This window comes from Pseudoliparis swirei, chromosome 10 (genome assembly GCF_029220125.1).
Source record: "Pseudoliparis swirei isolate HS2019 ecotype Mariana Trench chromosome 10, NWPU_hadal_v1, whole genome shotgun sequence".
NCBI lineage: Eukaryota > Metazoa > Chordata > Actinopteri > Perciformes > Liparidae > Pseudoliparis > Pseudoliparis swirei.
In genome coordinates, this window is record NC_079397.1 from 7,292,874 (window position 1) to 7,363,617 (window position 70,744).

Sequence of the window (70,744 nt, forward strand, 5' to 3'; positions counted from 1 at the left end):
GGAGGGAAGGAGGAGGGGTGTCACTGTCCATTTTTTTTTTTTTTTTTTACTGATGCAGAGGAGTGCAGCAGCAGCAACAGTGGGGTCTCCAGTGGGAAAATATCAGCAGCATTATGAAGTGGGCTTGAGCCTGCCATCACTATCAATGAGGGGAAGAGGCCCGTCAGAGCACACAAAGGGGGAAAAGACACAATCCCAGACAAAGAATAACGCGAGGGACGGAGGGAAGGAGAGAGGAAAAAAGCGAGAGAGGGAAACAACACATAAGAAAGCGAGAGATGGACAAAGAGAGGGATTAAAAAGCATTCCAGTTAGAAATGGAGGAGACAGTGCAGGAAAGAGCTAAAGAGAGCACGAATGAGAACCTTAGATAAACCACCACAAACACACGGGCAAATTGAAAGAGATAGTAAAAAGATAGCGAGCTGGAGAGGGGAAGACAAAGATGGAAAGACAAAGAACCAGCAAAAAAAAAAAAAGGCACAGGCCAAAGAGAAATGAATTAATGACTTTATCGAATGAGGTAAAGAGGAACAATAGAGAGAAAAATAGACAATAGGAGTCTCAATTCGAAGAAAGGGGGGGGGGGGGGAAGCGTCCTGTCAAAATGGCACATCAGAGTCTGCATGTGGCACCACTTGATAAGACGCGTCGTTGCCACCTTCCATGCTGGCACCCCGAGTGCCCCCCGCCTTTCCCAACCATCTGTGCCGCCATACAAACACACCAAGCTGTCCGTCAGCGGCTCTAGCTCGCGACAACAGCCAGTTTTGTGACATCAGCCCCGGAGTCCGGCTCCAGATGACAACGCGGGGCGCCCGGATCGGTGACATCACCAACCCACAAGTGAAAGGTGCCATACAGTTAGCTCCCACAGAGGAGGATTTGAGTCATGTGCGCCATGGCTACAACCGCAGCGACCTAATGGTTATTCTGGGTTGGGCACAGAGAGAGAGAGAGAGGGCGAGAGAGAGTTTACTGGGACTGCCGAGGAGCTGATCGACTTCACGACTCTCAAGTTCCGCTCTCCTCCCACTTTCCTCTCCCTCCATCTTTCCATCTCAAGCGGCTGTGAACAGCTGTGGGTATTTCAGTTCGTCTTACACACCACCCAGCAGGGTAGCACCCGCTGGCCAGGAATGACTGACATCTGACAAAGAGGAGATAGGCGTGGAACACAGCGTGGCAAAGTTCAGCACAAGGATGAATGACAAGTCGAAATCCGCTCACCAAGAATAGAACCCTAAGTCCACAGCGATAGCCTCTTGACGTCTCGGAGGAAATGTGTGAAACGATGGTAAAGAACAGGGTTTGGTTACAGTCAGTCGGTTCAATAAGGTCAGCTCGGGCTGTAGTATTTTCATTGACAACGGATTCGTCAGATTCCTTTAAGAATTTAGTTTGAAAAATGTGAAAAGAAATAGTGAAACCCAGGCATGTGTAACATTACACCCAAACTTTGGGCCACATATGGACGGAGCACTGGAGGCATATTTAAAAAACAAAGCCAGCAGAGGAAAATGGACATTTGAGCAAAGATTAAGTGCAATAGCAGAATAATTTGAATTAAATCAGACTGAAATATTTAGAATAAAAGGTTTCTAAGCGCAATGGGAGACAGTTCATTTAGCTTGTTGTCTTTCTTTTCTCTGTGTTCAACAATAACCCGTGTTTTACTACGTCCTGTCAGTAATGTCCTTAGGTAGTGTGATCCTTGCTTGAGTTGTACAACAATGAGTTAGTCACTGTGTATTTTAATAATTAATGTGATATAAGAGGCTGCAACAAGCCCGGTGCATTCTGGGTGATCTTTAGAGCAAAAGTGAATTCCACAGATCAGTCATATAGCAACAATTTGAAAAACATGTGTTCCCTTCTTCTGCATATACAGCATAGAAAAGACCATCTTTTCAGCGGTGAAATACTTTTTTGATAAAGTATAACTTATCTATTTTAATGAATCCATTATTTAAGAATTGTTATTGTGAAGGAATGTCTTCACATATTAATTTAGCATAACTACAAATACAGGCAATCCTCAACCAATCTTTTGCAGTATGATCTCCCAACCTGTTTTTTTATGCGTATGGTGTGCAGATGTCTCGCCAAAAAAACTTAATAAGGGACTAAAAAGTAATATATCCATAGCAACACATCAATTATTCCAGATAAAGAGCGCAAGGGGTGACAGGTAATGAAAAAAAATGAAATGGTTACAAGATACAATAGGTCAGAGACAAAAATACATTCTCTCGCACACACACACACACACACACACCGACTTATCACAACCTCGATATCCGGGTGATTTTTTGCACTGCCTGGCACTATATAAGAGAAGCTATAACAGTTCTTCCTTCGTCCCGGGCAAGTATCCAAACAGCCTCCACGGGCTTTGATGAAGTGTGCTGTCATGATGTCAGCCCACCTTGGTCTCTAGCTCACCTGGGACCTCCCTCACTCCTAACAACTCCTGGCTGGGAGGACAAAAACAGAAAAAGGAAGAAAAAACTGGCCTCGTCATCTACAGCCTCTGCTTCTCACTTCTCCTCACTCCTTCCCTGACCTTGCACTGTAGCTAAATAAATAATAACAAAAAACTCAGATATGGATACATTTTTATCTCATAGACTCTCCTCTGTTCTCTCCTCCATCTCCCTCTCCTCTGGCTGTCAGCAGGTTAAAAAATGGCTCGGCACTGGTGAGGGAGAAACAATTACTCATGGCGCAGGCTGTATAGACATTAGATGCTCTGTACTCCTCTGCGATCTCAGGGCCATGTGTTTCTAATTAAACGGTGCACCGGAGGAATTATCAAAGCTCACGATTGCATAATGAGCACTGGCAGGAAATCTGCGGGCAGGAAGTGACACTTTGTCTCAAGAGGCACACCGTGGTTAAAATTAATTAAAATGGAAGCATGTCTCGAGTGTCCGGGAGAATCAGTCGTTTCTGTTGCGAGAGGATTCCCTGATTATATCTTCAGAGGTGTTTGGACGACATTTACTTTAATTCTAAAACCTGTTATCAAGATGAAGTAATCAATTCAAGGGGGGGGGGGGGGCTTTTACAAGGCTGTTTCTATTCATAAAAGGCAATTCTGCCTTCAGATCCAATTTCTATGCTTGTGCGATGATCACTATAACACCTACCCTGTTGTTCCTCCTCGCCAGTGTTCCTCGTTCATCACACAACACCAGTTGGCCGGAGACCGACGCGCTCGGTGCTGCTCGCCAAATGGAGGCATGTGCACAGAGAGACTCCTCTGCAGTAGACGTCGGGTCAGCTTTTGTGAAGCATCGCACACAAGCCTCGCACACGCATGTGCCGACCACACAAAGGACACGTGAACGCACACTTAAAAAATCTCCGTCTCCATGGTGATTGTTTTAGTGCCCATCTGCTTCTGTGTTTGTTCCTTGTGTTAAAAAAAAAAAACACACACATACAAAAAACAAAAACAGAATGACTTATTCATATAACCACAAGAGAATTTTCTCTTTTTCTACACAGGCATTCTCCGAGCACCATAAATGAGCACAATAAGTACCCAGAATGCAACAATGAGAAATAAGTACGGGGAACAAAGAGTTCATAAATTCCTTTTCGATGCACACACACTGTTTTGTTTAAGCCGGTTCTGGTTTTTTGAGGAGGATCGCTGAAGCCATGATTCACATGTTCGCCGAACACTGTCCAAGTTGAAGGTTTACACTTCTAACAAGGAGGGAGTCTGGAGACGGATGCCTGCTCCACAAATGTCCATTTAGATCACAGAGTCCATCTGGTGGACACAAGGAGGATCACATTCACGCTAATCCTGTTATTCTAATGTTTCATGCTGAATCCAGCCAGCTCTTCAGTGTCTGTACGACAAAGGGGTTCATCTGTCACGCAAACCTATGTAAAAAGTTCAACCGGGACACACACACACGCACACACACAGAAAACGTATACAACTCAGTATGAAAAGCAAGGAAGACGCCAGGAGTAATGTGAGGCATGTGTGTCCGAGACGGTCCTGACTCCATGTAATGTGTTGCATGGATCCTGTGTGTGTCTCTGTGTTGGAGTGTCTGTGCGATGGTATGCTCGTTGTAGTCATCCAGAGTTTCCTCCACACACACACACACACACAGACACATACATACAGTTACACTTACACACTTGTGGTCAGAGTATTGGTGAAACTTTCCTTGCCACAGAGTAGAAGCAGCTTCCCAGTGTCTGCTGAGCTGTCTGAGCACCAAACCACAGTGGAAGTGCAGGCTGCTACCAATAAATATGTGTGTTCATGTAGTTTAGGATTAAAATCTCCTATAGGGGGGTCGGGGGGTAAAGTAAGCTAATTTCTTTGCCGACGATAGGCCCTGAGTCACTCCTCACAAAGACACGAGAGTTGGCGTTGATATCGGGGTGTAAAAGTTATAACCTTGAAGGAACTTTTTCATCCACGGTTGGGAGGAGCTCTTCATTTCAGACGTCAAAATCACATTCAGACCTTCAAAATACACGGTGAAAGTAACACTGACAATATATTCATTTAAACCGAGGTCTTTCTAAGCGAACTAATCAGCTGTGGCTACATTTTATAACAAAGAACCACCACTCTTTTTGTGGATTCCATCACTGCATCGGGCACGAAGGGAGCAGAGCGGGGCTGCTGATCCTCTTCATCGATTAGTCGACTAAGATATTTAGTCCATCGGGCATTTGTTATGCTTTTTGCAGGCGGAGTGCAAATCCGCACATCTCTGGTAAACCCGAGATTTAAAGTGTTCCTTTCTGTCGACTAAGAATTCTTCGCAGTGTGCTCACCCCAGTGCGGAGTGCTGAGCTTCTTCATATCCTCCTCTGGAGTGCTACCTGCTCCATGAAAAACCCTGAACCTGATCTTTCTTTATAAATGACATCAGCTTGTAATCATTTTATTTACAGATGCTCCACAGATGGGACGCAATGGCCGCCGCAACATTGAAAATCATGTTCACTGGATGAATCCTGATTCATCGAGACACTTCTCTTCCTTGCCAGTGTCGAGAAAAAAAAAGGACATCCAGATGGAAAGACATGCGGCGCTCCCACAGCTGCACACCTCCGGGCCTGACACGCACCTCTCTGTCCCGGAGAGAACAGAATTAAGGCGGACGCTTCCAGAACAGTATCGCACTCCCATGGGATACCATGCAGCTGCATAGCTGCTTTGGAAAAGTTCAAATTATATTTAAGACCGAAGATGAAAATAAATGGCTTGATTGCACCGCTGCTGTGAAACTGTCAATAAGAATATTAGTTTTTGTAAACACATGATTTCCTGGTTGGCCATGGCATGAGGACATCCATATGGGTGGTTTACAGTGCTCTGACTGGATGAGAGGTACTTCAAGACTTTGCTTGGATGGAAAACAGGATCCTTGAGGCAGTAATGACTGACATGAACGATGACAGATGCCAGCGAAGTGGAAGAAGACAAATTGTTGGAAGGGATGCAACAACAATCTGTATTAGGGTTGATGATAGGCCAAGATATTAAATGTCAAAACACTTTGAATCAAAGAGATAAACGTCAGGAAATAATAGTAATATTGATTTTCTGACATGGACAGGAAACATTTAAATTGTTGTTAGCGAGTGGTCCCATGTACTTTGTATTACCGGCTGGAAATGTTTAAATCATGCGAGTGGCAAGAGAGAATAATCCCTCTTAAAAAGGTCACTGTTTTTGAGTTTTTGATGATTACTAGAGCCAAAAACGGAAAAAAAAACCTGCCTCCATTGAATCATAAAGTTTTAAAGTTTACTTTCCGATAAAAGTGACGCTTAGCAGAAATCTTGCCAACAGTTATGCAAAAATGCCAATCAGCAAACGAGTCTGCTCCCTGAAACGAACAATGTGCATCACAGTATGATGCCTGTGAACATTCTCGATTTATGCATTTTCAAAGTCCAAACATCCTTCTCCTCTCTATCAACAAATGTGCCATCTGTCTTTATTGCCTCTATCTTGACTCAAGGCCATGGCGCTGTGATGGCGGAGTGTTTACTTCCTATAGGGCACTCCAGAGCCGCTATTCTGATTACAAACTCTCCTTCTCCGTTTCTGTCTCTGAACTCTTGGAACTCTCACGACCAAGTCAAGGTCGCTCCCATGCTCTCCTCCAATGCCATCAATCTCACGGGGAGGAACAAAACTTCCTCTCACGCTATTTGGTTCCTGTGTCCCACCCCCTCCTCTTTTTGCGCTGATGATAAATACACTTCCATCCAAAATATTGTATCCGCCGATTCCTTTTCCATTCATCTCGGAGCGTAAACAAACACAGGTTGACAGACTCTACTATTCTTATACAAGTTGTATCCTTTCTGGCTCACAGCCCTGCGTTTAAACCGACGCCGCTGCTCTTCATTACAAAAAAAAAAGCTCAAGTCGTGTTTTTTATTGTCTGGAAAGGTAGATATTACTGATATCATGTGGAGATCTCACACAAGCAAACACAAAACTGCGTATGCCTCAGTTGTGCACGCACGTAACCCCAAAAAACTACATCTGGTGAACACATAAACAAAATAATGTTTCTTTTGTTATAAAATATTATGTCTGTCTGCAGTTTCTTCTATGTAGTTACAGCCTGTTTTGTCTTTTTTTGTACACAAAACACCATAAAGTTATGTTTGTCGTCGTGCATTCTAAATGACAGATCAATCCAGGGTGTAGAGACAGACGACAGCCAGCTTGTAAAAGTGTACAGACTCCAACCCACGCTTTAAACAGGAATTCAGCCCGTATGAATTACAGTGTAACGACACCGTCAGTAAACGCCGACCGAGCCACGTTAAAGTACAGACACTTGGAGCATGCAATCCAATAGCCTTGTTGGCCCGCTTTGCCACATACACAACACAACATCCATCAGCCGTTCCCGTGACCCAACACGCACTTCCCTTCGACTCCGCGCTGGGAAAAACGAGCCCGTCGAGTCACAGTGCAATGTAAGCAAAAACTGAGCACATTGCCACAAATCACAACAATCTGTGGGTGTCACGCAAACACAGAGATACACAAATCTAGATTGTGTAAGCACGCCGATTTAACTGTCGTATTATTCAAAGCGGTGGATTCTGGTCGAGTACACAACAGGGCATCGCTCTCGACTTCGTGAAGTTCACATCACAGGACGTTTTCCTGCTTTATCTCGCTTTCCCCAGATACCTCCATGGTACCGCCATGGTACCTCCATGGTACCTCCATAGTACCGCCATAGTACCTGCACTGAAGGGGCGATGCATCACAATGTGGTTGGGTGACCTTGTGACCACCCCGCCGTCTGTTTGGTATCAATCGACACCCTCATCAGCATGACGCTCATCATCATTATCAGACAGCAGGCTTTTGAAACGCCGTCTTGAAACACTTTCTACAGTTTGTTTCCATCGAAGCTCACTCTCCCACGGACAGAGAAACTCCTACACACCCACACACACACCACAGAAACCACAACTGTGGGGGTACTGGGAAACCATTGAGAAACATTGAGAGGTATGGGGTATGCACTCGTAGATAAAAAGTGCTTGGTCAGTGTAACCATAAAAACAAAAGCTGCCATGTCTTCCTCTCACAGACTATATGGACGTGGTGTGACATCACCAATAGGTGTTAGAGGGGACGATCAATATAAAGTCTGAAGGTGGGTTTATGCTCGGTGACATTTTTGGCTAGTGACCCCTTCACATGAAGCTTTGTCTCCTCACATACCCTGGTAACAGATCGCATTATGTGTATGAGTCCTGGCCATTTAAAACAAAAAGCTTTAAATACTTTAAATGATTGATCAATTCGGAATCAAAGAAGTCAGATGAAAAATTAACGTAATCTTTTGAATTGTTTCACGACCCCTCAGATGTATCTTGCTCATCTCATTTCAGACTTTAACCACGAATAAGACACACATTTACGAAATGAACAAATGAAGCCCTAATTTATTGTGGAAAAGAAGTGATCCCCGAATACACTCAAAGAGGTTGATGCAGGTCAAATACTTCCACACGCCCTCTTCTTGCCGACACCTTTGATCCGTGTGTAAACCTGCTGAACTGCGATGTGCCGCAGGCCGGATGCATACCCGTTGAGGTGAGTCAGAGTCTGAAGGTCAACGCAGATTTAGAGCTCAGTTCTGATCCGCAATCGCAAAATGTCGGATTACAAATTGAGAATTGGTCCAAACCTTGTGACCCTGTTGGAGCTACGAGAAGGTGAGCGGTTAAAAAAAAACTGGCAACACTGGACAAGTACTATGTCATAGTGTGGAGGTAAATGCATGCACCTGGAGTTTGTGTACAGATATGTCAGCCTATAATTTAGTCTTGGGATCTTGCTTTGAAGTCCATTTCCAGATCCCGTTAATAACAACAAAAAGAGAAATGCAAAGTGACATTTAACCTAATCCGAGCCACGTTTGAGAGCGGCGTTTGTAATCAAAATGGACATAACTTCAAAGGCCTTCTCCACAAAGTGTTGACATTTTTGTTCACATGGCCTCTGGCGCGTCTCGTCCGCTACAACGGCCAGACAAAAACCCAATCCTCAGACACTGATGTAATCCTAGTTTCGGTGCAGAAACACATTGTATTAGTGCTCTTAATGCAGACACACACACACACTCACACACGCACGCACGCACACACACACGGAGGCGTTTTCCAGAGCCGCGCCATCACAAGGAATCCTGAAGCAGACGTGTGCAACTTCAAGCGAACATTCAGCACAACACATGTTGTAGAAGTCCTTTCTGCACATATTGAACACAGGTGTTATGCCAGAGGAGTTTTTTTACGAGACCTCAACAAGTACACAGATACAGGTGAAGAACAAAAATTAGAGTGCATGGACATAAAATTCCTTCAACTACAATTTAGAGGCGACATCAGTGCATTCTGTTGCTGCTCGCTCCAGGAATGATTTGCTTGATCTCTGCACATGGAAACCCTGTCCTTCGATAACTGCCCAATTAGAAATATCGCCCGTGCAGCTACGATGTGTTGAGGAAGGAGGGCGTAAGAGACCCGTGACGCAAAGAGGCCTCAACACATGGGAGCGGCGGATCTCCAGCTGCTCCTAAATTCAGCCTCCTGGGTCTCTTCTGGCATAGGGTGTAAACCGCATGCTAATGTGTGCAACCCCTGTGGGTGTGTGTGTGTGGGGGGTTTCATTTCGTCAGTATCAGTGTGCCCTTTTTCTGCATCGCAGTGTGTGTGACATCTGCAGGAAATGGGAGCCTTCCTCCTTGGGCTGATGAAGACAAAGGGACTGACAGACTCTCTGGGCTCACTGAAGCCAAACTGTTGGAGAACATCCAAACTCTTTTCAAACTTTTTGCCCTTCCTCCTAAACGGGTGACAGTGATGGATCGCTCTGAGCCGACACGGTGTCTTGTAATTAATGTGGAGCAGTGAGGAACCGAATAAAAAAGGAAAAGGTCGCGCTTCAATGACATGTACGTAGGTCATATGGCAACAATATAGCACAAACAATAATGCACAGATGATCTGTGTGCACGGCATGGTGTTTAATAAACGGAGACCTTCGCCTAACAAGACCCCGAAACCACACAGAACTTCACTCACTCAAAATGAATAAATGTGGTTTGATCTGGGAACCCTCCCAGATTTTGCAGAATTATGAGCGACCCCACATGTAATAAGTGCTCGCACAATGTTCTCCACTGAAGCCCACACACTTCCTGATAATATAACCACCTTTTAGTTGAGTCAACTAAGTTCTCCGTGTACATCCCTGGAGCAAACTTGTTGTACTTTTATGTTTATCATTCATTTTATTTATGTATGATTTCAATGGTTTTAAAACTAAAAGGAACAATGTATACTCTTTCCAAATAATTACTTTTATAGTCATTGACATCTATCGGCTAAAATAATGAAAATAAATCATCCTTTTTTTATTATTTAAAACAATTTATCAAAACGCTTTTAAATCCAAGTCGAATCATAATATCTCCACTCGTCCTCTTCTTATATGTAGTTAGGTGTTGGTAGGTGCCACAAAGCTGCCAGTGCCAGTAGTCACAGGAGTGCCACCACTAGTCAGAGATGTGTCACTAATAGTCATGACAGCACCATTGTTGGCCAATGGTGGGTGTTCAGTGTGGCCTCTCCGGAAGTCAACAACAATCTCTTTGGTCTTGCTGTTGTTCAGATGGAGGTTGTTGTCTCTGCACCAGGTGGTCAGAAAGCTGACCTTCTTCCTCTAGTGGGTCTCATCATCTTTTGTGATGAAAGAGACTAGAGTTGTGTCGTCTGCAAACTCGACCATGTGATTGGTGCCGTTGGTGGTTTTGCATCAGTCAGCAAGGTGAAGAGCAGTGGACCGAGCACACAGCCCTGAGGGGCCCCTGTCCTCAGTGTGTTGATGCAGACACATACTGCTTGTGGCCTCTCACTGAGAAAGTCCAGCAGCCAGTTACACAGCGAGGTGTTGAGCCCCAGCTGGTCAAGTTTGCAGATGAGTTGTTGTGAGATTATGTTGTTGAATGCTGAACTAGATTCTATGAACAGCATTCTCACATATGAATCTAATAGAGTTTAATTCTGCTTTCAATAAAAAGTGCTGTTGAAACTTGCTATATGTAATGTATGTGATGGTTAATCATTTAATAATAGGCACATATTAAGTTACACATTAAAGCAAAAAAATTTGCTGAATAAATAAAGCTACAGTTGTCATCAACAGAAGGTGATAGAGTATCTGCAGCAATGGTCACTTTAGATAGATAGATAGATAGATGTATACTTTATATGCAAAGTCTGACGGTGTGCTGCATTCTATCACCTGAAAATGGTTGAGGATCTTTTACATTTACATTTACAAGCATTGAGCATCCCAATTTATTCTAAAATATACCTAATTTGACTTTGGACACAATGTAATATATATTTATATTGTTGGCACCTTTAAAAGGTTAACCTTTGTATTGTTTAACATGTGTGTACCTCTGGTGCCACCTGCAGGCCAAACGTTTTTTTCCTCTATTTTTAATCAGTGCTCTGTATTTCACATTCTTCCAATGTTTTAATATGATTATTTATATGATAATAGTATTACTTTAGTTCAATTACATTTAATGTTTGTCTATCAAACTAAAAGCAATGAAAATTATAAAATAATCAATTAATATTTAGAAATAATTTAAATGTGTCACCTCTAAGAAGGGCTTCACAATATCACTGTTATTGGATAAATATCACTGTAAAGTAATACAAATTAATAAAGTTCACAAAAATAATAAAGTAATAAAAAGAAGAAAAAATAGTAATAAAAGTAATTTAAAAGTAATAAAGTACAAAAGTAATAAACAGTACAAAAGTAATTAACAAGTATAAAAGTAATTAAAAAGTACAAAGGTAATGAAAGTACAAAAGTAATGAAAAAGTACAAAAATAATAAAAAGTACAAAAGTAATTAAAAAGTACAAAAGTAATAATTAAAAAGTACTTAAAGGACCCATATTATGCCCATTTTTCCACAAGTTGATATGGTTCCTTGGGGTCTTAATGAAATGTTTGTAACATATTTTGGTCAAAATACCACAAGAATCATTTCAAACAGCACCCTTTTTACCCTGTCAAAAACACCTCCCCACAGATTAACCTGTTTTGAGTGCCTGTTCCTTTACATGCTAATGAGCCAGCTCCCCCCTCCCCCCCCCCTCCTCCACGAGATGCGCTCGCCTAGCTGCTGCCTGCCCAGCTAGCCATTACCTTTGTAGAAATATGGCTACTGCAGATGAAGATAGCGTTGTGCAACCATATCGTTTTGAACCAGAGTCAGACCCTGAACAAGAAGAGGCTCCCGAACAAGTTCGAGAAGTTAGGGCTCAACAGGACGTTTCTGAATGTCACTTCTACATTTTTTTTTTTTTACATTGGCTAAGGTCTCACAGCATAGTGGTGCTAGAGATTCGAGTACGTGGATAGTTTGTGCATGTATGAGTATGTAGTAAATACAGTTTGTTTATGTAAGTTACTGTTTGTGAAAGTGTTTGTGTAAATGCAAGTAACGGGAACGCCATAAAGATATAAATGCTCCATGAGTAAAGTTCCATCTGTAAACTAAAGTGTTATCTGACAACAGTAAGTGACCAAACAGGGGCGGGGGTAACGTTTTTACCTCCATTAATTAGCGTTTAAACCTTGTTTACTTATTAAATCGTTGTATTTAATGACTTATGACTTATTTGATGACTCATGTCTGTAATATGAAAACAACTTTCAAATAAACTTTACCTGCAAAGTTGTGGTGGGGGGCGGTCCAAGGCCATGTAGCCAGACTCCCTACATGGGCGTGCTTCAAAATCTAGTAGACGTTGGTGGTGATCCCATTTGACGCACTCAAGCATATCGTTTCTGACATAGAGGAACCACAACAAGCCGCGTGGGGGTTTTTTCCCCAGCGTTTTTGTGTTGGGAGACATGCCAGATACCCAAATTAACGCATAGAAGCACTAAAAAAGTGGAATTTTCATGTCCCCTTAAAAAAGTTATTAATAAGTTAAGTTATAAAAAAGTTAAAAAGCACTTAAAAAGTAATAAAAAAGTTTTTTAAAGTAATAAAAGTTAGTTATTCAAAATAAAAAAGTAATAAGGTACAAAAGTACAAGAGTAATGAAAAAGTACAAAGGTAATACAATTACAAATGTAATGAAAAAGTAATAAAAAAGCAACACAAAAATTTTACTTTTTCATTACTTTTGTACTTTTTATTACTTTGTACTTTATTACTTTTTAATTACTTTATTATTTTTTAATAATTTTGTATACTTTTTATTACTTTTTTTCTTCTTTTTATTACTTTATTATTTTGTATAACTTTATTAATTTGTATTACTTTACAGTGATATTGATCCAATAAAAGTGATATTGATCCAATAACAGTGATATTGTTCCAGTTAGAGCAATCCAAAAACTATTCAAGCCCTACTTAGAGGGGACACATTTATTGATTCACTGGTTTACTGAACATTGTAACAGAATATTCATTTTTATTTATTAATTTAATGTGTTGGTGTGCATACGTCTTGAAGGCCTCAGTGCGCTTCCACTCTCCTCTCTGAAGCGTTAATGACCTGTCCAACATGTTTATATTCTCAGAACTCATCAAGAAATATGCTTGAGTGTTTTATTGAATGCAAAACCAAAGTCGAGAAAGGTGGGTGACAGAGTGCTCAGTGGACCTCTGGGATGCTTGGCTCTTTTGTGCATTCTTCCCCAACCATTCAGTCGGACCAGGATTTCCAAAAAGACACAAGCTGCCCGAAGATATCGAAAACCAGAAATAATGGATAGGGAAAAGGCCTTTAATCATATCTCCCAAAACCAAAACGCTAGAGCAGCCAGAGGACGGTGATCACCACAGTAGTTGAGGCAGCCATCTGGCACAGAGTTGAAAAAGAGGGGTCGATCTGCTGGAGGCCATGAGTTGATTCAAGGCAGGCGAGCTCGCTGGCTTGCAAAAAAGAAGCTCATACTTATCGTTTTCATCCAGAGTAAGAAGTTATTTGAGACAAAATGGTTAGCAAACAATCTGACATATTTGATATTACTAATAATTTATTATACATATACACACACACTTTACTTTTTTAGGCAACATTATGCCAGTTGAACCTGTGGAGAAAGACGTTCTGGAGGAAGATCTAAGAACCGAAGAAACCTGGCAACCGTACGTTAACATGAGGAGCAGCTTGAGAAGAAGGTGGGGAAGCAGGAGGAGCAGACAAAGGGACATCATAAAGACATGCACCGCAGCCTCACCCCGGTTCGTATGGATGTGAATGAATGTTGGTGGTGGTCGGAGGGGCCGTAGGCGCTGATTGGCAGCCACGCTTCCGTCAGTCTGCCCCAGGGCAGCTGTGGCTACTTGATGTAGTTTACCACCACCGGTATGACTGTGTGTGTATGACTACTGGACTCTGGTCTGTAAAGCGACTTCGAGTGTCAAGAGAAGCGCTATATAAAATAAATGATTATTATTATTTATTATAACGGAGGAGGAGCAAAAGGCGGGGAGCAGGAGGATCAGTCAAAGTAAGAGGAGCCACCGGTGGGAATGCTGAACCTGAAAAAAATATTTGAACCTGAAAAAAATAAGATTCAAAACCGTATACAAAAAGTTTGAAAATATAAAATCTACTACTGAAAAAATGAAAAAATATATTTTATATTTTATAAACACAACTGAATCAAAATTATATTCAACCCAACAAAACTTTTCATACACTTCATTTTATTTCAAATACATTGTTGAATTTTTCTAAGTTCAAGACCAAAACTTGAATTTTCAGGTTCAAATAATTTCTTCAAACGAACAAAACTATTGGCCTGGATTTGGCTCCTGAGATTTACAAGAGTTCAGCTTTGCAGCAGAAAGGCTGTCGCAGGTCAACTCTTGTAAAGTTCAAATGTGAAGGAAACATTTTAGAATTAGGCTTTCATATTATTGACGATGCGGTTCACAAACAACATTAATGCCAACTGGCCTAAAACAACCCTTTAATATTAATCGTGCATCAACACGAGACAACATTTCACACTATTGATTTATTATATTTTGAAGAGCAGTCAGTTAAAGGAGCATATGTCAATATCATGTTACTATCACATAAAAAAACATAGATACATTAACTCCCTTCACAAGTCCATCAGGGATTAAACAAAACACACACATTCAAGGAGGCCCCTCCCCTGAGTACTGACAGGGGACAGCGATGAAAACATTTCAAATGGATATTTTTTCTTTTCATCTTTGGAAAAGAAAACTATAACCAGACAGCATACTTGTCTTACAATATAATCCACAACACGACTTCTCAACTGTACAGCAGCAACAAGGCCACTCGTCGTTTCAGAAGTAATGGCTTCAGGAAGAGGGATGGCGAGTGATAGATTAGGCAGTGAACGCAACACGGTCACAAAGGTCAACTTCTTCTCCGCATGAAACATCTGTGTTTCCAGAGAAGGATGAAAAGAAGTCTACATTTCACAGAAGGCAATGCGTGTTGACATCCATCTGTCATGTATAATTAGCGTTAGTGTCACATTAGGCTAAATAGATGATATTAATGTATTAAAAAATCCTGAAGCACCGTCAGACTTTTGCACACAAATATATTACCGGTGCTAACCACTAGGTGGAGTTCTACATTCAGGGATCTGGCAACCGTTTGAGAAAATAGTTTGGCGTTTTCCTACATTTATTATACTGTGGAAGCATGTCTTCATGTTTGAAGCCATGCACTTTATTTTCATAACTATCCTGCCATTAAACGAGTGAAGGCATTACTGCAAATATATCGCGATTGTAAACTACATTCCAACCGCCGCCATTTATCACAGTGCATCGTCAGCTCCCTTTCAGATGTCAGGCACGGAATTAATACATCATCGTTATTGACCAGCAGAGTTAGGAAAGAGGCACATTGCGTGAACAAAGTATATAGCCAGAAATGACCTTTCTTCATTAGCGGTGACACCAGGGTAGTTGCTCAGCTTACTTAAGAACAGGAATGGAATATATAAAGCGTTGCACAGTGAACACATGATAGATCAAATTAAATCATCATTAGTTGAGCAGAGAAGAATGCAGTTTGAGTATGTATGTACGTCCCTTTCTTTACTTAAATTAAGCATGCAAACAGACATGTTGTTCCTCACGGTCGAGATCACAGTCCGGCATTCCTAAATGTATGGCCCCCGATTTGTAAATGGCTAAATGTGTTTCTGACTTCAATGTGGGTTTCCTGGAACGCGTCTCGCATCCATACAAAGTGCACTTGGCTTAGATCGGCTGGTTCGCGATAAAGAGGTTGAAGTGTCGGTGACTCATCCAGTCGTAGGTGGCGTGTCAGTACGGTTCCATCTTGATCCTTCTGTACAGGCAGCTGGTGAACACCATCCCACAGACCTGAAAACAGGAAGCGTTAGGTCAAAAGGTGCTGCCCCGTGTCTCCGTGACGGACTGCAGGAAGCCCGTGTGCGACTGACTGGGAGGACCGAGAGGGGCTAAAGGGGATATGGGGTTAGAGAACGCTGAAAAGTACGTGGCTGGTTACTATGGGGACGGCAGGAGTCAAGCAGCTATGCGTGTGCGCGGGCTCGCACAAGCAGACACATAGACGGAGCGCTGGAGGCGGGGTCAAAAATAACTCATGCACACATTAAATCACATCAACATGAATACTACTGAAACAATGGATTTGACAAATTTCAAACAATCTGATGTGACTTTGTAAAAGCTAAAAACAGGAAGGTATCCGTCTATTTGTCTGGCGACATCACGTTGTGTTCTGCATTAGAAAGCAGGGCCATCCCGACGGCCGGCAGCCGTAATGCCAATGCTGGCAGTAACTGAGGACTGAACCAACGATGATGTCGTGTGCAACACATTTCACAAATAAAAGACATCAGTTAATGACTATGACTGAGACTCTACTTGTCCCTGACAAACACAGAAAAAAAGCCTAATTGCTGGACTGTGGGTGTCCAACCATGTCAATGCATATTTCTGCTGGTGGCAATGTAATAAGACATTATACAAAAGAAGAACAAAAACAATGCACCACCAGGAGTCCATGAGTGAAGACTTAGTGAATCACTGTATTGTTCTCTACTACCATCAAACGGGTCCACAAATAAAGAACGGCAGGAACAGATATTGACCTGTGCTACAGGGCCAAGAGCCCACATTCAGTCTCAGTCTCTAAAAGCCTCATCGAGCGAGTCTGCATCGACTCATCACTTTACCTCTTCAGGCAAGCTTCACTTTTATATAATTATACTTTATCTTTTCTCCAGTGATGAATAGAGAAATATATATATTTTGGCTCACCGAAGCAAGCATGCTGAGAGTGGAAAATAACTGCCTTTTAGATTTGTGTTTTCTTGAAGCCTAATTTTCAGAACACGAAAAAAGTTGATGGAACAAAAAAACGATGTAAAATAATATATATACACTACCGTTCAAAAGTTTGGGGTCATCCAGACAATTTTGTGTCTTCCATGAAAACTCACTTTTATTTATCAAATGAATTGAAAATTGAATAGAAAATATAGTCAAGACAAGGTTAGAAATAATGATTAATATTTGAAGTATTAATTTTGTTCTTCAAACTTCAAGCTCAAAGGAAGGCCAGTTGTATAGCTTATATCACCAGCATAACTGTTTTCAGCTGTGCTAACATAATTGCACAAGGGTTTTCTAATCAGATATTAGTCTTCTAAGGCGATTAGCAAACACAATGTACCATTAGAACACTGGAGTGATAGTTGATGGAAATGGGCCTCTATACACCTCTGGAGATATTTCATTAGAAACCAGACGTTTCCACCTAGAATAGTCATTTACCACATTAACAATGTATAGTGTGTATTTTTGATTAATGTTATCTTTATTGAAAAAACAGTGCTTTACTTTGAAAAATAAAGACATTTCTAAGTGACCCCAAACTTTTGAACGGTAGTGTATATATATATATATATAAAACAGACTTCAAGTCAATCATTATTTCTTGAATCGATATCCATGATAGGCTATTTTGGATTGCAAGCAGTTATCACAACAACACCAACACTGTTCCTGAATGATGCACTCCGGAGGAGTTTGAAACTAATAGAATAAATTCAAGTAAATAATGCATTAGCTCTTCTAAAAATTAAATCTTTCAAAACTAGGTATGGTAGCTACTTCTGATACCAACTTTTGAATACAAGAAGAAATTAGAGTTATCTAATAAGACACTTCTGTAAACAGATAGGGAAGAGTCCTCTAGCCAACAGCATCGCTGTGCACAAGCAGTTAGGTTCAATTCAGCCATTCTCATGATGCGTTGATCCATCAGCCACAACAGCCCATAACCACAACGTGCAGAGCATGCTTCACACGGAGCACAAGACCATGCAAGAACATAAACATGGTCATTTAGTGTCCGCACAGCCCACAGAGCGGACCGTCACACACAGACGGGCGTGCAGTCAGATGTCCACGATGCCGTCTAACCTCATCTCTCCGGTGGAGTAAACCACAGCGCTGCACCAGAGCTAAATCACAACGCGCCGAAGTCCTCTTCCTCTTCTTTAATGAGCAGATAAATAAAGCAGGCTGTCAAGAGCGCCCCGGCCAGCTACAGAAACACCACACGCACACAAAGACAAAACACACGGAGACACACTGTAATATTCACCTCAGACAGATGAGTGTGGGAACACGAGACGCTCGTGGAGTTTAGGAGGGAAATGAAACATGAGAACTAGAGCCAAACATGAATTACAACAAAACTTTATCGCCAGTCTGACATATACTAGAGACAGGAAGTGGACCAAAAACAAAAAAAAAAAAAGACAAGACGTAGTTAGGCTACAGTAAAAGAAAAGCAGACATAAAGGAAACCTGTTACATCACAGCACACAGGCTCACATTGCACTTTCACATTTATTTCCCCAGCTGTGTTCTATATATTCAGTGCCCCATCTTTATATTAAGCACACTCCCTTTAGATCATTTGGAGATTAGAAAACATCTTCATGTGACAGCAACGGGTAATGGAAAGCTTTATTACTACATTTCTTTGTCTGATATCTTTGTATATATACTATGTGTCGCCTTATTCTCAGTTCCCATCTTCCTGAATAAAACTGTTCCGCCTGAAGGGCATGTAACATCATACAAGTCATACGAACATCAGTAGAAGGGATCAATGAAGGTGTGTTTGGTTTCAAGTTTCCCTCGAGGCCATTTACCAAGAAACGTCAGCCCAGAATAATAAAGAGGACGCCCTATATGCCTTTGGACATCTTAAAAGCACGACTCCATCTCAGGCTGGGACAAATCAAATCACAGCAATGAACACGATTAGATGATGACGACAGAGACTGGAGTGAGATGAAAAGAAATGTAGAGCTTGTTGACCTGTGATGGTTCATTTTCCCTAATGGACACATACAAACCCAGCGGTCTGGGATTTTTCAACAAAGGGGCAGCATTCATCCACAAAAGGTACAAGACAGAATCAAATATGAACAATAATTGGGCTTCTATAAAGCATAGGTAGTTTACTCCGGTTGAAGACTGCCGAGTAGCACTTCTGCTTCTCCAATGACAATCTGAACCACACAGCATGTTTTACTTACCTGCAGACACGCCACTCCTATCCCCACGGCACCGATGACCAACAGGTGGTCGGCCAGAAACTGCTCCAGCTTCGTGATGCAACCGCCCTGCAGGGTCAAAAGATGAAAGAGAAAATCATAGAATGGGTCATGCGCACCGTTACAGCATTTACACTTGCAAACCCCTTGGGGTTGTATTAAAGCTGGGAGTATGCAGCCTGTGGCAACAGACAACAGCCAGTGAACATCAATAGAAAGTTCCAGAAATGCCACACGAGTGAGATAGAATATATGATTTTGGTTTTTTTCCCCCTTAGAAGTGTGACGTCCACTGACCTCCACCTTGTAGATGTTGGAGGGGTGGTCTCTCTTGCCACAGTGGGGGGTGATGGTCTTGCAGCAGCTGTCAGGCACCACCCGGTCTTCGGCCTGCTTTGATGAAACATAGACACTCGCCATCCAATCATGGGAGTTGTTGCTGCCGCAGCACTTGAACTGGAGGGGCACAAAGACCAAAGGATTTGGGTTTCATGATTTCAAAGTGGTTTGTTTTTTTACACTCATTAATTTGTTGGACTTGAACCACGTCCTCAAACCATTATTCTACAAGTCTGAGTGGTTCTCTTTCCCCTCTGGAACCTTAGCAAAACAATACAACTCATGAAGTTATGATATATTATTATTTCACTAGTCCTGTTTGGAAGATACGTTTAGCATAAAAACATCTTTTTATGAGCCATTCCATCTACTGAAGCTCAGCGTAATTCAAAAACAACTTCATATATGGAGTCATGGGAAAACAAGTTTATAGCAGTTTGACTACGGTATATTTAAGCATGCAAGCTAAAGAAAAGTGCGAGTTAAAATTGTATATAAAAACAAACAAAGCCGTGGAGCCTTTTGGTAAATACGGTCCATACGTCCTGTTGGAGTCTGTCCACAGCTAATGTGATGGCCTCCTTCCCTGGCTGGGCGTAGTTATCCGTCATAGTCTGGTTGAGATGCTGTTTCAGCTCCTCACTCAGCTGGGAAAGAGGAACAACAAAGAGAGAGAGAGAGAGAGACACATATACACACACACACAGCATTTATGGGAAAGAACAAGATGCATTTTGTAACCATGAGGTGCTTCATTTATTACACAAGGAGCACATAAAAGAAAATAGAGTCACATCTTGTGTTTGTGTGAAATGGTCGTAAAACGTGTTTTGTGAGGTCACAGCGACGCCTGAACAGAGAATTCCAATCAATTCATCCTCGAGTCCAAGTGGACGGTTGTGCTAAATTTGAAGACATTGCCTTCAAGTGTTTCTGAGAATAAGGCATAAGATAATGACAGAAGGACAACCCAAAAAACATAATGATGAAAATGTGCAGGAGCAAAGACTAAAAAAAGATGAGAGAGTGATGCGCTTGACGAATGTAAAGTAGTGGGTGGCTCAGGAAAACAGACGGGTAGCAACTCATACGCATCGGTGAGAGCTGCGAAAATACACAAAAAGACTTAGAATAAAGCGTCTGATGTGTGGATATGTGTGAGTGTGTGTGAGTGTGTGTACAGACACACACAACGAGAAACAGAGGGAAGATGAGAGCCCATATCTTTAAAGTGATTCTATCCTGTGCTGAACCATCACAATAAAACAGAGTTTGCAGATAGCATGGCGCTCTTTGCAGCTGTAGATGTTTGTGAGATAACATTATTAGAACAGTGTGTCAGACAAATAACAATCATTGACAACACACCCAGAGGGCCAATGCAACCTGTATCATGAAACCTACAAAGCAATTAAAACATTATGTCACAAAAAACATCCTCACTGTCCGATTGCACAGTGCATGGTATTCTCTATTAAGTACAGAAAAAAACAACATACGGATATTTTCACTTACCCTCTGGTAGTAAACGTAAGCCAGTACTCCAGCCACCAGTTCAATCAAGAAGATCAGCAGCAGGAAGAAGAAATACTGTGAATGGGAAACGACAAGAAACATCAGAACAGTTCTCTGCTGACCCAACTCACTTGAGAAAGTTGCATCTGTCACTTCTAAGACAGATGGCAACGCACAAAAAGAGACAAACCAGAAATGGATTTGACAGGCGGGAGAAGCTTCTCGAGAGCTCGCCACGCTGAATGAACCAGTTCCCTTACGTGTCATAATTAACTTCAAAACTGCATCTCAGCAAAAACTAAATTACGCCAATTAAATATGAATCATCACAAAAACATAAACATTTGTTCAATCATTATATTCCTCAGGAAAACAAAGAACATAGCGGTTCACACATCAGATTCGTGCAATTCACCAAAACTCAAGATCAATATCTCGGAAGCGGCAACAAAAGAAAGTCTGTGAAAAACACACTGGAGGCTCTGGCTAAGAGCTTTATCCTCCATAATAAGCACCTTGGTGTGTTTTAAGCATTTATGTAAACTGTGTAGCCAACAGACCGCCGACACATCGAGGGGGCTCTGACAGACACTGGCAGAATGAGCGAGATCAAAACTACCGCTTTCTCAGGCCAAATGACATGGCTGTTCCACGTAATGAGAAGAAGAAAAACACACAGTCAGCTAATTAGGCCCACCTGTCGCACAACACTCAGTGTGTTTACATGATGATATAATTCGAATCTTGCTTTAGTCGGACTATGCTATCTTTTGGGGGATCTGCTGTTATCCCAATATACATGGCAGTGAGTAATTCGAATCATTGGCCGAAAGCATGTCATATCCGATACGATAGGTGGCGCTGTTTTCATTACAACTCGTGGTGATACAGCCATTTCCGCTTGACCTCTTCACCACTACCAACAACAACCAACAACAACAACATCAACATTTCGAGAAAGAACCATGAACTTTAGTATGTTCAACTCCTTCAATACATTAAGCATAAATTCTGTCTGCTCTTCGGTCCAGAAATGTGTGGTGGCTCTTGTGTTCTCCATAGCGTTGTTTGTTTGTTTTCTGCCGGCCAGGCTCCCGGCAGTGACAACTTATCGTCTCTTTCGACTTCCGGGTCACGACATGGGAGGGGGGGAGGAGGGCGGGATCTCAAGCATGCGCAAAGACGCAAAGTCCAGTTCCTAATCCAATTCACCGTTACATGCCGCGATAGTCGAATTATCAACCGGATCGGATCGAGTTATCCAGGGGTGTTAATCGGATCGTAGTCGGACCGCACATAGTCGAACAAAGGTGTTTACATGAAACGGATCATTCGATTTCAGTCCGACTAAGCCAGTTATTCGAATGCATGTAAACACGGTCAGTTTGACAAGCGGCGGCAGCGACGGATGCTGCTCATACCCAGGCGGCGGGACTCTGGAAATAAAGTGAGCCCGGCAAACGACCGGTCAGACAAACAGCTGCAGGAGAGCAACGAGCTCACTGAAGTCATATTAAAGACACGTTGCAGTAATTATGTCATGCAGAAACGCAGCCTGCTCGGTAGCTCTTGGTTACAAGATTTTTTTAAACACTTGCAGCCCATACTAAAATCCATCTTCGCTCCTTCTATACACACACACACACACAAACACACACACACAGAAACGTGCTGACATCACTCCTCGGTGCGGCCCACGCCCGCACTGAGGAGGACGAGCAGGTTACCTACACCCGGTTACCTACACCCGGTTAACCTGCACCCGGTTACCTACACCTGGTTACCTACACCCGGTTACCTACACCCGGTTAACCTGCACCTGGTTACCTACACCTGGTTACCTACACCCGGTTACCTACACCTCTCCCAAAGCTAATTCGAAAATAGCACATCCATACAGTTGGTATTCAACCAAAACGCACAACAGACTCCACATCCTGTACGCATCCACCTCTTCTCTCATGCGAGCCGCTTTGACTCTCTGAATGCTACATCCATCAACAGCGGACAGACGGACCTATAAATAGTCCTGCGGCAGTGAACGTTAACCTCTCCCGCCCGCCCGTCTCCCACTGGGCCCCGTCTCTATGAAATAATGAGGATGGGAAGGTCCCTGTTAGGGCCATTAGTCAGCATCCAGGGATGGCGCTCACACCAGGAAGGGAATGGACAGGTTCCGTGTCACGGGGTTGCGCAGAGAGAAGGCCACTCGCTGCATACATCCGGGAGAGCGTCCGTCCTCTGGATGGAGACGGGACGTGCTAGGATCATCAGCAGTGTTGCCCACATGATCATTCCAGAGACGTAACTCGGGAGAGCTCGTTTGAATGAAGGACCGGATGTTCAGTGGCAGCGGCCACGTCGTCTGATGGGGACGATGTTTCATTCCCCGTTGGAGGTAGATGTGATTTATTACCTTTGCATTGAAAATGCGGAAGGTTATGTTTTGATCGGCGTGTATTTGTATGCGTGCGTGTTATTCGCACAAGTCAAAAAGTATTAAACCGAATCGCATGAAATTTGGTGGGATGATTGGTTATTATCCGGGGACTATTTGATTAGATTTTGGGATCGATCGGTCAAAGGTCAAGGTCACGAAAAGGTCAAAATCTTCTTTGAATCGCATGAAATTTGGTGGGATGATTGGTTATTATCTGGGGACCATTTGATTAGATTTTGGGATCAATTGGGTCAAAGGTCATGAAAAGGTCAAATCTTATTTTTACCATAGCGCGCGGACAATTTTTATCCAATTGGCATGCAACTAATACCAAAATGTTCATAATTCAATGCCCAATCTTGTGATATGCGAAGGTATGCGCTCTACCGAGAGCCCGTTCTAGTTCTGATATGAAATCGAAGTCATATAAGGACAGGGTGATATGATCATTCAGTCTCATATATTGCTTGTGACCGAGGCACAGACGAGTTGATTTAGTTTCACGAGCACAAACACATTCAAAGTACAACTGCAGTCTTCTGTTGCCGGCCACTTCTAAGTTACAGTGCTGCTGACTCGAGGCTGTTTCAGAAGTAACCGTTACTGCACTTGGGCCTTCTCAAAGAACACAACCCTCCTTTTGCATTTGTGATGAGATGTTAAATTGTCCCCCGCCTCACCGTGGACAGACAGCATTTCTGCTCCCGGATGACAGCGCAACAGCCCAAGAAGCCCGTAACCATCACCAGGCTTCCAGCAACGATGAGGATATATGCCGAGACAGCAAAAGTGCTGGAGGCCAGCAGGCTCAAGTAGTCGGTCTTCTCCACCAGTGTCCAGACTCCTACACCCAAAACAGCTGCTCCACCCACCTGAAAGAGAAGGAATGGAGAGAGAGAGAGAGAAGGTGGCACCGGTACCGCTGTATTATAATCATAGACTATGAATAAGTAGTGGGGAAAAGGCACTGGGACGTCACCCATCGGTTTGTGGACTACGTGGCGCTTTACAGATCTGCAGGTACAAAATAAGATACTATACAACTGATGCACGCGCAGCACAAGCTTCCAGAGAAGGAAATATAAGAGTTATAAATTGGAGAAAGGAGACATGATGACTTAAACAAAGAAAGGAAATATTGTGAAAACATCAAGTGTGTCATGTCAAATAAAATACTAAAAGAATGGCACTTTACAGGGCAGGAAGTGACGAACAGGAAGTGACTTCACTGCTATTAGACGGAACACACAATGCAACAACGCGAGAGGACGGTGGATGAGTAAAATGGGGCAGAAGAATGAAAGGAGGAAATAGAAGAGGAAACGGTGGGAAGTGGCCAAGCATAAAGAGTAACAGAAGAATAACATAATACGGTCAAGTCAGGGCATAATGACTACTTCCTTACAAGCAATCCTGGATAACAGACCCAGGGTGGAGTCCAGGATCTGTTGCTCTCATCAGTTCCAAAAGGCGGACGCAGAGGAAATGCCTCAGAGAGTCGTTCCCCTTCATCCACCCTTTCCATTTACGTCAAAAGCAAGATCCAAAAACTCTCAAAAACACATGTCCAACCAAGGAGCACCACATAACCTGAGAGAGGGGACTTCACTATAGCATATTTAGGACGTGATTTGATTAAGAAGTTTAAAGAGTGGGCCGCAGCATTAAAACAAACTCAATCTGAATTTAGTAGGCATGCAATAATACAATGTGTTCATTAAAAGTGATTTGCTATTTATTATCATCATGACTAGCTGAATGTTTTATATACTGCTTTTTGTGAATTAAAAAGAAAAGAAAATGTGTGGAAAGCCAGCAATGTCGTGACAAAAGATGTGTTGCCTGTGGCCCAAAGAGAAGAGGGAGACAATGAGGATGAAGGTGGTGACGGATACCTCTTCTCTCTTTAACCCTCTCCCCCACACAGATCTGTGTCTCTTTCGACGCACACCATATTCTATTTGCCTCACACTTTGAAAATGTTTCAAAGGGACTCCAGACAAGATCTGCACAGCAGCTGCAAGAGCGTTCGCTTTCAGCAGGGAATTGCAGTATTATAAAATCTGGTGCCAGAGTCTGACACTCTGCTCCCCAACGAACACTGACAAGCCCTAAATAATCTAAGACTCACTTTGGGCCGAGTCCATAGCTCAGCCTTTTCAGAGTCGCAACTCTCCTTAATCGTCTTTCTGTTTCTACATGGCTACTTTCCTCTCATGCTTCTCTATCTGCAGTTTCCACATTGAGGCATTTTAACAGTGCAACGGCACAAGATTATGGTTTTGCTCTCACGAAAACAAATCTAATTAAATGTTGCTTTCGTCACTGCACTCGTCCCCTTCTTACCTGCGAGACCTGTCAGAGTTACTGCACCGGCTGCCAAAAGAGGCTGAATTCAAAGCTTATTTCATTCTGTGCGAGCGAAACATTGCAAGTCAGCACAATTGAATAGATGAAGATAAAAAGTGAAGCCAAGAAGACGACAGTTACAGCTCTCACTTACCCAGAAGAGAAAGTTGAAAAGGAAGAGCAGGTACTTGAGACACACAGTCATCCAGTCCTCCTGGTCATCTTTATAAACCGCCGACATCCTTCTTCGTCCAGTTTAATTCTGAAAGTGCAGATTGTTTTGTCATGAAATAAAACATTTTTTGACACCAAAACATTTGATGGCTTCATGGCTGTGAATGACTGAGCACAATGTCCCCTTAATACCAAAATGGTATAAAATAGTATAAAAAATAAATAAGTAATTGACTCTGAATCACAAACTAGTTGATACACTTGCTGGTTAGAAAGTATATATTTTTTAAAGTGTATATTCCTAATACAACCCAAAATGTAAAATTAGAAAACAACAATATAATTGAATTTATTTATTTCGGATTATACTCAAGTTGGGCTGTAGCAACCCAAATACCATTTGCCATTATCTGAGCAAAAGGAAAAAATATGTTTCCTCAAATGTGCAATCTGTGATCACAGAGTAGTAAGTAACAATCGTGTGAGTATTAGAGTGTGACTACTACCATAACAAGTGGGATGCATCTTACTATTTGTTAAGTGACAAATCATCCAAGTTCACAATATCATCTCCTCTTGATATAGCCACAAGCAACATCTTTAAATTATGCATGGCGCTCAAACATCCATAAACGTTTGAATCAAGCACAGTTTGACTTGTGTAAATAAAAGGCCGTGGGGTGGGTAGCACTTAGACCCATGAAATTGATCAACACCATATATTTCAGTGAATAGCACCAAAGGGAATGATCGGTGCGGGTTTTATGTTTGTTGACCAGAAAGTCATAATCGTGCAAAAGTCTAATGACACTCTAATACAGTCAGGTGGGACAAGGCAAGGAAAGTGTATTTGTATTGCACATTTCAACAACAAGGCAATTCAAAGTGCTTCACATAAAACCATTAAAAGCATCAAAACATAATGCAAAAGAAAAGAATGTTTCAAAAGGGTGGGTTGCGTGTAACCTGGAAATTATTGGATTAATAATAATGCGGTACACAAACACACAGTAGTTAGATAGTTTCAACCTCGCATTTAGACATGTAGATCATTTTGGTTTATTTGCAAAGGGTATTGAGAAAACTGCATCTTCCCAAGCCAAATGGAAATCCTGCTTGTTCATCTATGACCGTGAAGAGGTCCAAATGCTGTAAAATAATCCAGACCTAGGTGTTAAACTATAACTGTAACATTGATTATCTCAAAGAAAAAGAAGTTCCCTACACAGGTATTGTCAGTGCACTACGTAGGCTCTAACAAGTAGTGGCTTACTCACACATGTGTATTGTGTGTGTTTTAATTCTCAGTGCTGTGAGCACCCTGAAACAAATGTCCTTTACTATGTCAGTGGAGTGAAAACAGAGACGGACACGTGCCTTGGCCGGTTTATTTATTTTAATTTTTAATTTGCACCGTTAAGCAGCAGCTAACCGTGTACGGTGTCAGTTCACGTTACTCACTAAAGACGGGTTTCTTCGATGACGCTTTGCTTCGGAGATTTCGGACTTTGACCACTGCAGGTGAGCTTCGTTGTCCAAACGCATCACCTAAGTCACGTGACCATTCGACTTTTACCCAGTTTAGGACTAACTTTATTGACTCACTTCTTCAGGACAGGGATAGAAGGCTCGTGTGCATCCTGGGACACAATAAACACCCCTCCACCTGCGTCGTTGATGCGCAGAACAAAGTTTTACCGAATTGCCTCGATGTCCTGGACATAACGAGAACGTTTTCGACTCGGTCGTCAGTGAAAACAAACTCACCTGAATATGTTTAGTGGTAGACGACCTGGTTGTGTTGTTGGTCCCGACGAGGCACAGGGAGCGTTTTGTCCAGGCGAGCGTGTCGCTTCCAGCGCTTACAGTAGGTTTGTGTGGATGATGCGTTTAGGGACAGCTCGTATATGTTCAAAGGGAATAACCATTGCAGTACGTTTTACACTACGTAATGGCCTACCAGAAAGAAACAAAGTCATAGATATCAAATCAGCTTAATCTCAATTTATATATTATGATTTAGAAGATTATATTTTTATTAAATGTATTTGCAATTGACCATGTTCACATGGCGCTGAAACATAAGCAATGCATAGCACCGGATGTATCGACTACTTTAGGCCTACCTGACGTTACTTCCAGATGCAGAACCTGGACACAGGTAGACCCACGAACTATCTATACACACTCAAGCACACAAGTCTAAAAATACAAATGAAATGAATATGTCTAACTACCCCTGAAGGCAGCACGGTCTTAACCTGTGGAAAGACTCGCAATGTGGAGCGACAGAAGGAAATGGAGTTGCACGTGATAGGCCGAATACCACCGTGATATTAACAGCATAACCTTGGTGACAAATGTAACCAGATATCCCCTGGAGAATGTCTACATTAGTTGTACATGAATGAGCAAAACAAAAGAGAGAATACACAGACTACAGTGCACAGTCCCTACTGTTGACTATAAGAACAGAAGGACATGTGTGTATTTAAACATTCAGCAGACTGACATTTAAATGTCTGTCGAGACGTGTTTTATTTGTTCTTATTCAGTTCAAGTTTTTTAATCACCAAAGAAATGGAACTATACACAAACCCCGACAATAATTAATGAAACAACAATAAATGGAAAAGACAGGCAAGATCCAATTAGGACACTAAACTCTTTAAATAATAACTCAAGATAGTATGTTGATGACATAAAAGCCACAAATAGCTTCTAAATATAGTAACTGGTCCCTGTCCCCCTTTTTAATGTATTTTTTAATCTAATAACGATTGTTCACCAAAGCAAGACTTCCTCTCTAACCAAACCAGACTCCTCACTATTTCCCTCTTTTTCCATCTCAGTGATTAAATAGGCTTGCAAGCTATTCGGATTAGATGATGGCTGCAGGGGGAGCACCTGGACTTCCGACAATCAGTCTACCAAAACAACATTACATAGCGGAGGATGTATTAGGTCTTCCCAAGTAAAAATCATCCAACAGGAAGAAGAAGAAAAAAGGTACAGAATATAATGATTTTATAGGAATTTGGAGCCTCTCAGTTTCCCATTTCCTCATATTTGCATAGATGACACATTGTAGAAGAAACAGAAGAGTGATTTCCCTGAAAACCAGTTTATTTCTATGTCGAGCCGGTCTAATTCTGAGTTATTTTGTGGCCTGCATGCTTTCCCCCACAGGGATGGTATGAGCAAGGCATGACTAAGCATGCATGTCAAATACAAACTGGTTAAGGGGAAAGCAAACATAGTGTGCATTGGTGTGTGCATGTGTGATTGTACGAGTGACAAAGGGAAAAGGGAGATGCGCTTCAAAAAATAGTTTCAAAAGAGATGTGCACATTTGCTTCTGCAGTGTTCCGCATCCATTCAAATCTGATATTATATTTGTCAAGTTTGAAGTCAAAATCTGTTTGCTTGTATGTTTGCCCATCTCAATAGGATATTGTGCACAACAAGGATGCAAATGGGGTTAAATGTGTTTAAATAGTTTGTATAATTGAAATAAAATGATGAAAAATGTTCTTGCTCAAGAGACTTATTTTTAATTGAAATGGACAATGTGACTAAACAATACGGAGAATTGTTCTGTATTATTTTTGTTTGCCAATTAAAATCACTAGTTTTGTATTAACCAGAGGTTCCACTCCCAGGAGTGCCCTGTCAAAGTACAATGGAGTAAAGTTCGATCCACTTGGATACTGCTTGTTTTTCCTGACCTCTTGTGGTCAGACTCACCTGGAAGCCACATTACAGACAAAAAAGAGCAGAAACTGCACACACTCATGCCCCTCTCGGGCTGCGTTGATATAAGTTAGTGATGCCTCGATGATTCATCTAGCACGATCATCATTTAAATATGTTCAACTTTCAAGTGCTTGAAAAACTAAACATTATTTTTGCCATAAAACTCTTTCTGCAATTACATCTTCACACTATCTGATAGAAACGTGTGAAAACTGGCATATAATACGTAGGATGTGAACATAATTAGCTCGTCTTTCAAATTTAATTGGGGGGGGGGGGGGGGTTGGCACTAATACAACTGGTGAGAGTATCTGTACGTTTACAGAACAGGCCACTAATACTCATGTGAATGGAGTGGAAGGAGTTAAAAACAATGTACCAGGAAGTGTTAGGTCCAAAGAAAGGGGAGGAGCCTCTACGTCACCGGGCTGAAACGAAACTCAGTGAGGACTGAGAGTTTTCAAAGTGTTGTTAGTTTCGGTTGCGTGGGCAGCAACTTAGAAAACGTTACAGGTAAGAAATATATATGTATATATATATATATATATATATATATATATATATATATATATATAATGGTTCAACCGTTTCATTTCCTTTCTGCATATCAGTCAGCCCGATGACTTGAATTGCATGAGTCGTAATTGTATTTGCGCTACTTCCTGTTTAGATATGGCCACTGCCAGCAGTCTCCTGTCCGAGGACAGGTTCCTATGTCCCGTCTGTCTGGATGTGTTCACCGAGCCAGTCTCAACGCCATGCGGACACAACTTCTGCAGCGCATGTATCCACACCTATTGGGCCGGCGGTGTCACGTGCCAGTGTCCATTATGCAAAAGTACATTTCCCCAACGACCTGAGCTACAAGTCAACAAGTTACTGTCGGAGTTAGCTGCAGATTTCCAGACGTTAGTTCAAGTCAAGGCCTCAACTCCTGACCCACAGCGTCCCGGATCAGCAGACGTTCTTTGCGACATCTGCTCCGAGACGAAGGAAAACGCGGTTAAATCTTGTCTGACGTGTCTCGTGTCCTTTTGTGAAGTTCACCTGGAGCCACATCAGAGAGTTGCCGGTCTCAAGGGCCACACACTATTAGACCCCGTGAAGAATCTGGATGACAGAATGTGCAAGGCGCACAGCAAGATGACAGAATTGTACTGCAGGACTGACCAAGCCTTTGTCTGTATCTTGTGTATCAGCACCCATCACAAGGGCCACAATGTTGTCCCACTTGAGGAGGAGTATGAAGCGACGATGGCGAAAAAAGGTGAGGCGATGGCGAGTATTCAAGAGATGACACGGGCGCGGAACGAGAAGATAGAGGAGTCGGAAAAGGCGGTCGATGTCCGCCGAACAGAAGCTGAGAAGGAGAAAGAAGCCAGTGTGCAGGTCTTCACAGACTTGATCCGCTCCATCCAGAGAAGCCAGGCCGAGCTGGTTGGGGTGATTGATGAGAGATACAGAGACATGAAGCAGAAGGCTGACGATTTGATCAGAGAACTGAGGGTGGAGGTCACAGAGCTGGAGAGCAGAAGCAGACAGCTGGAGCAGCTGTCCCAGTCCAAGGATCACCATTACTTTCTGCAGAGTTTCCCAGCCTTGTGCTGTCCTTTAAACGCCACCTGGGCCCACGTTGGCGGTCACAGCGATCCGTCTTTCGAGGCAGCGAGAGGCGCCGTGACTCTGCTGCAACTAAGAGTTGAGGAAATAATGGAGGAGCTCCCTGAGATCAAAATGAAAAGAATGAGGGAACATGCAGTGGACTTGACTTTTGATCCCGACACAGCACATTGTTCACTTGTCGTAAGTTCGGATGGAAAACAAGTGAGCCATCTAGGCACAAACCAGAATCTTCCCCACAACCCAAAGAGATTTGAAACGTGTACAGAAGTGTTGGCCAAGGAGGGGTTCACAACAGGGAAGTTTTACTATGAGGTGCAAGTGGAAGGAAACACCGAGTGGCTTGTGGGAGTGGCCAGAGAGTCTGTGGATAGGAAAGGGGACGAAAGTCTGTCAGAAAAATATGGTGCTTGGTACATTGGTATTGATGAAGGAATATGTCGTGCATATACTTCAAAAAGTGTGGAGCTCACGCTGAAAGACACGCTGCGAAAGGTGGGCATCTTTGTGGATTACAATAAAGGAGAGGTGTCCTTCTTTGATGCAAATTCTAAATTACATATCTATTCTTTCACTGGCCACCACTTCACAGAGAAGCTTTATCCATACTTTAGTCTTCAAGGCAACACAGATGGGGCCCCTCTCATCATAACCCCTGTACCTCAAACACACTGAGCTTGTTTCCTTCTTTTAAGACCACAGAATATCTAGCATTGGTCTCTATTAACACACTTAGTCTTCTTTAAGTATTGACAACACATGTAAACTGTTCTAAAAAAAGGTAATTCACGTGTATTCTGTGAAAAATATTTGTATGTTTATTATATAAAGTCTTTTGTCACACATTTGTCACTTTGCTGGTTTCTTGTAATTTCCAGTGATTTATGTGCATTTGACACAAACTTATTTAGTCATTTTGTCAATTCCAGATCTGTTCCAATATTAAACTCAAAGTTGTAAAGTATTTCACCAACTCTTGACTATTTCTTTCCACAATGAGGCATTTACTCTACAAGCTGTTGTGACCAATAAAGTGTGTGTACACATTTCACTAATCAAGAGATTACCAAAGTGCAGCCATGACCCCCACGGTTTCAGCATGTTCAGTGTTCAGCTCAAAGACATTTAGATGTTGAGGGGTTTGAACTTGTGGCAGTAAGGTCACCTAAACTACATCTGACCTCTTAACCCCACCGCTTGAACTCTGTCTCGGTGAGCCCTGAATCCTCGCAGCTTTTAACATTTGAGGTGGGCGATGCTATCACAAATAGAATATCTGCTGAGATTTTTAAGATAATCAATCGTAGTCTGCCTAGAGATTTCACTCTTGCCCCCACACTGGTGTGTGTGTGTGTGTGTGTTTTTGAGTGGATGCACACATTATCCTCGAGTGTGATGTGTGGGCCGATGTTCTTAAGCTCTACTGATGGAGCTCATCCATAACTGTGACTAAAACCTGGTGTGTTTTATTGTATTTCATGAATAGGACACAAGCCTGTTTTCTTCGGTGACAAATATCTTATGATCAATTTCAGTAATTTACACTGAATCTTTGCTTCCAGCTTGAAAGGAGTGAGTCAGTAGACTAATGAAAGAGGAACAGATGCAGACGTTTAGAGAAAGGAAATCAAAAGTCCAGAAGTCTGAGATGTTTTGTGATTTTCCAGGTGGAAGGCAGTAGTTATTATGGATATATTTGTTTTATATTATGTGAATTTAAAATGGTAATAATACAGATGCATGTTTTATACGAATACATTCCTTTTACCCTCACATTTAAGACCAGGAAATTCCAGCGAGATACCAGCTGTGGCTACTGATGTAGCTTACCACCACCGGTATGACTGTGTGTGTGAATGACTACTGGACTCTGGACTCTGTAAAGCGACTTCGGGTGCCTTGAGAAGCGCGATATAAAATAAATGATTATTATTATTATTATTCACATTCATACGAACCGGGGCGAGGCTGCGGTGCATGTCTTTATGAAATATGAGTGACGGCTCCAATTTGTGACCAGAAAGAACACCAGGAAAGGGCAGTGAAATATTGGCAAATGGTGGGTAGACTATAGACTCGACTCCTGGAGGGAGAGGCCTGCTTGGAGACAGTTGTTGCATTAATTAATCATGATCACAACACTGACAACAGCGAGTCTGTTTTTAGTTTGTTTTGCCCGTCCCTTTGTCTTCAGACTTATGAAGAAGACATACATCATGAGGATTGAGATACCTATGTTGCTTTGATTAAGATCTTAGATGCTATTATTGTACATTTGTGATAAGAAATATACATAAATCTATTTTTTTCATTTGTCTATCATGCATGGATTTAATATAAGTCATGTACTCATACCATAAAATGCTTTCTGCCATATCCTTTTTGTTTTATTTAGCTTGTTTATATTGTCTTAATGTCTTCTTCAAGTTACATCATCTACTAAGTGGTTTTCTGGAACATGACAATGAAAGACACACTTGTTAAACTGCTTTCAGGGAACAATGTCTTCGAAACTCGTTTCTGATTGGCTGTGCTGAATTCTGAATTTTGCTTAAAATTGCTCAGCCATGCGTAATTTCAATATGAACCTACCACCGGATATTGCCAGTAATGGGCAGCAGGAACCTGCACATGTCACAAGATGTACTTTATTTCGCAGAAACAAAAGAAAATGTAACCACATAGACGAAATGAAGATATGGCATAGTTTATTTTTTTATAATGTATGCAGCAGATTAAAACACCTCTCTATGTTACATAAACTGAGAAGCTCATTGGTTGCCTTTCCGGAGACCTGCTTTCTGCCTCCGTGGAAAAGTCTGATGTGAGGAGGCATCGACGTATTCCTTTTTATTTTATTTTATGAGACGGTTTCATATGTGTGTCACGATGATTCATGTCAGGCGATGGGGCTCGTCGTGTGTATAATAACGGCGGTACGCACTCACAGTTTGAACCCCTTTTAACTTTCTCTCCTGTAACCCCCCCCCCCTCCCCCTCCCCTCGGGATTACGCAGAGGACTTTCAACGGCGCACACGGAGATAAGAAGAGTGTCAGTCAGCGGGTCCTGAGACGTTGAGAGATGCCATAAGTGATTCCGGGAGAAGAGGCGAGGGTGTGGAGTTTGGTTTACACTCGTTTTTTGGTAACTTGACATTTTCTGGATTAGTTTTACACTGAGATTTTTTTTTAACGAGAGAGTATGCCCGCAGTGTCTGGCACGAGGACTTCTTCTGAACTGGACTCCCTGGACACGAGGACTCCTGCTGGAATCGAACCGGCAACCTTTTAGTCGCAGCGGAGACCTTCAAGCAAACTGGACTGTCTGCCTCTGTCCCCGCTCTGTAACAGCTGTGTCTTCTTCACTTCATGTGTTACTCCTGCAGGTCTCACTCGACGCAAATCCATTTAACAACTTTTTAGTTTTTTACCGGGGAAAATACTTCATTTATAAAACACCAAGCCTACACACGTCTTCTAATAGGACTTTCATCTTTACGTCTATTGCAGCCATGTATCCGGTGGCTTAGTATTATTTTGTAGTTTTTTTTCTACACATTTCTATACAGGAACAAAATAAAAAAGAATTCTACACTTTCACGAGTTGTTGCGTAAATCTCGTCGGCTCTCATGGGACTGAGGCATTCGTCGCGTTGTTTGCTGCTACGGCGGAAGATGGCGGAGGCGGACAGCTCGGAGGTAAGGCACCTTGTGCTGTCCTGCACCCGGCATTACCGGCTCCCCGGAGGGGGGGCAACAACGTCGTTGCGCCTATGTGTGGTGGCAACGCATTTGACTTGAATACAACATCCGTGTCCTTTTTGGCCATCATCGTAACCGCTTTTGAATCGTTGTTTGCACGATGTGATGGCGCGCACGCGCAGCGACGTGCATTTCCCCTCAGCGTCTTGCAGATGCTCTGTGACTGTGGGTGATAGTGCGCGCGGGCGGGTCGTACGCGTGGACGTTATTGGACGTGCCCGTGGCCGCTGTCCTTGGTGCTGAAATTAAACCCGCATCTGTTACCCGAGTCTTCGTGTCTGTGTTAGGTCGAAGATTGCATGTGAATTCCTGACGGCTTATTATATGTACACTATAGGCTTTTTATAAACTCATTATTGTCTGTAAGATATGATGCAAATTCTCCCCTTTTTCCGTCTGCCCTTCTTTCCTCCCCTCTAACAGCGGCAGCAGCCTGTTACGTCCCCCCTCTCCCAGTCTGCCCAGCCCTCCCCACTGCCAAAACCAGTGCCTACTACCCACCATGTGCCCTGCGGCCCGCAGACGCCTCATGTAGCAGCCCCGGCCACCTGTCCCGGTCGAGGCAAGATTTCCAAATTCATCAGTCCAGAGGAAATGACATCACGGGACTACTACTTCGACTCATATGCCCACTTTGGCATCCATGAGGTAGGCAGGCCAGTTTCAGCTTGGACACCAGACGTCTTCCTGTCATGAATTGTATTGTTTCCCTCACTAAGAAACTATTGCATATACACTACCGTTCAAAAGTGTGGGGTCATCCAGACACATTTGTGTCTTCCATGAAAACTCACTTTTATTTATCAAATGAATTGAAAATTGAATAGAAAATATAGTCAAGACATTGACAAGGTTAGAAATAATGATTAATATTTGAAGTATAAATTTTGTTCTTCAAACTTCAAGCTCAAAGGAAGGCCAGTTGTGTAGCTTATATCACCAGCATAACTGTTTTCAGCTGTGCTAACATAATTGCACAAGGGTTTTCTAATCAGACATTAGTCTTCTAAGGCGATTAGCAAACACAATGTACCATTAGAACACTGGAGTGATAGTTGATGGAAATGGGCCTCTATACACCTCTGGAGATATTTCATAAGAAACCAGACGTTTCCACCTAGAATAGTCATTTACCACATTAACAATGTATAGTGTGTATTTTTGATTAATGTTATCTTTATTGAAAAAACAGTGCTTTTCTTTGAAAAATAAAGACATTTCTAAGTGACCCCAAACTTTTGAACGGTAGTGTAGACACTTCATTATGAAACCTCAGTTCATTCAATGAGAAAATCGATTGTAAATGAACAACTCTCAGAAGATAAATGTCTATAGGTTCTCACATTTCCAGTAAAACGAATGAACTCAATACATACTACTTATAGCATTGTGTCTAAATGACGCCCCAAATGAAACATAACATGAGAACTGTCCGCCCACGATATTGTGGAAAAAAGAAAAAAAAGAGTGTAAAGCGTCTCACGGCTGACAAAAGAGGCTTTTCCATTACCTGCTATTGCACTAAAGAAACCAACAATGTGATAATGGTCCATGTTCAGTATTCCATCTGACTATAATTGTATGGCTATAACCGAGCTGAGGACCTTGATCTGTGAAGGAGGTTGTTTTTAATAGTGTCCATATTTAGCATGTGGAACAGGTTGTTGTCTGCTAGCAGACAAAGAGTGTGCTCTGCTTCGAGGAGTGCGACGCGACAAAGAGAAAGTGGGATGTGTGAACGGGTTCAGGGAGATGGGCATCAGGCCGTCCCCGAAGACGTCCTGTTTTACTCTATTCTGAGACGCTCTGCCAACGTCACCGAGGCTTCTGGCCTACATACTGCCTTAGAACATGTGTGCACATTTGTATGTTCATTATGTAATAGTATATGTATTATGTATTCCTTTGGGTATTGTATGGAAACCACTCTTCTTACCAGTTCAGTGAAGAAGCTACAGAACGCAAATCCTTATGCGTCACATGAGCTTTTCCGTTTGATCTCCTCATCCCAACAGGAGATGCTGAAGGACGAGGTGCGCACGCTGACCTACCGGAACGCCATGTACCACAACAAGCACGCGTTCAAAAACAAAATCGTCCTGGACGTCGGCAGCGGCACGGGGATCCTCTGCATGTTCGCCGCCAATGCCGGCGCCAAACACGTGTATGGGGTGAGACGGATAGACGCACCTTTTAGCCGCGGACAGATACCGCTTCCAATACTCATTGGAATCCGCTAAAAGTTTCTGCTGTTAAAATATTAATGAGAGCGAGAGAGAGAGAGAGAGAGAGAGAGAATACCTTTTCAGTGTCCAAATGGATATCATATGTGGCTCTGCTGTCACGTTGGGTCTCATCCGTGGCCTTTCCTTCTCCATAAGAAACAGATTCCTCTTCGGGGACGTTTCCTTGCGTTCTGGTGAGACATGTCTTAAGACAGTCTGACACACGGGGACTGAGAGACATCTGGCTCCCCTCGTCACAGGTTACTCATCAACGGCAGTGTCTCCCACACTCATGTATATTTCAAACTGCATTACACTTATGGATGGGAGGGCCACGTTGTGTATTAGTGGTCATGCAGCTCAGGCTCTGGGGTGAGTGATGAGGGACATTAGTGTGTGGATGGATTGGAAGGGTTGGGTTAAATGTGCCCTTCCAGTAATACCTCAAAGGTAATCGTCTGCATATAGGGAGGGAACATGAGAGCTATCGCCATTGCAGGTCATGTCTAAAGACATGGAAAACTAGAATGGGCACTCGGTAGAGTGCATACCTTCGCATATCACAAGATTGGGCATTGAATTATGAGCATTTTGGCATTAGTTGCATGCCAATTGGATAAAAAGTGACCGTGCTATGGTAAAAAGAAGATTTTGACCTATCATGACCTTGACCTTTGACCCGATCGATCCCAAAATTTAATCAAATGGTCCCCGGATAATAACCAATCATCCCACCAAATTTCATGCGATTCAAGAATAGGTTGACCTTTTCATGACCTTGACCTTTGACCCGATCGATCCCAAAATCTAATCAAATGGTCCCCGGATAATAACCAATCATACCACCAAATTTCATGCGATTCGGTTAAAAAATTTTTTGTTATGCGAATAACACGCATACAAATAGATAAATAAATAAATAAATACACGGCGATCAAAACATAACCTTCCGCATTTTCAATGCGAAGGTAAATATGAATATATTTATGCTGCTTTTTTCAATTTTTTAATGCCAATGTAGATATTGGCACACACATGCAACAGTTTCTGGTTCTGTGTTCTGGTTTTGCCCGACAGATTGAATGTTCGAGCATATCCGAATATTCTGAGAAGATCATCAAGTCAAATCACCTCCACAATGGTGAGTAGAAGTGGATTCTCATCACCGACATATTTGTCATACCCGTCCGTCGCAGAGCAGCCCGACGTCGTCTGGATCAGAAGCAGCGTGAAAGATCGTTATACATATTACCACACTCCACAATGTTAGTCTCAGTTCTGATGGTGAACCGGCAGCTCGCCTCTGATGTCAAATATCCTGCCATCAATCAGAACTCCCTCGGTGTTGCCGATTCCCATTTTGAAATATCGCCCTTAGCTTCACAGATAGTGGGTTTTATAACCTGCACGTCTTTCATCAGGCGGGTTTTTGTATTTACAACCCAGGATTTCTTATTAAAAGGCACAATGGAGAGATAGCTGTGCTTTTCTTTTCAAAATCGACCTCCCGGTATCTCCATATCATATCAAATTGAAAACAGAAGACACATTTATGCATGGAGTACAGAGACTTGAGCGTATTAATTAAGCCATACGAAATTACAAAAATCCCAAAGCATGAAAATCAATGTCATATAATAATACATTGTTATTATCCTGCATTAATGTGATCAAAATGCCGTGAAGTAATTTGTTGCCCCGCTGTACCCCTCGCAGTCATCACCATCTTCAAGGGCAAGGTGGAGGAGGTGGAGCTGCCCGTGGAGAAGGTGGACATTATCATCTCGGAGTGGATGGGCTACTGCCTCTTCTACGAGTCCATGCTCAACACCGTCATCTTCGCCAGGGACAAGTGGCTGGTAGGACAGTGCTGCCGGAGGCTTTAGGGAGGGGTGTGTGTGTGTGTGTGTGTGTGTGAGAGGCTGGCTGGACAAGTAAGGCTTTAGACACACAAACACACCAGGCAGTGTTGAAGTAGAGGATTTACTGCATGTCTGTGTGTTCTGCTTCCCCTGATGCCGAGGTCATACATGACTGATCTGGTGTCAGTAGTTGCCTGCAGCCATTAAACTCTGCACATGTCATCATATACTACATGGCAGGTGTGCTAACAATAGAGGGGGTGGATGGCCTGTGTGTGTGTGTGTGTGTGTGTGTATTAATACCAGAAGCTTTTCTTGCGTTCAGAAACCTGGAGGCCTGATGTTCCCTGACAGAGCATCTCTCTACGTGGTGGCCATTGAAGACCGGCAGTACAAAGACTTCAAGATACATTGTGAGTAATTATGGGAGATTTGTATTTTTCCTCTTTTTTTGTCTCCCTCTAAGCGGCGCAGTGCATTATTAATGACCCAAGCTGTGCAGATGCAGTCAAACCAAACTCAAGCTCCGTGTAATATTCTATGTTTCCACTTTCTAATGAGACATTCATTAAAAGAGCTGTAGCTAAAACATGTGGGTTCAAATCTGTTGGGCAGATATGTTACTGCAGACTGCGAGAAACGAGTCAGTCATTAATAAAAGGTCATGCGGTTGTCACATTATAATGAGTCATCAGGTCAGCAGTTGTTAATAATAATGAGTTTCTACTACCCATCAGGTCTGGGTTTGACATATTAATTCACTTACGTACTCCTACAAGTCCAAACGTCTCGTTAGCGAGCAGAGTTACAGTTAGCCAAGAGCCAAAGCAAGTTATGCTGAGATGTACAACAGCGAAAAATATATTATACATACAAGCCATGGATGGACTACTGAACGGGCCTAATGGGCACGTGACCAGGGGCCCAAAGTCTCAGGGGGACTCCCTGGTCTTCCTCACCTTTAATGTACTAAAAGAAACAGAAAAGTTATCAAAAGAGAGCAAGACAATGACCGAGAGACACTAAACAACTGCAAAGATATCCTAAACCACACTGATGTGTGCAACAACTCCAAAGAGACACACAACAACAACAACAACAACACTTTAAAGTCTATGTGTCTTGCTCCTTCATGTAAGAGTTGATGGGGCCTTTGCATGTCTGGGCCACATCGTCTCACATTCTGACAATGCAAATGTTACTGATCGATAAACTAATTCAAAGTATATAATAACTCTTAATCAAGGCATTATTTCCATCATAGAAATTAGAAAATATGCCGTTTTATTATTATTAAAGAAAGTATTTTCCCCAGCGAGGTGCCGTGACTCCTCATGTGTTCTAACAATGTGTTATAATATCTGCCACAGCAGGAGAGCTGATCTTAACACTGGGATCCAGATTAAAGCACCAATAATAATTAAAAAGTGCCATTCACAGTTCTGGGTTAATTTCCTTTCACTGCACAGGTGGCCTTCTCTGTTCTATTAAATCTACATGCACATAAAAAGGTGCACGCTTTTACAGAAATCCCAAAATAATGAAGTGTACCCAAACCCTTGGGTTCTTATTTTTAGTTTCTAACTGCGTCGGTGGCATGTTCCTCCATCTCATCGCTCAGACTCAGTGTTTGGCGTGGAGGGACAGAGGGAAAGGAGGAGGGGAAGCCTGCTCGGTGCGTCTTCAGCCAAACTATAATATAACAAAATAACATATATATATATAATATATATATATATATATACACTACCGTTCAAAAGTTTGGGGTCATCCAGACAATTTCGTGTCTTCCATGAAAACTCACTTTTATTTATCAAATGAATTGAAAGTTGAACAGAAAATATAGTCAAGACATTGACAAGGTTAGAAATAATCATTCATATTTGAAGTATTAATTTTGTTCTTCAAACTTCAAGCTCAAAGGTAGGCCAGTTGTATAGCTTATATCACAAGCATAACTGTTTTCAGGTGTGCTAGCATAATTGCACAAGGGTTTTCTAATCAGATATTAGTCTTCTAAGGCGATTAGCAAACACAATGTACCATTAGAACACTGGAGTGATAGTTGATGGAAATGGGCCTCTATACACCTCTGGAGATATTTCATTAGAAACAAGACGTTTCCACCTACAATAGTAATTTACCACATTAACAATGCATAGTGTGTATTTTTGATAAATGTTATCTTTATTGAAAAAACAGTGCTTTTCTTTGAAAAATAAAGACATTTCTAAGTGACCCCAAACTTTTGAACGGTAGTGTATATATATATAATATAAAGCCAACCAGACATGGTGGAGGAGGCGGAGGAGTGCGCAGTCTATTTTCAGAGACCCGAGTCTTTTTTCCGCACCGGGAGCGGATACACGGAAAGACAGCGTGAGTGTTGGACTGTCTTCTCTGGTCGGGTGAAGTGCTTTGTTTTATTTTGTCTCTCCCACTTTTTCTTTGTTCTGACAGCTTGACAGGAGCAGAGAAAAAAGAGCTTTTCAAGTGAATTAAAATTCAGAATGTAAAGAAGAAGAAGACCAAATCCATAAAACACGTGTATTCATCTGTCCGCGACAGGGTGGGAAAACGTGTACGGGTTCGACATGAGCTGCATTCGCAACGTGGCCATCAAAGAGCCTCTGGTGGATTTGGTAGATCCCAAGCAGGTGGTGACTAACGCCTGCCTCCTGAAGGTCAGTCCATGTCTATGTCTATAGAATGCGTGCGTGGTGAAGCAGGGTGAAGTTTGTTTTTCACGCCATATTTTATATTTTTAAAAGCCTGCGTCTTTGAGGCATACACCCCCACAAGAAAAGGCATGCATCCCAACAAAAAAAAATCAGAGATTGTTCAATCCTCAGGGGATGTGAGGCTATTCCCTCTTTCATAACAGATGTTTCTGGAGAGCTGTAATAGTATTCATCTGTTTCCATGCTTGAAAGTGGCTCGTCTGTCATCTCACAAACGGAGGAAGGATAAGAGCATTCAAGGAGGGGAAGGCTTTTTTTTGTTTATCCTGTCTACTCTACCCTTCTTAAATCACTTCTTCATGCCCATCCTCTACCGTCACATTCTCGGATTCAAGCAATGACATGCCTCAGTAGTTTGAGCGAATATGGAGGTCTCACTGCATCTCTCCCTCTGCCGATGGTTGTGAAATGTCACACGAGATAATAAAAATGGACTTGCATCCTTTTGTGATCAAAAAGGTTATTTATGTGTAATGTTGGAGGGGGGTTTTCTAGTCTCTGTATCTCTTTCACATGTATGTATTCAAGGCTCCCCCCCCCCCCCATATCTTATTTAAAACTGACAATCATTCATCACACCCTAAAATTACAAAAGTTGCTTCTGGGACTTTTCCTTTCCTTTCCTCTCTTCCCACAATGTTCTGTATATGACACTGGCCTGGCATCATTGGACCGGACAGAGGTGTTAAATCGCACTCTGGCATGTTGACGCCACATGGCCGAGCGATTCAGAGCCCTATGGGCCGGGTGGGAAAAACAGGTTGAACTCGTCCTCTTCCATACATAATTCTACAGTCCATGCATTATCGCCTCCAATCAGATTTTGGAATCAGTGATGCCTGCTAGGTAATTTTTTTTTGAATATTTACATTTTCGCCCATATTTAAGAGGTAGTGCTCGATATAGGGGACACACACACACACGCTCACACACAGACACACACACACAGCCTCCCTCCCTCGTAGACTTGAGGGAGGACACCCACACAGCATGTGTACTGTGAACAGGCTTCGTCTGCCAGCCGTGATTCAACCTGTGGGCTTTCATACACAACCGCTCACACATGCACAATAATAGTGAATAATCGAGCAAAGGATTGACATGTCTTGCATGAGTGTGTGTGTATGTGAGAGACGGAAAGTGTGTGTGTGTGTGTGTATGTGTGTGTGTGGGGGGGGGGGTGATGTAACAACTTGTGTGTCTGTGATTGTACACTCTGTTTTACTATGACTTGATGTGTCATGAATTGACAAGCGCAGCGATCTCTTGAAAGATTTCCTTGCAAAATAAAGTAAAAATATATATTTTTCTTCCCCTCCTTTGAATGCAGGAAGTGGACATCTACACCGTGAAGCCAGAGGACCTGTCCTTCACATCAGCCTTCTGTCTGCAGATCCAGCGCAACGATTACGTCCATGCCCTGGTCACCTATTTCAACATCGAGTTCACCAAGTGTCACAAAAAGACCGGCTTCTCCACCGGTGAGTCGGGCCTGGTCACAGAACACAAAATAACGTCGTATTGGGGCGACATTTGGAGATTGCTGCCTCCACTGTATTACAATGGAGGTGAAGAAATGTTCTTTATGGTTCTTACAGCATTTAAAATATAATTTTTGTTCAATATTTAAACGGAATTATTCTTATCGTATTATCATAATAGAACTGTTCAAACTGACATTATTACACATATAATATCACATATAATCACATATAATATAAGATCTGTTCTCATTTTAAAATTTAACAAATTCCCAATAACTCCCATGAATTAACTCAATTTAATTAAGGGAGTTAATGGGAATTTTTAAATGAGAACAGATCTTATAAACCCTTCTGGTTGAACCAAATGCAAGTCCATTAATTCCAAAGCAGTCTTCTATCCAACTGGTCTGTGAAGACCAAAGAGACTCTTAACCCGTCGTTATTAGAAGATGTTAGATTGGCAAATTTATACTTGGATTTTATAAGAATAACAAGAAAATGGCAGGAATCCCAAAACCTGAGCAAAAAACCACAAAATATCTGCATGGGTAGATACCATGAGGCGTCGAGGACGCCCGTTATTAGAGAGTTGCGAAGCTGTTATGTAAGCTTCTGTTAATACATTCATGCATCCAGTGCTTACATAATGTTGTGGAGAGGAGGTTCTATGTTTGGCCCAGTCTGTCGGCCCGAGGCTGAGCGTCACTGAAGGAGTTCAGGCTCTTTATTTCTCCCACGCGGTGAGACAGTTTCAGGGGCTTTGCTGTCAAATTTGTATCCATGTGAACATGCCCGAGGGATCCGAGTGTCCCGAGAACACGCTCACCCAAAACCTCTCTTTCCGCTTCACTCCTCTCTTCTTTAACCTCCTTCCTGTTCCCTCCTGTCCTCCATCTCAGCTCCAGATGCTGCCAGCACACACTGGAAGCAGACCGTGTTTTACTTGGAGGACTACTTAACTGTCAAGAAGGGAGAGGAGATCTTTGGCAGTATTGCCATCAGGCCCAATGAGAAGAATGTGGTAAGACTCATGAAATAAAGACACAAAATTCTCAATAGAGTTGAATTTCTGGCAGAGAGCTAGTGGTACTGCATGTTCATCTAGATTTATTTGTGTAACTAGTACCTGCAGCATGGATATAGCCGAGTAGAAGGTACAATATGTGTGGGGTAGAAGTGTTAAGTAGTATGAAATAGAAATACTGAATTAGAGCTACACAAGTAAATATATAATTCCACCACTGCATTTTAAAAATTGTGTGAAGATTCTTTTGGTTTTGCTCATCTATTTCTTAATCAATTCATTTAAAAATGGTTTTATCATCTGTAGCGTGACCTGGAGTTCACCCTGGAGCTCGACTTTAAAGGACAACTATGTGAGGCCGCCATTACCCACGACTATAAAATGCGTTAAGCGCAAAAAACAACAACCGACCACTCACCCTCAGCCCCTCGACACACCTCTCGAGTGTGGGGGACGGCGCAGACTCTCCAACGGGCATTCCAGTTGGCCGGCGAGGGCGACCAGACGCATCTGATTGGATGCCGTCATGCCAGCACCCAAGTGATGTCATCAGAATAGGCAAGTATCTATCAGCAATAGTGCCATCACCTGTACCAACTTGATCGACTCGGGCACATCGTTGAATGTAACATCCTAAAGGAACTTGATTTTGTTTTTCTTCTGGAGATTATTTTAAAACCTGAGTGTAAAGGAGTCTTTATATTGATAGTGCAGCTAATTGAAAAGCATCGATCTGCGTGATGAAGGTCACAGCATAGTCATCTGTTTTTCCTTTAGTCACTGTTGAAATGTATTATGCACTGTGTAATTGTTTAGAGGGTGCAGTATTTAATTGTGTTTTATTTGTTATTTATTATTTGCAACTTCTTTGCTTCGTTGATTTCAGAAAGGTGTGAAATGTGTTATTGTATTTCTTTAATGGAAGATGAATCAGAACAAAATGTACTTTGGTGCCAGAATAAAACAGAACAATGCCTCAAGAACAAACACGGATGCAATATGTCTTGTACCACTTGGTTTTGATTGGACAACGAATATGAAAAAAAGAAGATGAACAACGATGAATAAAATGTCCAAGAATCAGATGTTTCTCGTGATTTTCATTGAAACAGCTATTTTAATGAATTCAGAATACATTAGTTAATTTCAGGCTTAAATATATAGTATCACTACATAAACATATATAAGAAAAATCCAAAGAAATTAAGACTAGCTAGCATTCATTTATGGAAAAATTACAGTTTATTTTTCATTTTCTCTCTACGGTGAAGGTTATCGAAGTAATAGAAGAGCATTTTTCTATTTTAACTCTCGTAGACCGCACTACTGGGATTTGACAACAGCGTTATTCACAGGGAAGGGGGCGGAGCCTTCTTCTGGACTCTCTGAGCCTCACCGTTCAAACTTGACAGATGGTTGTTGAAACGTGTGGACTTCCACATGTTCTGCATTTGTGGGCCAAAATGAAGACTTAAAAGACACATTCGATGCTAAAGTCCAAGAATGGATTCATTGTCGTCTTATAACACAGCAAAAAGGGATTTAGTGCTTAGTAAACAGAGTTTACGCTTCACTTGCAGCAGGCTTTCCTCTTCACGGGCTGAGCACTCAGAATGACCGTTGTGCCTCTCACCCTGTCCTCCAGATCCATTAGCACTCTGAGTGAAGACAGAAACACAGACACACACTGCATGAGCCGCCAATGAGACACACACACACACACACACACACGTACAAAGGGTCGTCTACTCTTCCCTCATGTGTGTCATTCGTATCTTTGATGTTACCTAGCCAGGTGTGTGAGGGACTCCGTCACATTCTTGGCAGTGTAGGCACTGACCTCAAAGAACATGACCTTTTTTTCCTTCACAGGATTCAAAACAGAATCAAAATTGTGAGTGAGCACGTGAAATGAAACGATCCACAAGCTTTTAAATTAAAAAATTAAAAACTCACAAAAGCTAGTTGCTCAGCTTCTTTGAATGAAACCTCCCTGTCTCCTCCCATGTCCATCTTGTTGCCCAGAAGGAGGATGGGGATCCCTTCTCCTGCTGCTTCTTGAAAACAATTAGTCCAGTGATTTATCAGAATAGACATTTTTTCACGTCACAGTAGGAAAACAACATAAATAAAAGAGATATTTTCTTTTTCTACCTGTAATAAATATGTTCAACAACCACAAGTGACAAACTAAAGGAATAGTGCAACATTTTGGGAACACCACACATGATATAAATGTGTAAACAACTAAAAGAGGCATACATTAAAATAAAATCAGTGTTTGATAAATAAACCGCAATAATCTTCCAGCTCTCCACACGAGGAAAGCAAGAGTTGCAGAGGACGTCCTGTGGGTCAAAGGTCAGACCTGGACATTGCTGAGCCAGGGCTGCACGGCCCTGAAGCTCTCCTCCACGGTGACGTCGTACATCACCACCACACCGTCGGCCTTGCGAAAGAACTGCTTGGTTATGCTGCTGTACCTGTGTCAATGACAGATGGACTACACTGTACACACCTGCTGGTAATACACAATTCAAGTACACACAATACTACAACTGTATCAGATATCTTTAAAAGTGTAACAAAAGTATTTCCTTCAGTTAATTTATGTATTAAATATACTTCATAATGACACTTTAAGTGCATATATTTAAACGTATCATACTATACTATTTCTACACTAATAAGTGTTGTCTTGTAATGTGTTTAGGGCAGGGATTCCCAAAGTGTGGTGCGCGAGCTGCCTCTAGGGGGTGCGCGAGAGGAAAAATGTAATGGTGGTCTAATGGTGTAATAATTAATATTAAACATTCTCAGGGCTCTCAAGTGTCATTTCGGTCTTAACTCACGCACTCCCGCCACACATCGTATTTCTTACGCTGAAAAAAACTCTCGGCTATTTAATGTTTGAATGCAGGGGTGCTCAATACGTCGATCGTGGTCGCCGCAGAGCTCCGACGCCGGTCCGCGCGCATCGGGACGGAGCAAAGAAAAAGTCACTCGCACCCCCACCCACCTGTTGGAGAACCACTGCGCCACTGTGAGGGGGAAAGGACGTCACGTGATCACAGTGCATTGAGTGACGCTGTGACAAACGGAGCTTGGAGAACATGTCCATGTTGTGATGCAATCGCAGCGAGAGAGCGCGCGAGCGAGAGAGAGAGCACGCGAGAGAGAGCGCGAGAGAGAGAGCGCGCGTATAGAGCGAGAGCGCGCGTAGAGCGAGAGTGAGCAAATAGAATGTGATGACATCACAGCAGGCTTTGATCCCTTTATTGGCTTTAGTCTCTGAAGCTGTATATGAGGTATTTTGTAAACCTTACCGTTTCCAGTCAGTACTTTCCAGGATTCTTCTTTTTCTGCATCACTGAGAACACAATCTTCACACCATCTCTACACCATCTCTACAAAGGCCCGTTGAAAACACAGAGAACACAGAAAGTTATAATTTTCAAATGGAGACAATGAATTACAGCAACTGCAACAAAAGACGGAGGAGGTTTAAGGGGGACATAAGCGTCACCTACAACGCCCCAAACCCTGACGATAACAGGACGCTTTGGCATATGAATGTCATTTCTGGGCCCCAGAACTATAATCCCCACAGAGGGGGTCCCTTTAGACCCGATCAAGCACAAAGGGCAGTTATCAGGGATAGGAAGGCTCAAGCAGAAGATGCGGCAAAGAAAGCTCTTGAGGGTAACAAACCCTGTGGGGTGTTGAAAGACTCAGAAACCCCCAGTCAGGTCCCAGAACCCATAAAGGACGTCGAAGAGGAGGTAGACGAGGGCACCAGCCAGCTCCTCTTGATGAAAGAGAATGCACTTCAAAGAGGTAGAGTGGAGCTTTTAGAAAAGGAGGCCAAACAAAATGAGGCTCTCCAGAAGGAGTCTTGTCTCAAGAATGTTGAAAAGATCAAGGAAAACAGAATTTCCACTCTCTGCAGCAAGAACAGGGTTCATCAGTCTGCAGAGGTCAATTCTCCCCGGACACAAAATAACCAAACCTCCTGGAGGAAACAGTGCCTGGTGCAGGGAGAGCGCCCACCACAAGTAGCTCAGGGAGCTCGTGGGGCGAACAAGCTGGTAGACAGGCTACCCGGCCAAGAATTGAGCCCACTAAACCACAAAGGATACCTCACCAGTGCAAAGGAAGAACCATCCCCACTGAGGCCCCAGAACCCATAAAGGACGTCGAAGAGGAGGTAGACGAGGGCACCAGCCAGCTCCTCTCCAAAGAGAATGCGATTCTGAGAGGTCAAGTGGAGCTTTTAGAAACGGATGCCAAACTAAATGAGGCTCTCCAGAAGGAGTCTCGCCTCAAGAAAGTTGAAGAGATCAGTGACCTAGAGCTTCAACTCGAATTGAAGAAGGTCACTGAAGCTGAGACCGACCACAAATTAAAGCAGTTGGAGGAGGCCCTTCAGCTGCAAAAGGAGAGCCAGTGGGAGCTCGAAATCAACCTGGCCCAGACCCTTCTGTTGCTGAAGAAGAGCCAGGAAGACGCAGAAATGAACTTGGCTCACCAAAGAGAGACGAGCAATCAGCTGCAGGCTGCGCTGACCGAGTCATTGACTCAATCCAACAGTCGACAGCTCCAGTGGCAAGAAGAAAAGGGCCATCTTCTCCAGGCCATGAGCGAAATCAAAAGCAGCCTGGAGGAGATAAGAGTGGTCCAAAAGCCCAAAAAACTCTCTTTGCGGAAAAGAATCGTTCAGTTCTTCAGGCGAACTGGAGGACAATAAACACGCTCGCCTTCCTGTGACGTGTGGAGTTTGCACATTCCATATTTAAGTTGGGTTTTTTACTCCGGTTGATCCGGTTCTCCCAACATAAAATATTTCAATGGAAACATTTCACAGGCGCACGGGGGTCACGTGAACCGGCTAGATGCCGGCTCACACACGTAGTGTTCAGGTAACACTACGTGGGCCCAGAAGCAGAACGCACAACCACGACTAAAGCTTTAAACAAGCCGCGTGAACCGGCTAGATGCCGGCTCACACACGTAGTGTTCAGGTAACACAACGTGCGTGAACCGGCTAGATGCCGGCTCACACACGTAGTGTTCAGGTAACACTACGTGTGTGAACCGGCTAGATGCCGGCTCACACACGTAGTGTTCAGGTAACACAACGTGGACCCAGAAGCAGAACTCACAACCACGACTAAAGCTTTAAACAAGCCGCGTGAACCGGCTAGATGCCGGCTCACACGCGTAGTGTTCAGGTAACACTACGTGTGTGAACCGGCTAGATGCCGGCTCACACGCGTAGTGTTCAGGTAACACTACGTGTGTGAACCGGCTAGATGCCGGCTCACACACGGAGTGTTCAGGTAACACAACGTGGGCCCAGAGGCAGAACTCACAGCCACGACTAAAGCTTTAAACAAGCCGCGTGAACCGGCTAGATGCCGGCTCACACGGCTGAGAATGGAGGTTTTAGAAATGGAGGCCAAACTAAATGAGGCTCTCCAGAAGGAGTTTCGCCTGAAGAACGTCAAAGAGGTCAGTGACCTAGAGGAGGAAAAATGTCTTTCTTCAGTTTGTCAGGCGAGCTGGAGGACATGTAGTGTTCAGGTAACACCGTGTGTGAACCGGCTAGATGCCGGCTCACACACGTAGTGTTCTGGTAACACAACATGGACCCAGAAGCAGAACTCACAACCACGACTAAAGCTTTAGACAAGCCGCGTGAACCGGCTAGATGCCGGCTCACGGCTGAGAATGGAGGTTTTAGAAATGGAGGCCATACTAAATGGCATGGGACGGGCACAGGACTCTGGGGGTGACGGGACACGGGAGCTGAAGTCGGCTGGGGGAGACCGACCGACCGACACGAACACCGAGTGTTCTGGTAACACAACATGGACCCAAAAGCAGAACTCACAACCACGGTTAAAGCCTAAAACAAAACAAGGGTTTATTAAGAAAAACATACAGCTGTTAAGGAGAAAATGGAGCTGGATTGGACACACACTACGAAGAAACACAACAGCAATAACAAAACAGGCACTGACATGGAAACCACAAGGCAAACGGGGTCGAGGACGACCCAAACACACCTGGAGAAGGAGCACAGAGCAGGAATTCAAGAAGAAGGGGCTGACGTGGAAACAGCTGGAGAGGATGGCTCAGGACAGACGAGGGTGGAAACAATTCATCAATGGCCTATGTTCCGAGAGGAATACAAAGGCCTAACTAACTAACATTAATAATAAGAGGAGGAGGAGAGGAGGAAGAGGAGAGGAGGAGATGGAGAGGAGGAGATAGCCCCACCAGGCCACGGCAGAAACAGTGCAGGGAACGGGGCACAAGACTCCGGGGCGGCGACGGTACACGGGGAACTGAAGTCGGCCGGGGCATGTTTCCCTTGGGGGGGGGGGGAAGAAAAAAGGCACTGGTAACGGTACTCCTGGTTTACTGGGATGGGGTTCGATACCCTGAAGTGTCGGAGAAGAACTTATTGTATTTCAATGAGTTCTTATTATTCTATTTTAGGAATGTTGCCCTTTTGGGGGCTTTATATAAGATGAGGATTTCGTTCAAGCAGCTTTCCAAATATGTCACTGAGATCATCAGAAATTATTCGGCAATAAAGAACAGATTCATGGCTAAGCAGAGCACACAAGTTCTTGAAGGACTTGTTCAGGCCCAAAAAAGGAAATTGGTTTATGAATGACTTTAGATTAGATTAGTTTAGATAAAATAATCCTTTATTAATGCCACAGTGGGGAAATCGCAGGATCACAGCAGCGGGTTAGATTAGGTTAGGATTAGAGCATTAATAAAAAATAAAACAAAACACAATACCAATACTAAATACTAATACTAAAATACTATGAACCATATTAACCATATTTTAACCAATTTAACCATATCATATATAACTAGAATGGGCACTCGGTAGAGCGCATACCTTCGCATATCACAAGATTGGGCATTGAATTATGAACATTTTGGCATTAGTTGCATGCCAATTGGACAAAAATGTATCGTGCTATGGTAAAAAAAGAGTTTGACCTTTCCATGACCTTGACCTTGACCTTTGACCCGATTGATCCCAAAATCTAATCAAATGGTCCCCGGATAATAACCAATCATCCCACCAAATTTCATGCGATTCAAGAACATTTTGACCTGTTCATGACCTTTGACCTTGACCTTTGACCCGATCGATCCCAAAATCTAGTCAATTGGTCCCCGGATAATAAACAATCATCCCACCAAATTTCATGCGATTCGGTTCAATACTTTTTCAGTTCTGCGAAAGATTTTGACCTGTTCATGACCTTTGACCTTTGACCCGATCGATCCCAAAATCTAATCAACTGGTCCCCGGATAATAAACAATCATCCCACCAAATTTCATGCGATTCGGTTCAATACTTTTTGAGTTCTGCGAAAGATTTTGACCTGTTCATGACCTTTGACCTTTGACCCGATCGATCCCAAAATCTAATCAACTGGTCCCGGATAATAAACAATCATCCCACCAAATTTCATGCGATTCGGTTCAATACTTTTTGAGTTCTGCGAAAGATTTTGACCTGTTCATGACCTTTGACCTTTGACTTTTGACCCGATCGATCCCAAAATCTAATCAACTGGTCCCCGGATAATAAACAATCATCCCACCAAATTTCATGCGATTCGGTTCAATACTTTTTGAGTTTTGCGAATAACACGCATACAAATAAATAAATAAATAAACAAACTAGAATGGGCACTCGGTAGAGCGCATACCTTCGCATATCACAAGATTGGGCATTGAATTATGAACATTTTGGCATTAGTTGCATGCCAATTGGACAAAATGTATCGTGCTATGGTAAAAAAAGAGTTTGACCTTTCCATGACCTTGACCTTGACCTTTGACCCGATTGATCCCAAAATCTAATCAAATGGTCCCCGGATAATAACCAATCATCCCACCAAATTTCATGCGATTCAAGAACATTTTGACCTTTCCATGACCTTGACCTTCGACCCGATCGATCCCAAAATCTAGTCAACTGGTCCCCGGATAATAAACAATCATCCCACCAAATTTCATGCGATTCGGTTCAATACTTTTTGAGTTCTGCGAAAGATTTTGACCTGTTCATGACCTTTGACCTTTGACCCGATCGATCCCAAAATCTAATCAACTGGTCCCCGGATAATAAACAATCATCCCACCAAATTTCATGCGATTCGGTTAAATACTTTTTGAGTTCTGCGAAAGATTTTGACCTATTCATGACCTTTGACCTTTGACCCGATCGATCCCAAAATCTAATCAACTGGTCCCCGGATAATAAACAATCATCCCACCAAATTTCATGCGATTCGGTTCAATACTTTTTGAGTTCTGCGAAAGATTTTGACCTGTTCATGACCTTTGACCTTTGACCCGATCGATCCCAAAATCTAATCAACTGGTCCCCGGATAATAAACAATCATCCCACCAAATTTCATGCGATTCGCTTCAATACTTTTTGAGTTTTGCGAATAACACGCATACAAATAAATAAATAAATACACGGCGATCAAAACATAACCTTCCGGCATTTTCAATGCGAAGGTAATGACAATGTTTATCTGTTGTCGCTCTGGCTGGTAGAAGGACGAGGAGCCAGGCGGCTGAAACTGGGGCTCGACTTCCCATGTAGCCCCAAAAAGACAAAAGGCACTGGTAACGGTACTCCTGGTTTACTGGGATGGGGTTCGATACCCTGAAGTGTCGGAGAAGAACCTATTGTATTTCAATGAGTTCTTATTATTCTATCTTAGGAATGTTGCCCTTTTGGGGGCTTTATCATATCCAAAAAGTTGTTACATTTGACTTGCATATCAGGACTGGCGAAAAACAGCCAACTGTTTCTCTCATCTAGATATTAAAGAGTAGTTTGAAATCAGGACTGGAATGTGATGGATCAAGTTTAACAATATGTCATGGCAAGAAGTTTAACAAAAGTTTAACAAATGTAGCATAGAACCACATAGAACCTGAAGAGGTTCTGTTTGAGGAGGTTCTGTATGAGGAGGTTCTGTGTGAGGAGGTTCTGTGTGAGCATGTTCTGTGAGGAGGTTCTGTGTGAGGAGGTTCTGTGTGAGGTTATATGTGAGGAGGTTCTGTGTGAGGTTCTGTGTGAGGAGGTTCTGTATGAGGAGGTTCTATGTGAGGAGCTTCTGTGTAAGCATGTTCTATGTGAGGAGGTTCTGTGTGAAGAGGTTCTGTGTGAGGAGGTTCTGTGTGAGGTTATATGTGAGGAGGTTCTGTGTGAGGTTCTGTGTGAGGAGGTTCTGTATGAGGAGGTTCTGTGTGAAGAGGTTCTGTGTGAGGAGGTTATGTGTGAGCATGTTCTGTGAGGAGGTTCTGTGTGAAGAGGTTCTGTATGAGGAGGTTCTGTGTGAGGAGGTTATGTGTGAGCATGTTCTGTGAGGAGGTTCTGTGTGAAGAGGTTCTGTATGAGGAGGTTATGTGTGAGCATGTTCTGTGAGGAGGTTCTGTGTGAAGAGGTTCTGTATGAGGAGGTTCTGTGTGAGGAGGTTCTGTGTGAGCATGTTCTGTGAGGAGGTTCTCGGCTATTTAATGTTTGAATGCAGGGGTGCTCAATACGTCGATCGTGGTCGCCGCAGAGCTCCGACGCCGGTCGGCACGCATCGGGACGGAGCAAAGAAAAAGTCACTCGCACCCCCCCCCCCCCCCAACAACTCCGTTGCGTTTTTTTTTTAAGGTGTGGGGGATTGGGGGTGCGTGAACCCGGTCGGGATGTAGAAGGGGGTGCGTGGCCTAAAAAGTTTGGGAACCCCTGGTTTAGGGGATTATATAAACTTGTAGTAGTAATGCTTATTGGCATACTTATTTTTCCCTCAGGAATAACATAATGATGTGGTTAAAATGTATTTATTGATATTTAAGTACACTAAAAGTACATACTACCTGGGTTTAAAAACAAAATGATACTTCAATAATACGTTCCTCAACCAGTTGGTAATTTACCAGGTTGGTAATTTATAAATAATGTCAATATTGTGTCTATTAATTAATTATATAAGTCATGTTTCAGATGAAAATATATTCACAAGCTTCACTTGTTTCGCATCTGAAGCTAAACAGACACCGACCTCTCTTGACCCGCTGTGTCCCAAAGCTGGATGGCCACCTGCATGTTGTCCAGGGTGAGTGTCTTCACACTGTAGTCGATACCTGAACAACACACAACAGGGATCAACGTCATATAACCAGGATACATTACTCACTTCATCGTTTTTGTTTTTTAGTTCTATGATCAAAAGTTAGACACACTTGTCATATTTAATTAGATTTATATTCATTGTTTTTGCGGCCACTAGGGGGTCCGGCGAGGCGTAATACCAACTGTGCCTTATTCCTCAGGAGAGGGCCCGGTTGTGTGTGTGTGTGGGGGGGGGGGGGGGAGCGGGGACAAAGTGGAGATAACAAAGATCGAGTGAGGATTAAGAAAGATGAAAGCGAGGAGAAAGAATTCATCAGAAGTGACTTAATCTGCAGTACAATGTGTGCCGGGGCTCCGAGACGGCCGGTGTGACTTCACGAGCCCTTTCACGTGACGCCGAGTCACGCTCCCATCCCCTGTGCTCGCATCCACAGACGCAGCCCTCCGACACATGCGCCACAATGGCGTCACAATGGTTCTCTTCTCACCCACAGTGGCAGTCGCGGCGGGATGGAAGCGGCCCTCGCAGAAGGAGCGCAGCAGGGAGCTCTTGCCCACATTCGAGTTTCCAACCAGGACCACTTTGAGCAGACGGTCCGGGGCAAACAGCGCGGCTTCCGTCGTCTCCTGAAGCACAGAAAGTGGAACACATTATCGTTAGGATCAAAACATATCCGGCGCCTTCAGAGCGGTGGACATACCGGCCGGGTCTCCTTCCCGGCAGGCCGTCCTCGAGGAGACATTGGCGTCTTCTCCGGGTGCGGTAGGCGGGATTTCCTTATTGGAGGAGCTCCCGCCGACACAGGGATGTGACTAGAGGGCGGGGGGGCGGACACGTCTACCGCCAAGACGACACTCGCTTCAGAGTCACTCCGAGCATCCTCTTCTTCGACATCGTACGCCTCGTCTTCCTCCTCACTGAGCTGGTGCAGTCTCTGTCTTTCGCCGTCGCCCTCTTGACGGCGGCCGTCTTTCCGGGGGACTTTTTGGCCTTCGGCCTCACGTCTTGCGCTCTGGGCGGATCGGGTTTGGCGTAACCGTTGGCGAAGCCAGAGTTCCTCTTTGCAGTGGGGCGTTGCTGACATGCGGGGGCGCCACCGGCGGCGGTGGAGAAAGGGGGGGCGGCAATGGCGATGTCATCCTCACTACAGGAAGAGGAAGCAACAAACACGATATGAAGGTGCTCTATAGGCAGGGCCTCCAGAGACTGGTAGGACCCATCCACCAACAGTGGGGCTCTTTAGGAAACAGGGGAAACAGAGGATGTACCTGGTCAATTCACTGGATTTAGTTGTATCTAAACAAAAAAGTTAATTCAGTGGATTATATAATCAGATATCCTCTGTGTTTCCTCTTTAATACATGATTTTGATATCAAACTGAGGCAGAATTGTTTTCTCTGTCACACAGGAAACACTGACATGATTTGTGTGAAGGAGTATTTGGAAGATAAAAGAATCACCTTTTTTCTGGCTGGCTGGGGTCATCAAATATATTGGCGAGACCGGTCCTCTGCTTCTGCTTCTTTCGGAGTGAGGTCCGGGGCTTATTTAAACAAAGGGAGGGCATGTTGGTGTCACGGAGGTATTTGTTATCAATCCGGTGATGCCACGATAGATGCGGCAGCAGTGCAGTTACATAACATGTTATGGAAATGGACTCACCACACCGCAGCATATGTCTCGCTCATCTTTTAAATGCTTGTTCATCTCTCTAGGAAGATGGAAAAAAGAGAAATGAATAAGAAAGATGGAATCTGTGGCGGAAAAGAATGCACTGAAAAGCACTGAAAAGCATTAAGAAGCACGAGAGTTCCCTTTACTTTGCAACCAGATTTGTGAGTTCTGCCAATTACGACTTAACCAGAGGCCAAAAAGATTACCCGGATTAGATATGAGCTCATGTGATGTCATACCTGAGGAGGTCAAGCTGCTTCATGAGACTTTGCTTCTCTCTCTGCAGTCCCTCTGTACATTTCCCTGAAACGAGACAAACTCAATATTCAGTGGAAGTACGAGTGTGTGTGAGTGCGTTTGTGCGTGTGTGTGTCGAACCGTAGGCTAACGTATGGGAAACACTGCTGAATGGTTGTCCACACAAACAAATACCCACATCTCTTTCTCCTGCCTCAGACGGGCCGCCTGCTCCTGCAGCATGGTCAGCTGTCCCTGGTCCTGGCTGGTGCTGTCCAGCGCGCGGGACAGATCGTCGTTGGTCATCTTCAGCTTGACGTTCTCCACGTGGCTCTCCTGCTTCTCGCCGTTCAGCTCGTGGCACTGGAGCTCTAACTGGAAGGACGAGGGAGATATTTTACAGCTGGCCGAGTGTACACGGAGAGCGTCTGCAGTGTTTAAGCTCCTCCCTTCAATACTTCAGAGGGGAAGATGAATACCGTCTACATGCTTCAAATGTTTCACCAGTTTCACTTTTACGTTCCACCGATGTGCAACAATATGCCTGGGAGGAGTTGCAGCAAGCCATTCTCGATTCAATATAGGGGTAATACTCTCAATGTCGTATGAAGGGATGTTGTTGTTGTTGTTGTTGTTGTTAGCTTTGCATTGAAAATGCGGTAGGTTATGTTTTGATCGCCGTGTATTTATTTATTTATTTGTATGCGTGTTACTCGCATAACTAAAAAAGTATTAAACCTAATCGCATGAAATTTGGTGGGATGATTGGTTATTATCCGGGGACCATTTGATTAGATTTTGGGATCGATCGGGTCAAAGGTCAAGGTCATGAAAAGGTCAAAATCTTCTTTTTACCATAGCGCGGTCAATTTGTATCCAATTGGCATGCAACTAATGCCAAAATGTTCATAATTCAATGCCGAATCTTGTGATATGCGAAGGTATGCGCTCTACCGAGTGCCCGTTCTAGTTGTTTTTGTTGTTGTTGTTTTAACTGGAGTCAGTGTTGAACATATACCCTTTTCTGCTTCTGGAACAGATGCTCCAGCTCCTTCTCCTTTGAGAACAGCTGATGCTCCATGTCGTGGCCGCGCAGCTGAAGACGCTCGGCGTCCTGCGTGGCGCCAATAAACAGAAGACGGGTTTCACCGGAGGGAACTTTACACATTTGGCTAAAGGATGTTGTTGTTTAGGAGTTGCTTGTGTGTGTGTGTGTGTGTTCGAGCTCTCGCAACTTCATTATCAGCCTGTCCTTCTCGTTTTTGATCTGCGCCTCCATCTCTTCATATAAATAACGGATCTCACTGTCATGTGTTACAGACTTCCTGCACAGAGAGACAGTAATGAAGGTCATGGATGACAGACATGCAGTATGCCATGATGTAATATCAAGGAACAGGGCAGCATTGTTGTCTCAGTTGAGCTTAACGCCGTGTCTGTAATTGCATATTAATACTTGAGTTCACACGGCAACTGAGCTTCATTTTTCAAAATAATACTGAGTGGTATTTATATTCCCTCTGACAAGTGTTAAGACCCAAACAGCCAATTAGTAAAGTGTAGCTGTTACAAAGTACCATGGGAGAACTGCCTCTGCATGTTCCACACACAGCTTAGATCACAAATATCACTGGAACAAAATGACCCCAAACTATTGAAAGAAAAGTATTCAAAATACATATTAAATATCGTGGGTGGCAGGTGAGCTAATGCAACAGACTTATACACATACACAAACAAAAATGGGACAATACACACACATTCACTTCTGCAAACACATAAACATAAACCTCTTTAGAGGCAGATATACACTCTTACACACACAGATTGATGGATTCCTGCAACAGCAGACGACGGTCCAACTTCAGAGCGTGCTTCCAGATTAGTGGTCATTTGACACGGGTCAAGGGTTGTTCTTGAGAGAATTACAGGTAAACCCATGCAAACACGCCCAGCATGGGGTAGTAACATAAACACACACACACACACACACTCCCTGTGATGTCACAGATTCTTTAGGTGTCTAATGAGAACATTTGCTTTACCTTACGGTACTTAAACACTGTGGGAACCATTTGAGAAACGTATCCTTTTAAACTGCTCTCCCCTTTGATACCTTTTCTCTTTACATTTCCACTGTTTCACACTTGGAGGCGGGAGAAAGCGAAACAAATGCAGTGAAAAGCTGCATGTTGAGGGAATGCGGTCTCTTCTTTTAGTGATGAGTGCAACTGTCCTGTAGTACTACCTCTGAAGGGCGCTCTCCATCTCCTTCTTCTCCTTGTGGGCGTCTTTGATCTGGTGGGTGACCCTGGCCAGGAACTCCTCGAAATTAGACAAGAGGTGAGGCTCATCCCGCCTGAGCTGAGCCCAAAGACTGCGCACTTCTCCTGGGCTGGAACGAGGGAGGAGGAGGAGGAGGAGGAGGAGGAGATACAGATTAGTCAAATTAAAGCACACCTCGGGGGGTTTAAATATGGATTATGGCACACAGCGTGTTTTCATGTGTAAAACTCACCAAATAATACGTATACACAAAAAGAATCAAAGTGATTACACCCACTCCTCAAACACATTACTGGCGCCCAGGCTTTCCAGCAGCATGCAGAAGTGCCCCTCCTCCTCGTCTTCCACTCCTGACAGTTTGGCTTCCCATTGGCTCTGATAAAGGGCTTCCTTGGCCCTGAAGACAGGGCCGGGGAAGCCCGCATTTTGGTCATCGACCACAGAGATCCTCCGGCCATGCAGGAGCTGACCTGAGATGCACAAACACCCAGGGGCCGCGTGGACGCATTAACGCTGCGGCAGCCAACGTGTTGAGAGTAGCACGTGGACGTTAGCTTTAATTTCCAGAATGTACAGAAGCACAGTGAACTGGACTTATTCTAAAGAACGACTTTAGAACTTTGGAAAAATAATCAAATCAATTCTTCTTAGTAACAATTAAACGGTAAAGTGAAAACACTCTTTCTGCAGCCTTTCTTGGACTGGTATGACAAGTAGCTGATGGTGGCTAATGTTTGCAAACTTTAGATAGAAGTTGTTTAACCGACATTACCGAGTAAGGTCGTTGACTTTCTGACTGCTTGTGTGATGCTACATTTGAGCCCGTGTTATTATCCTGGCATCTCGACTTTTACAGCGAGACAAATGACAGTCCAGCCGAAGCATTTATGAACTTCAAACACAAAACAATTGGGGGCGCAACATGCGTATCCTTTTCCGAGTTACATTTGTTTTGACGTCCTACTCGACACATTTCATTGTCCTTTAAACGGGAGATTGCGATACGCCTCATCGAGGGCCTCTGACGGCAGGAGACCTACTGAATCCGGAGGAGAAGGCCTCCAGCGTGAGGTAACCCGTGTGCTCTGTATCCAGGGAATCAAACACATCCTCCAGCTCCTGCGCAGACAGAGGCAGCTGCCTGTGGAGCCTCTGCCAAGGAAACAGAAACACACAGACGGCGTTTAAACTGCGTTTATGACCGTCCACGATGGACGCGGTCGGTGAGGAGTCACATTACAAACCAGTCTTTTAAGACCCGAGAGATATCCAAAGCAATACATGTCAAATCGTCAAATTCAGAGCCTTGAATCTGCCATATGGAGCTCTGTATATAGCTCAAGCACATCTATCGCAGAATAAACACGGGCACGAAGTGTCTCTTTTATGTGCCTCTTGGCAGCAACAAAAGGCCTGATGCTCAGGAGGGCCCGGTCCTAATGAAGTGACACTGCAGCGTGGACACGGTTAGCACTTTGAAGAGGCCTGCGTGTATTGTTCCTGCCATTAACACCACACAGGTGTGTGGGTGATGAGGTGAACCTATACTCTCAAACATTTCCATCAACTACAGGGCCACTTTACCGGCGGCTCGAGTGCACCGAGTGGGTGAAGTGCTTCTATAAAAATGGGGATATAACATGAAAACAATTATTTCAGAATAGAGCAGAAATGGCAACCGTGACAGTGATGCCCGCTTCCCATTCGCCGACATTACATCACCACGGGGCACTTAATTATGCCACAGGGACATGCGTGGCCCCTCGACATATTGTTCTGCTTAGTGGAGGCGTAATACATTTGCAGAGCATTAATACATTTTAAAAGAACGAGAGTCTTCAAACAATGAGCGTGGCTAGAAAGAAAAAAAACCTCTTCAAAGATAATGTTTGTGCTTTAAAAAGGAAATCTAAAAAATGATGCAGAGCTGAAACAATGAATGAATGAATAAATTAGTTGACAGAAAAAGCTCTTTTTTTTAGAGAAATGCTAAACGTGCTGAATTCAGCCTCTAGAATGTGCATGATTTCGTCATCTTTCACAATTTTCTGACCATTTAAAAAAAAGGAAGAAAAAAACCAAGAATGTATTAATCAAAAAGGGTATTCTGCAGATTCATCTTTAAGAAATGAATACTAAATCGGAGCTCTAAAAAAACCCTACGTCCATATCTCTGCAGATAAACTGGACTTAGATCTCTCAGTATGCCGACTCGACTCTCCCCATCCGACTTCCACATCAACACGCATCCCGCTGCTCTGACCCTCATGTCGGTGCGGGAGATGGAGCCTTTGCCCTCTACATCGCAGGTCTGGAAGAACTCCTTGGTCTTGTCCAGCAGAGCGATCCGCCCCCAGTCGGAGGGCCTCCTCCCTGGGGTCGGTCCGAGGCCGTTCACCCTGCTCTCCTCCTCCATGTCGGGGACTCTTTCTTCGGGGGCAGCACGCCGTGCAAGTGGCATGAACTTCAGTTCATTCGAGAGCGGAATCAGACATGAGGCCTCCTCATTGGCCCTGTATCCAGAGCTCTGGGGCTCTTGCGGTCCCCATGGCGACAAAGACAGGAAGTTGCATCAGGTGGCGAGATCGCTGATAACTTTGTGGCTTATGAATATACCTCAAATATATGCAGGCCCCTGTGAGACAGAGAGAAATAGTATAAAACAGCAGTCAAACTTAATGCTTCTTACTAAAAGGTGACATTTAGAGTAAACTGGGGGTCAAATACAGTGACACACTTGATCAGAACATTAATGCAACAGCACCACTAACGATGCAGTACTTCCCTTTCCTAATAAGCCAGGAACAAGCAACTCACAAAAGGCATGTAAACACAGTGTAAAGGATTAGCTCAATACCCCGCCGTGCAGAACACATGACGGCGTAATGCCTGCAAGACTGCAGGAGCCGTTTCCAGGAGGCAGAGTTCAGAGCCCACAACAGTGGGTCCTTGTTTCGTTTTACGACTTGACCTCAAGCAGGTTCGAATTGTCGTGTTGCTTGTATTTCTTTAAAGAGTTGGACTGAAGTTTGTTGAAAACGTACGATGCAGAAATGTCATTTTCAAGTCAAGATATGTGTCGACTTACTTGTGGTGGGAAAGTGTGTTTTATTCGTGGATGATTAACAACTGTAAATTAGACATGAAACACATTACACTCCTTTTTATTAGTATATAGTATTACTTGAACACAAATAAATTCCCTTCATCAAGAGGACTCAAATATGTATAACATTGCTGTGAAAAACAGTGATACTCTTTCAAATATAAAGTATTAAGTACACAAAAAGCTTTGGGCCCTTTTTTATACAATCACAAAACATGTGGCAAATGCTTTCTGCTCCTAATCTTCGGTCTTTAACCAAATCCACAGCGTAAACATACGATGTAGTCACAAATGGCATCTTTAAACAAACCAGAAACAGAAGGAAACATCTTACCTTTTTCAAATGATCAGCACAAGAAACAAGTGTTTTTCCCTTGGCATCAACAGAGCAGTGAGCGCGCTCTGTGTGTCGGAAGTCTTGCCTCACAGATGAATGTTAGAGAAGTCATTCTGCAGCCATGTGATGTCATGAGGAAGCGGCTGGAGACTTTCAGCCCCACACGGAGGGAGAAGGTGGAGTGGGAGCGGCCTTTCAGCGGGACAACGTCTTCATGACAGAAGACTTAAGAACAGACCGGCATCTTAAAAGTTATTGTGATATTTACAGCAGTTAAATTCATTAAAAGTGGATATTCCCAAAGTTAAATCAGAATAGTACAGGTTATAACGTTTGTATTAAGTATCTTCAAATAGGTATGGTTGAATAAAATCAAAATGTATTATTTTGTGTCATGGTAATAAGCTACAACTGGGATGTGTTGACCATTTCAAATGAACAGCGCTTTTCAGGAAGCTAGAACTTTTATTAATAAAAGTCTAACAAGAACATGTTTTCACAACTCTTTGTGTCGTGTACTGCCATCTTGTGGACGGAGTTTAAAATGAGCAGTTGTCCTTGTTTTTCAGGGGTCAAATACTGAAAATAACAGCATTTAATTTGTATGAAAAGGCCCAACCCTGATTGTCCTCAAGCTCTCATTCACAAAAGAGTGATTAAGTATGAGTCAAATAAAAGTAAAATGTCCAATGATTCTCCAGCATCAGCTTTGACTTGGGTCATTTTCCAGTTCCCTGGATCTTCTGAAGTAAATACTCCATTTGGAGGTTCAGATTGGGCTGTCCTTTCTTGGTCTTTCTGCTCAGTATCTGAAACATCTCCATCTTTTTATCTTTGTACTTCTTAATGGCTTCTTCTTTCTGCTTGCTGTTTTTCAGATAGTCCTGAAATTACACAGAGCAGACATGCATAAGAACAAGAAACGTGTCAGACTGCAATTTATTTGGAGCCACACAAAAAACCAAAAACATTCGCCGACGTATTTTGTGCATTTGTTTAATCGGTAAAAGTAAAAAAATAAACTATAAAGATGAATATTTCACCTCTTTCTTCTTTCTCCGTTGTTCTGTGATTGCCTCAAAATCCTCTTTTGTCTTCTGGTAGGACGTCTTCTTCTGCTTTCTTTTCTTCATGCGGTTGCTTATTGGAAGACTGGAAGAGAATATAATAGGCAGTATTACCCTGCGTTTCCCTATAATATAGGGAAACGCAGGGTAATACTGCCTATAGGGCCTATATGCTTGACATTTATAACAATTATATTTGAGAAATTAGAGTCCAAAAATGTTCTCACTCGTCTTTCTCTGCGTCTGCTCTGGTTTCAGGATTCCCGGTTCCAGAATCTGTCTGCTCAGGTCCACCAGTAACTTCTGGATCTGGCTCAGCAGCAGCAGGGGCGGCCGCGGCATCTTCACTCACCTCTTCTTCTTTCTCCTGGCTTTTCACTCTCAGTTTACTCCTGTTCAATCTATGAGTCCAGGCTTCGTTCTTTAGTTTCTGGGCCTCGGCCACGTATAGATGCCGGAGGTGTTCGGGGTACTCGTCCTTGTACAGAGCTGGGGATTCTGGGAGTTTCCTCCTCTCCCTCCGCAGCAGCTTGTTGTACTCATGTCTGACCTTTTCCTTCCTCTTTAAAGCAAACCCCTGACCTGAGCACAGAAGACAAAAGGATATTAAGTTGACAATACATTTATTGAAAGAAAGACATATTTGGCAAAATAAGATTTGAGCTATGATCAAAGTGTGTCACGTGGCAATGCCAGCTTAAATCCAGTGATTTCGCAGTTGAGTTTGGCATTATGATTATTATTAAACACATTTTTAAGTATAGAACTTTAGAACTTTTCGCATCGTTGACTGTTGTGATCTGTAAATGCAGCTGGAGGACTCATCTACTGAATCCCATCATGTATCAATCTGCTGTTCCTCACTTCTCACGTTGGTAATGTTGAGCATCCACTTACCTTCCTGCACGCTGCCTTCGTATACTTTTTGCTCGGGGACCCATTTCCGCTTCAGCTTGGCACCATGGGCGTTATTTGTTGACTTCTTCCAGTCGCCGCCTTTCGGGGTAAACTTCCTATTGTTCATTTGTGGACCTGTCGGTGCCATTTCAGCTTAATCTTTCAAGGAAAAGCCAAATGTTTACAACGGTCATGCGGGGTTGCGTAGCCTACCATTCCCTTACAGACGCGGAGTGATGACGTGGTCATTGGTCAAGCCAGGCATGAGGAATCAAGAACAGAGCATCCAAATTGGATACAATATAATAACATTTCTGAAGGAAATCAGTAAACACGAGGACATTTATAAAACCATGCGGCATGCCATGGGCAACACCTGTACATGCCAACAGTCACCCTGATAAGTGTACGGTTTAATCATCACATACTTTTTTTAATGTCATCAATGGTGTCAATAACGTACCAGAATACATATTCGTTATATTCGTCATTATGAAAAGCCGCTCAGCTGGTCTTGAAATGCAGTATTTCTGCTCACATCACATTCCTACCCTTGTGTGTATGCTTCCGTATATGTTCTCTTTAACAATACATAATATATTGTGAAATCATCGAACAGGGTTTTCGACTGCTCATGTCTAGACGTACATCAGCAGTGGCCGACTTCTCCCATGCTTCACTCGGGCCTCCTTTAGAGAGCTTTTTAACATGTTCCCCTCTTCATACAGCCTCGCAGAAATTCAACGCCGGATCGATGAAGTTCAGCGGTTCCTGTCTGTCACCCTGAGCATCGCTAATGCGCACACCGTGGAGTTTTACACTCACGACGCGTGGAACCGCTTCGTGGCAGTGCCGCCTCAGGAGGTCCTGTCAAACGTCGGCCCACGTGGTGACCAGCGGAGGGAGCCAGAGCACAGCGCACACGGTGAATACGATATAGAAATACATATTTACCAAAAACATTTCATTTATATGGTAAACATGAATGCAAGTTTGTAGAATTGCACCCTGCAACAATTTAAATGTATCAACACATTATTAATGTATTCCCAACATGTATTACTGTATTATTAACCTAATGGAAAGTATAAACACAACAAATAAACGTATTAATTCTCCTTTTTTTAAATAGTCTTTCTGTTTTTATTGCTCAAAAGGTGTCTGATTTAAAGTGTTAATGGTTCATACTGGCCATGCAGATAAGTATTTCAGCTGCCGTGTTTTTAAGGAATTGAAGCAAACAGACTTACCAGGAACTATTTCCTCAATAAAAAGTAGCGGACATTTTTTGTACAATGCTTAAAGAGTTACCAACAATTGCATTCCCCTCTTTGTTACTGGGGTGGCAGCGTAAAACCTTTAATCTGAATGGCTGCATACTACATTTTTGTTGGGTGAACTCACCCTTTAAGTTATTTTGTTTTTAGCATTTAAATCTGCTACATTTGATTAATTCTGTATAGTTTAAATATCTATTATACTCGCAGAGCTAAATTCACCAAGTTCCATAAAAAACTAAAAAACATGAAAATCCAAAGACGGCTTTATGAAACTTTATTGTTTTTTCTGTGTCTGTTTCCAGATTCAGAGCAATCCAGAACTACATTTGGGTTTTGCAGTGATACAAACCGTCTGGTCGATACCCGTGAACTGTTGCAGGCGGCCAAGGCCCACGCTCTCCCTGGCCTTGGAGTCTGCATGAGCAGGGATGAGCTCCTGCAGGCCCTCAGAGGGAACAGCTCAGAGGCTGGTGCTCCAGGAGCAGATATAGGTAGGAAGGAGTGGACAGTCTGAGGGTCAAGGGATGTCCACTTGTCCACATTTGTTTATTTTTTTTGGACATTGCTTGCATATGTGACTTTTGTTCCGTTTAACCCAGATGCTGAGCTGGTGACAGACGAGTTTATGAACTCTAAGAAATCTCACGAGGTCAAGTCCATGTCTGAGGTTGTGGCTTGTCTGGCCCAGCGCTGTGAGGTCAAACAGGTTGAGTGACATTTTAAAACTTCAGTGAAAACCTTAAGATTCTCTGTTTCGGAGGGATTTGACGTTTTATCATAGCAACCTGATTTGGTTACTTTCGCTCCCCGTCCAGGTGGTAGATCTCGGCTCGGGGAAGGGCTACCTGAGCTCCTTTCTGTCCCTGCAATACGGCCTGCGGGTCTACGGCATCGACTCCTCCAGCACCAACACCCACGGAGCCCAGGAGAGGAACCGGAAGCTGAAGAAGTTCTCCAGGGCGTATCAGAAGCACAACAAGGACGAGAGGGCACAGGGAGAGGCCGCACTCTCGCCTCGGGTGGAGTCGGTCGACGTAAAGCCTGGACGAGATGAAGACGATGATGTTGTGTATGTCGACGGGGTAGGAATGGAGTCGCAGGAGGAGGTGTTAGTCGCCTTATCAGAGGTCAACCCTGCAGCGGAAATGCATTCGGAGTCAAACCCGGAAACAGAGGAGCTCTTCCTCAGCGCGCTGTCAGTGGATGCGTTACAGCCGACGCCCACCAGAGTTCCCCCCAGCCAACTGAGTGCCGAGGAGAGGGAGAGGAGGAAGAGGGAGAACCTGGAGAGGAAAGCTCAGGGTAGAACCGGCGGCGGCAGCGGCGTCATGTTTTCACCCCTCACTTCGTACGTCACTGCCGAAACGGAGCTCCGAGAGCTCATCGACGAACTGGAGGTGAGAAAATCCACGGTAAAAAAATCCAATAAAAAAAAAAAAGAGTAGACATTGGAAATAGATCTACTGAGTTTGTTTGGGCAGCAGAGGAGGGGCAGAGCAGAGGCCGACCGCACAGCAGGGTAGCGAAGTTCCGAGTCTGCCACAGCAGCTGGAGTTCACATTCCCGGCAAATGGGAGCTGTGTGTTATTCGCCGTGCCAAATCTGCACACCGTCAATATATTTGACCATCGATCTCCCCTCCCCTCCCTTCCCTCTCCTCCTCCTCCTCTTCTGGTCTCTCCTCTCTCTGCGTGCTTTCTCCCGGGGGGGGGAACAATTCCAGGAAGCGGTCATGGTCGGCCTGCACACGTGTGGCGACTTGGCTCCCAGCACCCTGAGGATGTTTGTGGCGAAACCAGAGCTGACCGCAGTCTGCAGCGTGGGCTGCTGCTATCACCTGCTGTCTGAGGAGTTTGACCCTGCCGGACAGGGTAACCAAACACACACACACACACACACACTGGAAGTTATACACAGATACCGATCACAGTCGGGGACAGATAAGTGTGTTTGTGTCTGACTGTGTGTGTGTGTGAGGAAGCGGTGGCAGTCACACTCCCACCCGGTTTGAAGGAACATATGGTTTCCGCTGCATACTGACAGTCTTTCTCTCCTTTCTCTACCTCCCTGTCTCTCTTTCTTCTCCACTCATGCCGACTCCCCGCTTCACAGCAATCACTTCATCAGTCGGATCCAATCTGGAATGAAACATTAGCGTCACACACAAATCCACATGAACACTTAAGACTCATATTTGACAGTAAACTCGTCCAATGTTCCACTCAGAGCTATGTCGCCCTTCTGGAGATGGAGTTGAGCTCAGAGACTCTCGGTTTGAGCCATCAGTGGATTTACGGATTCAGGGGAGCTGTTTAAGGCTCCTGGAAATTGGATTTCTCTTTTTCTTTTTGTGATTGATTCCACATCTAGCGTGTTGTATGCTCTTGGTTTAGGAGGACTTTGCTGTTGTTTAGTTAGCCTGGACTTCAACACGGAGGCTCACACAAGTGCAAGAATGCAGGATAATAATAGACTCCACCATCGTCTATTCACTCTCCTTCACCGCTCGGTTTACGAGGTATGAAATCGTCGACGCGTGACCTCATGCTGTGACTGCGGCCTCTCTGTCAGAAATAGCCCTCGCTACAGTATCGCGTCACCTCTTGTTAACAGCGTGACCTCTGACCCTCTCGTCATCGGGGGGGGGGGGGGGGGGGCGTCGTAGCCAAGAGCAAGTGGAAAATGATATCACGGCGGCTCGTTGGAAACACTTCTTTCCGTGATTTGTTTCTCAAACTCTTGATCTTTTAAAGAAGTGAACAAAGGCACACACACACACACACACACACACACAGACACTTTCTCTCCCACAGTGCAGTCTGGGATGCAGGCCAGCCCCCCCCCCCCCCCATGTGTTGCCTTGCCCTAAGAAAGAGCGAAAGAGTTGAAAAGCTTTATTTTGAAGGGCCTCATTTATGTGATCGTGCTCATGTGGGAATGAAGCGATCCCCTCATCACATCGTCCACGTTTAGAGGCTCACGTGTGTCGTCCGTCACGCTGTTTACTCACAGCGGGATAAGTACATGCTGGCGTCTCCGCTCCGGAGCCGGCGCGTCTCCTCACAACATATTGTAAGATGAACACGACGGCGGGACGAGGACATGGGAGGTATTCGTCCTGCTGAGCGTCCGTGGCCACTTCACATGCAGCATGAGGCTGGCTGCTATAAACAGGTCTCTGTGTGAACTGTAATCTACCCGCCGGGCGGAGGAAAGGCTCGTCCACTTCAATTGCCTCTGAGGGCCCGACCCCCCGACCCCGTGTCGGCGAGCCATGTGTCGCGACCGCGTCGGCGTGTCCAGAGCGGTGGGCGAGAGCCCGGCCGGCCGTGTTGTTCCAGCTTCCTGTTGACCCTCGTGTCCCTCTGGAGGCCTCCGTCACTGACCTCTGGAGAGAAGACGTGAACAGGGATGGCGGCCTGTCACACGCAGTACCCTCCTGCTGGGAGTGTGTGTGTGTGTGTGTCTGTATGTCTGTCTGTGTGTGTGTCTGTGTGTCTGTGTTTATATATGTGTGTATGTGTGTTTGTGTTTATAAGTGTGTGTGTCTGTGTGTTTGTGTTTATATGTGTGTGTGTCTGTGTGTGTATGTGTGTGTCTGCGTCTGTGTGTCTGCGTTTGCATCTGTGTCTGTGTGTATGTGTGTGTGTGTCTGTGTGTGTGTGTGTGTCTTTGTGTGTCTGTGTATGTCTATGTGTGTGTGTGTGTCTGTATGTGTGTGTGTGTGTGTGTCTATGTGTCTGTGTGTGTGTGTCTGTATGTGTGTGTCTATGTGTGTGTCTATGTGTCTGTCTGTGTATGTGTCTGTGTGTCTGTATGTGTCTGTGTGTGTGTGTGTGTATGTGTGTGTGTCTGTGTATGTGTGTGTCTGTGTGTCTGTGTATGTGTCTGTGTGTCTGTGTGTCTATGTGTCTGTGTGTGTGTGTGTGTATGTGTCTGTGTGTCTGTGTCTGTATGTGTCTGTGTGTCTGTGTCTGTGTGTGTCTATGTGTCTGTGTCTGCATTTGCGTCTGTGTGTGTGTGTGTCTGCATCTGTGTATGTGTCTATGTGTGTATGTGTGTGTCTGTGTCTGTGTGTGTCTGTGTGTCTATGTGTCTGTGTGTCTATGTGTCTGTGTCTGCATTTGCGTCTGTGTGTATGTATGTGTGTGTGTGTGTCTGTGTCTGTGTGTGTGTGTGTGTGTCTGCATCTGTGTATGTGTGTCTGTATGTGTCTATGTGTCTGTGTGTGTCTGTGTGTGTGTGTGTCTATGTGTCTGTGTCTGTGTGTGTCTATGTGTCTGTGTGTGTCTGTGTGTGTGTGTCTATGTGTGTGTGTGTGTATGTGTCTATGTGTCCGCGTCTGTGTTTGTGTGTCTGTGTGTAGGTGTGTGTCTGTGTGTTTGTGTGTGTCTATGTGTCTGTGTGTCTATGTATGTGTGTCTCTGTTTATATATGTGTGTGTGTGTGTGTGTGTGTGTCTGCGTCTGCGTCTGTGTGTATGTGTGTCTGTGTGTGTGTGTCTGTGTGCAAAAATGGTGAATGTAAGAAGAGGGGATTATCTTGTCTTTATGAATGAAAAGTGTTTCCTGCTCTCTTGACGTTTCCCTGGCAAATAATTCAAATTCATACCCACTGATTTGCAGTCGTGGATCCGTGAGTTCTCCCCGTGTGTTCCCTCGCAGAGTGTTCCCTCGCCGCCTGTGGTTTCCCTCTGAGTCGGTACCTCCGCGACCGGTCCTGGTTCTGTGGCCGAAACGCCCGGATGTCGGCGTGTTTGGTGAGTTTATTCATCTGCCGCAGGATGTTGATGAAGCAGTTTTTTTAAGCTTAAGCTTTACCAAAGAATTGTCTTAACGCTCTTCCATTTACTTTTTCAAACAGGCACTGGAGAGAGTGTCACACGGCCAAGGGGTGAGTCCAACCGCTCCTCGCCGTAATCAATACGTCAATTCATCGTCTCCACCGCACAACGACGGGACTTTCTCCAAACAGTCATTACTTCAAACCCGTCAAAACAAATCGATGAAATAATGTCACACGATCACTCCGGGCTTCGCTATCGTCATCGAAGATCGTCAAATAATCACGCCGTTAATTTGTGGTATTGTTTTAACTCTGTGATTGACTACGGCGTATTTATTTGGGCTCTCGGGGCCAAAGCCTGAGCGAAACACGATAGCACCG

General features: G+C 43.6%; 5 protein-coding genes and 1 pseudogene across 10 annotated transcripts in view; 3 read left to right on the forward strand and 3 right to left on the reverse strand.

The window, feature by feature from the left end:
- Positions 1–14,275: 14,275 nt before the first annotated feature.
- tspan11 (tetraspanin 11) lies at positions 14,276–28,233 on the reverse strand. The gene is made up of 9 exons (XM_056425212.1): positions 28,156–28,233; positions 27,797–27,985; positions 26,010–26,117; positions 24,187–24,378; positions 21,067–21,141; positions 20,094–20,198; positions 19,510–19,668; positions 19,195–19,281; positions 14,276–15,973 (listed from the first exon to the last, which is right to left on the reverse strand). The coding sequence occupies exons 3-9, from the start codon at positions 26,094–26,096 to the stop codon at positions 15,914–15,916; spliced, it is 765 nt and encodes a 254-aa protein (XP_056281187.1). The 5' UTR covers positions 26,097–26,117; positions 27,797–27,985; positions 28,156–28,233; the 3' UTR covers positions 14,276–15,913.
- A 2,014-nt stretch (positions 28,234–30,247) lies between these two features.
- LOC130200613 (E3 ubiquitin-protein ligase TRIM39-like) lies at positions 30,248–32,369 on the forward strand. The gene is made up of 2 exons (XM_056425045.1): positions 30,248–30,298; positions 30,456–32,369. Exon 2 carries the CDS (start codon positions 30,458–30,460, stop codon positions 32,078–32,080), a length of 1,623 nt encoding a protein of 540 aa, XP_056281020.1. The 5' UTR covers positions 30,248–30,298; positions 30,456–30,457; the 3' UTR covers positions 32,081–32,369.
- A 2,163-nt stretch (positions 32,370–34,532) lies between these two features.
- LOC130200254 (protein arginine N-methyltransferase 8-B) lies at positions 34,533–45,589 on the forward strand. Its single transcript, XM_056424330.1, has 10 exons — positions 34,533–35,105; positions 35,592–35,816; positions 37,184–37,339; positions 38,471–38,534; positions 39,110–39,252; positions 39,581–39,668; positions 41,824–41,939; positions 43,327–43,477; positions 44,380–44,501; positions 44,811–45,589. Exons 1-10 carry the CDS (start codon positions 35,037–35,039, stop codon positions 44,892–44,894), a joined length of 1,218 nt encoding a protein of 405 aa, XP_056280305.1. The 5' UTR covers positions 34,533–35,036; the 3' UTR covers positions 44,895–45,589.
- Positions 45,405–62,419, reverse strand: LOC130200256 (EF-hand calcium-binding domain-containing protein 4B-like; annotated as a pseudogene).
- ccdc59 (coiled-coil domain containing 59) lies at positions 62,040–65,016 on the reverse strand. 3 transcript variants are annotated; one of them, XM_056424332.1, is made up of 5 exons: positions 64,947–65,016; positions 64,299–64,457; positions 63,629–63,983; positions 63,378–63,486; positions 62,040–63,218 (listed from the first exon to the last, which is right to left on the reverse strand). In XM_056424332.1, exons 2-5 carry the CDS (start codon positions 64,444–64,446, stop codon positions 63,054–63,056), a joined length of 777 nt encoding a protein of 258 aa, XP_056280307.1. In that variant the 5' UTR covers positions 64,447–64,457; positions 64,947–65,016; the 3' UTR covers positions 62,040–63,053. The 3 variants fall into 3 exon arrangements, with proteins under 3 accessions (XP_056280307.1, XP_056280308.1, XP_056280306.1); XM_056424333.1 differs by lacking the exon at positions 64,947–65,016 and adding an exon at positions 64,762–64,779; XM_056424331.1 differs by lacking the exon at positions 64,947–65,016 and having other exon boundaries at positions 64,299–64,558.
- The window catches only part of mettl25 (methyltransferase like 25), a 9,836-nt gene continuing 4,044 nt past the window's right edge, over positions 64,953–70,744 (forward strand). For all 4 annotated transcript variants that reach the window (XR_008832967.1, XM_056424326.1, XM_056424327.1 and 1 more), the window contains exons 1-7: positions 64,953–65,223; positions 65,881–66,069; positions 66,178–66,284; positions 66,394–66,975; positions 67,302–67,449; positions 70,243–70,337; positions 70,442–70,471. Coding sequence is in view for 3 of the 4 variants with exons in the window: in XM_056424326.1 (XP_056280301.1) it covers positions 65,007–65,223; positions 65,881–66,069; positions 66,178–66,284; positions 66,394–66,975; positions 67,302–67,449; positions 70,243–70,337; positions 70,442–70,471 (1,368 nt within the window). In the remaining variant the exon portion in view is untranslated. The remainder of the gene's footprint in view (positions 65,224–65,880; positions 66,070–66,177; positions 66,285–66,393; positions 66,976–67,301; positions 67,450–70,242; positions 70,338–70,441; positions 70,472–70,744) is intronic.

What these genes read in the sequence shown, in the direction of transcription:
- tspan11 (XM_056425212.1), bottom strand. Translation starts at nt 26,096, where the DNA reads ATGTCGGCGGTTTATAAAGATGACCAGGAGGACTGGATGACTGTGTGT. An exon ending in TGGACAGACTCCAACAGGAC is followed by an intron (nt 19,669 to 20,093) that starts GTATGGACCGTA and finishes GTGCCCCTCCAG; the next exon opens with TTCAAGTGCTGCGGCAGCAA. An exon ending in CCAACATCTACAAGGTGGAG is followed by an intron (nt 19,282 to 19,509) that starts GTCAGTGGACGT and finishes TTGACCCTGCAG; the next exon opens with GGCGGTTGCATCACGAAGCT.
- LOC130200613 (XM_056425045.1), top strand. Translation starts at nt 30,458, where the DNA reads ATGGCCACTGCCAGCAGTCTCCTGTCCGAGGACAGGTTCCTATGTCCC.
- LOC130200254 (XM_056424330.1), top strand. Translation starts at nt 35,037, where the DNA reads ATGGGACTGAGGCATTCGTCGCGTTGTTTGCTGCTACGGCGGAAGATG. An exon ending in CAAAGACTTCAAGATACATT is followed by an intron (nt 39,669 to 41,823) that starts GTGAGTAATTAT and finishes TGTCCGCGACAG; the next exon opens with GGTGGGAAAACGTGTACGGG. An exon ending in AAAGACCGGCTTCTCCACCG is followed by an intron (nt 43,478 to 44,379) that starts GTGAGTCGGGCC and finishes CCTCCATCTCAG; the next exon opens with CTCCAGATGCTGCCAGCACA.
- ccdc59 (XM_056424332.1), bottom strand. Translation starts at nt 64,446, where the DNA reads ATGGCACCGACAGGTCCACAAATGAACAATAGGAAGTTTACCCCGAAA. An exon ending in CGAAGGCAGCGTGCAGGAAG is followed by an intron (nt 63,984 to 64,298) that starts GTAAGTGGATGC and finishes TTCTGTGCTCAG; the next exon opens with GTCAGGGGTTTGCTTTAAAG. An exon ending in GCAGACGCAGAGAAAGACGA is followed by an intron (nt 63,487 to 63,628) that starts GTGAGAACATTT and finishes ATTCTCTTCCAG; the next exon opens with TCTTCCAATAAGCAACCGCA.